Consider the following 50,704-nt stretch of genomic DNA (forward strand, 5'->3'; position numbering starts at 1 on the left):
GAGCCACAAACCTGACCTGGCTATACCTCAGCCCTGTGTCCCGGCCAGCGCATCCTCTCTCTGGACGTCAGAGGGAGGGAATCAATGCTGGATGGTCAGTGCAGAGCACAAGAGACCCCGGTGACATCCTGAAGTAATGGATCAGACTACTCAGTGTAGCTGTCCAGCTCCATATGATGTGAAGGAATTGTAATGAAATAAAAATAAAAGAGCAAAATAAATAGTAAAATACTCCTGAATGCAGGAGACGGTCCTAACCTCCTGAGGACACAACGGAAAACTGAGTGTCTCTGCCTACAGAGGAGGGGTATAGCAGGAGGAGGAGGGATCAAGTTTCTATTTTTTTATTGTGTCCTGCCTCCTAGTGGTTCCAGCTACACCCCCACTGTCCCTGTGTCCCCCAAGCAGACCTAGAGAAAAGGGCCCTGATACTTCACTCCCTGGGCGCTGAAGCATACCACATTTACACAACTCTGGAAGCAGATTCATCATATACTGCCACAGTACAGGCTCTGGAGAATTACTTTAAACCTGCCCCAAATGCTTTAGTGGCCAGAGTTCAGTTTCACAGGCACTGTCAGGCTGAAGGGGAACTTATACGTCACTATGTTGCAGAGCTGAGGCACAATGAAATGATTAGAGACCAACTTATTGAAAAAACTACAAATGCTGAACTTAGAGAGAGGTTGCTTATGGAACCAGATACATTTACTTTACAAAAAGCTGTGGAGCTGGGGTGTCAAATGGAAATGGCTTTGCTGGAGGCCAGGAATATGCTGCCCCCTTCAGGATGGAGTGAGGTCCCTGTTCATGAACACAAGCTGACTGACAGTACATCCAATGCACACTGCTTCAATTGTGGAGGCAGCCACCATAAAGGTGGCATGAAACTGTGCCCAGCACAAGGTAAGCGCTGCAGGCGCTGTAACAAATTAAACCATTTTGCTAAATTCTGCCGCTCAGTGCCAGACACACCAGTTCATAATCTAGAACAAAATGACTGTACACCTGATAATAGCGAGATTAATGCGGTGGGTAACTTAGGATAATGAAAATTTCAAACTCTGCCACTGTGTTATTGCTAATATCACAATTCCACTGCTTTTGGACACTGGAGCAAAGGTTTATAATATAAACTCTGCTACATACAATGCATATTTTTGGCATTACCCACTCCAAGATACACTAACATGCTTAACAGGTTACAGTAATACCCAAATTTCAGTCTTCAGGGCAAAGTAACCTTACCTGTTACACACCAAAACAAGCATTTGGGAAGCTTTCCATTTTTTTTTCATAGAGAAGGGTACAAACCTACTGGGGCTGGATTTGTTTCATGCACTGAGATTTAAAGTTCTTGATCAGACAAATGCTGAAATAGTAGACACTATCTGGAAAAATAAATATCACCCAGGTATCTCCAGTGATGCAGCCTTTGCGCAGGCCCCCTCTAGCGATCCGTGCTGCAGTAGAAACAGAGCTGAATAAGCTGTTGTAGAAGGATATTATAGAACCAATTGACTCTTCCCCATGGGTTTCCAACCTAGTAATTGCTAAAAAAAAAAAAAAGATGGGCAAATCCAGCTATGTGTGGACCTATGTCAGGTAAACAAAGCAATAATACCTGACTGTTACCCTCTACCCACTACAGAAGACCTAATTTCCCAATGCCATGGGTCAAAATTGTTCACAAAGCTGGACCTCCGTAAAAAAAACTGTTTTTGCAGGAATCCCTGGGGTAACCATTTATCTGGATGACATTCTCATTCATGCACAGTCTCTGGAGGAACACAATGCAATCCTTGATCAGGTATTTCACAGGCTGATGGACTATAACCTCACCTTGAATGAAACAAAATGTGTTTTCAAACAAACTGAAGTTGACTCTCATCACTGGGAATTCAACCCTTGCAATCCAATGTTGAGGCCATACATCAGTTACCTGAGCCAAAAGACAGAGCAGAACTCGCTTAATTTCTAGGATTCACAAACTATTATCTGTTTCGTAGCTGACTATGCAGAAATCACAACACCATTATGTGCCTTAGTTAAAAAAATATGTGCACTGGGAGTGGACACCAGCATGTTCCCAAGCAGTCTGGACACTGAGACATTGTATTGCTTCAGCACCAACCCTTGCTCATTTTTCAACAAAGGCACCTACATTTGTCTCTTGTGATGCTTCAGCTGTTGCCATAGGTGCAGTCTTATCACAGATTCAGCATGGAGTGGAGCACCCTGTTGCTTTTGCTTCTCGAGCTCTCTCTCCAGCTGAGCAGAAATATACAGCAGGAGAGCGGAAGGCACTGGCCTGTATATGGGCTTGAGAAAAGTGGCATCATTTCCTTTATGGCAGGAAGTTTACCCTGAGAACTGATCTCCAAGCCCTAACTTCTTTGCTGTTACATCAGGATCTGGCCATTGCCCTCTTCGTATTCACAGATCGTCAGACAGGTTATATCAATACAACTTTGAAGTTCGCTACAGACCAGGAAAATTGAATCAAGTTGCAGATTACCTGTCATGTATAGTCCTCAAGTCTGAGGAGACATAGACTGCACAGGAGGAAGAAGACACCTTGATGATGTCCAATTCCTTAGTCTTCGCAGTTACACCACAAGATTTGGTGACCTCATCTCAGAATGACCCAGTGATTCAAGAAATACTAAACTACTTACGTGGAGAATGGCCATCTGTTTTACCAGGACACCTTCAGTCATACTACCAAGTGAGAACAGAGTTGTCACCTTAGAAAGATGTTTGTTTGGTACGAGGGCACAGGTAAGTAATTCCAACTGCACTGAGGCCAGCAGTCCTCAGGATGGCCCATGAAGGACATTTGGGAGTGGTAAGAACAAAACAACTTTGCAGAGAAGCAGTATGGTGGCCTGGCATAGACAATCAAATTGAAACCATGCTTACTCAGTGGGAAAAAAATTAAGAAAACAGCTGCTCCTTTTCCCCAAGCCCCATGGGATACAATTCAGTTGGATATATGCGGAAAAATAACCGGAGCACCACCACACCAGAGGTATTTGTAGGTTGCATATGATTTATACTCTAAATGGGCAGAGGTAGCTACAGCAGGGGTCATTACCTCAAAAGTTGTCATCACTACTTTAGAAGGATGGTTTTCACAGTGGGGACTTCCACTAGAAATCATTACACACAATGGCCCACAGTTCGTGTCAAAAGAATTTGAAGATTTCCTTCAATTGAAGGGCATAAGGCATATTTTAACACCGCAATACCATCCATAGGCCAATGGACATGTGGCACGGTTTAATCAAACTTTAAAGAATGGCCTTAAGGTACACCTACATGAAGGCCTTCTATTCAGCAAGGCTTTAGCTATAGTTCTACAGCACTACAGGTCTGCACCCCATAGCTCAACTGGGAAAACCCTCAACCAGGTCAAAATTTGATCCCATATTGTCTGACCCCATTCAGATCCACAGTCAGCTGGGACCAGTCACCTACAAATTGCAGGATGGATCTACTTGGCATGTGAGCAGTTTGGTACCTGTTTCTGAGCCTTCACAGGTGCAGGACACTGCCTCTAACTGGCATTTCTGGAATGATACACCAAATGTGGTTGCACAGCCACAAACACCAGAAAACCCAACAGGCAATACTCCACCCCCTGTTGAACGGGCCACTAAAATATGACGAAGTTCAGCCCGCACATATGTCCTTTATCTATGTCCTAATACAAATACAGAGTATGCAAATGCCCCCATGTTAGGAGACACGGGTGCATTAAAGGGATGGTTCACCTTTAAGTTAACTTAAAATTTTTTTACCCCAAAATTAATATTTAAGCAACAGACTGCAGCTCTAACTGTAACAGGAAGATTGGCTCATGTGACCTAACAAGTATGGTTTGTATGGTTTGTTTGGTTTGCTTATATGCACCATTAATCATATAATCCTAGGGGGCAGTCCTTATTCTTAAAAATGGCAATTTTCTATTTATGATTACCCAATGGCACATACTACAGTAGAACCCCCATTTTAAGTTTTTCAGAAGACCAGAAAAAATTGGTGTAAAATCCAGGAAAATGTAAAATCAGGGAAATGTATTATGCATAATATATGTGGGACAACAAAACAACAATGTAAAATGTGAGGGAAAATTATGAAAATGGTTTATTTACATGAAGCAGGGTTTTACACGTGAGCTGTTTTATGCAATATATTTTTATAGAGACCTACATTGTTCGGGGTATAGTTTTCCTTTAATTATGTTATAGAATGGCTAATTCTAAGCAGCTTTGAAATTGGCCTTCATTTTTTATTTTCAAAAGTTTTATTTGAATTCCTTCTGACTCTTTGCAGCTTTCAAATAGGGGTCACTGACCCCATCTAAAACAAATACTCTGTGAGGCTACACAGATATTGTATTGTTATTGCTACTTTTTTTTTTTAACATATGTTTTTATTTATTTTCCAAATAAAACAGAATAACAAAAATAACAAAATGGAGATTTGGAGGTACATAAATAATAGAAAGGAGAAAAAACAATTCTCTTGTCAATACAGGTCTAGCAATTTATCTGAAACATTTCAAATGATGAGTTTGTAGAAATAGCTTGAGTATAGGATGAAATCCAGTTACAATATTTCCTTACATCATAATTAGTGATGGGCGAATTTATTCGCCAGGTGCGAATTTGCGGCGAATTTGCGCGATTCGCCGCCAGCGAATAAATTCGCAAAACGCCCGCGAAAATTCGCCGGCGTCAAAACATATTTTCCGAAAAAACGGACACCGGCGTCAAAAACGGGCACCGGCGTCAAAAACGAGACGCCGGCGCGATTTCGCAAATTTATCGCCGTTTCGCGAATTTCGCAAGAAATTCGCGAATTTTTCGGCGAAGCGAAACGGCGCAAATTCGCCCATCACTAATCATAATTGAAACTAATTAGCAGTTTGAAAGTAACATCCGATTTATGTGGCGGCTCCTGGGGGGCGAACAATGGTTGTGTCCCTGTGATTGAGAAAGGTGTTGTATGTATAGATCTGTTTCCCGTATAGTGGGATTGTTAGATAGTAGTTCTGTGTCAAACCAGGTAGTATGTCTAAATGAGAATATAGTTAGATGTTTAAAGTGTGTGTGGGGAGGGAGGTTATGTAACTCATCCAGGTTAAAAACTTTTCTGTATACTGTTCTTTGTTTTGTCATAGATTCCAGCCAATCCATATGAAAGATATAATGGAGTTTTTGTTTTACTAAAGAGAGAGGGGGAGCGGATGAAGAGAGCCAGTGATGTAGAATAGTTTTCCTGTAACAGCAGTTAATCTTTCTGCTAGGCATCTCTCCGAACATGTGAGTCTCAATTGTGGGGGGGGGGGGTATTCCAAAAATTGCCCATGTTAGTGTGAAGGGAGTAGTTTGTTGTGTTAGAGATTTCCAATATCCGTGGACTTCTCCCCATAATTTTTGGATACTAGGGCAAAACCCTAAACAGTGTACGAGGTCAGCTCTAGGTTGTTGGTGTCTCCGGACTGGTAACAAATACAATTGATGCAGTATCTATAGAGACATTTCCTGGTATTAACTGGTAGATAATGTTTGCATAGTTTTTGTATGGAAGTGAAGTATCTCAGCTGCTTCTGTCTGCGGAATAACTGAGGTCCATTTGCTTATAAAATTATCTGGAGTGTCAATTAATAGTGTAGTCCTAATTGTACGATAAATTTTGAGATGTAGACTTAATGGTGTTTCTGGGCCATAATGTGTTCATTTGGTTATTTTTGTCAGTCTAAGAAAGATGTTGTAAAGCTTTTGTAGCAAAGTGCAGAATTTGAATGGAGAGTAGATAATCCTCAGATAAGAATGGGAATTTCTGAGATAAGTTTTCTTTGGTAAGCATGGCAAATTTGTCAGTAGCAACGTCTTTGATCAATCTCAAATTTTGATTTTGCCAATTCAGTAATGTTTTATTATTTTTCCCCATAGGAAATGTTGGGTTACCCATCCATGTTAGATGGATTTACCTGATGTGAGTTTATATCTGTGTCTTACTGTATTCCAAGTTTTGTATGTATCTATGAATAGAGGATGTTCATGCATATCTTGAGGGATATCTTTTAGCTGAGTGTGGAGCAGGAAATTAAGGGATAGACCTCCAGTTAGTACTTGATCTAGTTCTGTTGAGGTATACACATTTCTATTGTATATCCAGTCACCCGCAAAGTGTAAAAGTGATGTCTCATTGTATTCACGTATGTTTGGGAAGTTAACCCACCTAACTCTTTTTGTTTGTTTGTTGCAACTTAAACAGCCCTATCCTAGATCTTTTTTGTTTCCAAATGAAGATGTGAAGTATTTTGAGTAGTCTTTTATAATCTGAGGGTTTTATACTGTATGGTAACATCTGCAGTTGATATAATAGTTTGGGGAAAACAATCATTTTTATTAAATGAATTCTACCTAGGAAAGTTAAGTTTAACGTTTCCCATTTTTTGAGTTCTTGTTGCATGATATCTATAGTATTATGAATGTTCAGAGAGTATAATTTTGTATGTTTTTTTGGTAGTTTGATATGTTATATGTGATCTTGCTAACGTAAATGGAAAATCAATCCTGTTAGTTGTCCCTCCAATCCCAAATTCCAGTGCTTCTGATTTAGTCAGATTTATGGGAAAGCCTGCAAAAATACTAAAGAGTTGGATGATATCTAAGATTGCTGGCAATTCTGTTTGGGGATGGTGAATAAATAATAAAATGTCATCTGTGAAAGCTGTTATTTTTTGTTTTAAGTATCCCAGAGGGATCCCTTGAAAGATTTTAATAAGAAGGACGTGTTGTATTAAAGGGTCCAATGCTATGTTAAATAGTGAAGGGGAAAGGGGGCAACCTTGTCTGGTTCCCTGCTGAATCTCAAATTTTTCTGAATTATATCCATTAACCATCAGGAAGGCCTGAGGTGAATCATATAGAGCCTTGAACAGATTAAGAATGTGTATCCCAAAGTGTTGAAATTTCAAAAGTCGTCATATATGTGTATGCGAGATCCTATCAAACGCTTTATCTGCATCTAAATTGATTAGTAAACCCTGTCTTCTTTTTTCTAGGTTACTTTGGTGGATTATGGCTATGGCCTTCCTGATCGCTTGTAGAGGATGTCTGTTTTGGAGAAAACCCATCTGATTAGAGGTAAGAATAGAGGGGATAATTCCTTGTAGTCTGTTAGCCATTATTTTTGTCATGATTTTTAGGTCCTGATTAAGTAAAGATATAGCTCTGTATGAAGATGTTGTTGTGGGGTCTTTGCCTTCTTTGTGTAATAAAATTATTCTGGCATCTGTTGCTCTGTCCCATAATGGTCCACCTTGTAAAATGTCATTATACAAAGTCGTTAATAATGGGGTTGTTTCTGTAAGTAATAATTTGTAAAATTCTACTCCTAAGCCGTCTGGACCTGGGGATTTGCCGTTTTTAAATTTAGTAATGGACATTGAAACTTCTAATTCTGTTATAGGTGCATCTAAAATTTCCTGATCTTGGACTGTCAATTTGTTCAAATGGGCATCCTGAAGGAATTTAAGGCCATTCTGTTATTGCTACTTTGATGTTTTACATTGCAGCAATAAAACTCCAGAAGCAGCTTCTTGTTGAATAAAAGGTATATTGTATTGGCAAAAATCACTGAAAACAAGAATATAATTTTGCCTCTAGCAAAAAGTTTTGTTGTGTCTGTCAAAAATGATTTTGGTAGTGGAATACAGAAAACATCTATAGAAAATAGTTGTTTGCAACTGCCTTGAGTTGCCAAATTCTAGTAACTTAACTGCAAGCCAAGTTTTTGAAGAAAAAGCTCAGGACATTACACAGATTAAGCTATACTAAACAGTTAATATCCAAACTGTAAGAACTATCCAAAATAAGTGCTAGCTTTATTATACACAGGGGAAAGGCATATAATATTATAATCAGGAATTGAATACACATAAAATGCATTCTGAACAATTATAATGTTTGGTGTTTTAATAAACCACGCTTAAAATCCCAAGTGTGGTTTACTGGCAAGAGTGCTTGAATTGGAGAGAAAAAAAGTGGAGGGTGCTATGTGTACCACATGAAGCACAGCATCCTAAAATAAGCCCCCCCATAATAATTGGGGATGCGATATGTTAACTTCTTATGCCTTATGGTGTGTCAGGGCTTTCTCATTCCATTTGTGCCAGGAGTAATACTGCAAGCCCTCTTATCATGCATTATTAAATCTGCAACAAGGAACAAATTGACCTATGCCATTAATCTTTGACACACATCCCATATGCTTGATGAGTGATTCCACTCAGCCATCTTCCCCTTTTATAGTGATGGTTGATGCACTTTGAGTATGATGTAGAGAGTAACAATTTGCAGTTGATCTTCATTTTTTATTTGTGGTTTTTGGGTTAGTTACTGTAGGTTTTAGTTCATCAGATGAACTATGCAGATCACTTGTGAAGGTCAAATACCATCCACCACAGTACTGTACTTTATAACAAATATATCCTGGAGAAAAGGGTGCTTGCATAAACACCTAAAAGGGAAAATGTACTCCTCTATGTGACATAAGCTCATTCATAAGCTCATTCAGCTGGATGTATGTAGAAAAGGTTAATAAATACTATCTGAACTTTCAAAAATATATATAAATGTATTTTTTAACACAAAAATACCGGAAAACCATGATTAATTACATAGTTACATAGTTAAATTGGGTTGAAAAAAGACAAAGTCCATCAAGTTTAACCCCTCTAAATGAAAACCCAGCATCCATACACACACCCCTCCCTACTTTTAATTAAATTCTATATACCCATACCTATACTAACTATAGAGCTTAGTATCACAATAGACTTTGATATTATGTGTGTCCAAAAAATCATCCAAGCCATTCTTAAATGCATTAACTGAATCAGCCATCACAACATCAGCCGGCAGTGCATTTCACAGCCTCACTGTCCTGACTGTGAAGAACCACCTTCGTTATTTCAAATAAAATTTATTTTCTTCTAGTCTAAAGGGATGGCCTCTGGTATGGTGATCCACTTTATGGGTAAAAAGGTCCCCTGCTATTTGTCTATAATGTCCTCTAATTTACTTTGCCTTCCGGATTGCTGTTTCACAACATTTACTATAGTGTTTATATTCATTAAATGCAAATTGAGAACAGTAATGATTTAATTTCATTTTAAGTGATAACCATTTCTGTTCTGTGTTTTTGGTGAAAACATAATGCCCCAATCTGAAGGACAGCCTTCAAGGCACTAAAATGAGCTTTTCTGAAATTCATGGATTTTGTTGCCCCAGTGTACTGTATATTTGTTTTTTGCACCAGACATTAAATGATATCGCATTATGGTGACTTTTACCCAGGGGTTCAATTAATTGCACATTTTCTATACTTTCTGGGTCATTAGAGATCACTAGATCCAGAATAGTATTTTTTCTGGTAGGCTTCTCAACCACTTGTGCCATAAAATTGTCATGCAACAAGTTTATAAACTTGTTCCCATTAATTAACCTGGAAGTACTGTTTCTCCAGTCAATATCTGGATAATAAAATACTCCGTTATCATTACTTTCCTTCAAACTAGCAACCTTTTCTATTTGCATCAGGAGCTTAGCCTCCTCCTCTATAGCATACTCCCACAATTAATTTGCAGGACCCTTTACAATCAGTGAAGAGCTCCCCCCTTAAGACTTCCATCCCCTCGTTTTCTAACATCACCTCCTTTATATTAGCTTTTAGATTCTGACTAACAAACAGACATCCCCTTCCTCCTTTTCTATTGCCTGCTGATAATAACTGCCCAGTCATGCGACTCATTCAGCCATGTTTCAGCCACACAAATCATATGGTATTTTCCCTCCAGCACCAGCACCTCCAGCTCTCCCATTTTACCAGTCAGGCTCCTTGCATTTGCAAACATACATTTAATACTGGTACCATATTGAACATATAAGATTGCTTCATCTGCTGCAGAGATTTTTGTTCTGTGACAGTGCAGTTTCCAAACCGTAGCATGTTGTAGCTGCAGAACACACTCTCGATGGTGCCTCAATAGAATGTTGTGAGAATCAATGGGGGAAGACTGGCTTTCTTTAGCTTCAATAGAAAGTGGAGGTGTTGCTGAGCTTTCTTTGTGATAGAGTTTGTGTTTAGGGTCCAGGAGAGTTCATCTGCAATATGTACTCCTCGGAACTTCACACTGTTGAATATCTCAACTGGGGAGCCATCGATGAACAGTGGTAGGTGAGCAGCAGAGTTCTTTCTAAATTCCACAACCATTTCTTTGGTCTTTACTACATTTAGAGTTAGGTTGTTGTTCTGGCACCAGTCTGCTAAATGTCTTACTTCTTCTCTGTATGCAGACTCATCATTTTTCCTAACAAGAACTACTACTGTTGTATCATCTGCGAACTGATGATGTGATTTGCACTGTACTGAGCAGTGCAATCATGTGTCAGTAGGGTAAATAGAAGAGGGCTAAGCACACATCATTGCGGTGAGCCTATGCTCAGTTTTAGAACCCCAGAGGTGTGATCCCCTATCCTTAACTCTCTATCCTTAACAGTACCCCCAAACTAATCTCCTCCCCCAATTTCCCTGCATTTGCCCACTTCCTCTTCTAACCTGTCTTCCATAGAATCCTTTACTGAACCCCCCCCACAACTATCTTAAAATCTTATCCAATCTTCTAGCCATCTTCTCCCCCAAAACAGCTGCACCATCATCATTGAGGTGCAGCCCATCCATAGCAAAGAGCCTGTAGCCGATTGAGAAAAAAAACCCAAAAACCAAAAACCCTCCTCCCTACACCAATCTCTCAGCCACGCATTAATCTCCCTATGCTCCTGTTGTATTCTTAATTTTGCTCATGGCACAAGTAATATCTCTGAGAAAATTACTTTGGAAGTCCTCGTCCTCAACTTTACACCTAGTTTTTTTTAAATCATTCTTAAGGACTTCATCACCTCCTCTAACTTTGTCATTGTGTACTAAGACTGCCGGGTCTTCCCCAGCCCCTCCCAATAACCTGTCCACTTGTTTCACCAAATGCCAAACCCTAGCGCCCTTACCTTGTTCTATTATGAAGTGATTTATTCTTTATGTTTCCATAGAGGGACTTTAAGTCCCAGATTTCAACACTTCAACATGAAAGCAAGGGGTTGCATTATGTGTGAGGCACAAATGTGTGGAGAACTGGTGCCTGTGAACAGAGATAGGTTACCATGGTTTCCTTTCAATCTGTGAAATAGGTATGTTTGTGTAGATAAAAAATATGATTGCATTTCTTTCTAAAATGTCATATTTTGTTTATGCACCTTTTCTACAAAAGGCCAAATGAATGAGCTCATATGGAAAAGAGTGGTATATATATATTTTTTAACAGCAGTGTTATGGGAAGGTATAATAGGAAGTCCCCTGGCCCTGCTATGTTTTTGTTACAAAAAACAAAAGTTTTTTTTATTTCTGGAGATCAACAGAATTTACATGAAAATTGAAGCTTTTACATGTTATGGGGCAAATTTACTAAAGGGCGAAGTGGTTAACGATAGTGAAAATTTGTCAACATGGCGTCATTTCGTTACTTCACCAATTTACTGATGGGTGCTGGCGTAAATTTGCTAGCAAAGTGGACCTACTCTAGCACTACTTCGCACCCCTACGCCAGACGAAGTTGCGCTATGGCGAAGGGACGTAACTACGCTAATTCACTAACTTGCAGATTTTACTGAACGTTACCTCTTGCGCCAGACTTGCCTTCGCCCACCTCAGACCAGGCGAAGTGCAATAGTAGATAGGGCTTGATTCAAAAAAAAGTTGACATTTTTTCTAAGTCTTTTACTTTTTTAAGGGTGGTAGGCTGAAAAAGATCGTACATTTTTTTGAGGGTACCCTCCTTCCCCCCTACATTTCCTAACATATGGCACCTAAACTATACAGTGGACACATGTATAGTGCAAAATAACAACTCTACTGTATTTTATTTCATGAAGCTTTCCCAGGCTTGAATAATGTAATGTATTTGCTGCTACATATACGTCCATTGTACATTAACTTGGCGCCATATGCAAATTAGGCATCGCTAGCGTAACTTCGCTTTCCTTGACAAATTAACAGTAGCGCAACTTCGCTACCTTTCGCCTCCCCGAGCGCAACTTCGGATTTTTGTGAATTAGCGGCGCCCTGGCAAAACTTCGCCTGGCAAAAAGCAGCGAAGCCAATGCTGGCGCAACTTCGAAGGTAAGGAAATTTGCCCCTTAGTCTTGTGAGGTAGATATTGGATAACCAGTGACAAGCAAAAGGGTTGCATACTGATAATTTGATTATCTACCTCCTTTGTTTGAAACATACAGACAGACAAAAGGATACATTGCAAATTTAATTTCAATTGATGTTATGGACTTAATTTCTGTTTTTATACAGATCTGATACTAATCAGAAAAATATATTGTCATTCAAAAGATGTTGCTGCATCTTTTTGTGCTTGGCATGTGTTTATATTGAAGAAAATACTGAAAGGTTCAAAGTCAATGCATTTAACTTATGATCTATGCCAGAGCCAGGCTGGCTAGATGCCCTAGGCAACCTGGCCCATCACGGCACTGACTGGAACCATGCTGAAGTAATAAGTTTTATCTTTGCATTCCAGACTTAGTATAAAAATGTTATGAAACTCATGTGATGTAGCTGGTTGCCTAGATGCCAAAATGGCATGTGTTTATACTTGTATATAATAAAATATCTAAAAATATCTTTCAATTATCTTCAATTATACAAAAAAATGTAAAAAAGACAATAGAGGTACCTTAAATGGTGTGTTGTGCTTTCAGTTCACTTAGTATGATGTACATATTGATATTCACAGACAATGTGCAATTGGCTTTCATTAATTATGATTTGTGATTTGGAGTTTGGTTTTTTATTCAGCAGCTCTGCAGTTTGCATTTTTCAGCAATGTCTTTTCTCTGGTCCAAGTTACCCTAGCAACCATGCACTGATTTGAATAAGAGACTATAATATGAATACATATAGGCCAGAATAGAAAGGTGTAATAAAAAATTGCAACAACAATACATTTGCCACCTTACAGACCATTTGATTTTAGATGTGCTCACTGACCCACATTTCAAAGCTGTATAGTTAATAAAAAGGCAAATCAGAAAAAAAACTACTACTAATAAATGAAGACCAGTTCGATGACATAAATAGTTGATTGAAAGGTCAAGCAGCTCTTTAGGGACTCTTACTGATGAGCGTTTGAAGCTGCGCTCCCCAGCATTCCGTTTTTATGTGTTCAGCCGCAGGGGAGTGCAGGAGTAGGCGCATTCAGTTTTTTTTCAATTGGGCTGTACTCACACAGGCGCATGTAGGCGCTGAACGCATGTTGAGACGCAACATGCTGCATTTTTCCTGCATTTGGCGCCTACATGCGCCTGTGTGAGTACGGCCCCATTGAAAAAAACTGAACGCGTCTACTCCTGCGGCTAAACGCAGGGGAGTGCAGCTTCAAACGCTCGTCTGTAAGAGCCCTAATGGTTAATGTAGACAAATGTAATCGATGATTTAGAAAAAGCTCTGAGTTTTGTGTCTAAAAAGTAGTTTATATTTTTAACTAACACAAGTTTGAAACTAACATAACATTTGTGTTTGTCATTTTGCATTGTTTTTTTAATGCACTACACATGACATTTACCTTGTGTGTTTTTCAGGGAATGCAGGATATGGATGCTGACCCCACTGTTAAATCCAGAAAACCAGGCAGAGATGCAGTACAACCTTGCACACAGAAAAACATGCTGTGTTATTGAATGGACATTTGGCGTCCTGAAGTCCAGATTCCAGTGCCTGGACAAGTCTGGAGGGTGCAACGTGATAATAGTGTGTTGCATCCTGCACAACATTGAAGTGAAACATCAAATGCCAATGGAGGTTGCAGATGATCTAATGCCAGAATTTCCACGCCAAACAGCCACAGAGGGTGATTCTACAGAGGCTGGAAGGTGAGTTAGAGCACAACTAATTGCCTCAGTCTATACTAGTAAGTACCTAGTATTCATTAACTACACTTCAAACAGTGTATAAATGTACACTGTTTTTTTGTTTTTTTTAGGAGATTAAAGTCTCATTTGTTCCATAATAAATGAATGTTTATTTCAGGTAAGTATAGGTTATTTTCCTACAAATGTTATTAGATTGTAAGTAAAACATGTGCCAGTTAAATTACATGCATGGCAAACCGTCTGGAAAGTAGGTAATAATATACTATTGAGGTAAAGTTTCACTCAAATGACAAAGACCTGATCAATGATTTTTTATATTACTAAGTAGCATGTGGTGTTTTTTACCTTAACAAAAATACATTTACTAATCAAATAATGAAAACAATCCAAAGATTACATATTGACATGACAAATTTTATTTAGTTAGTCAAAAAATACATCACAAAGCAGTACTAGTTTTTCCACTCGTACATCAAGGCCTGCCATTAACTTCAGAGACAACCCTTTTACAAACATGTGTTATTTTTTTTCTAGCTAATGGCAGCTTCCACCATGTCATATAAAGTAATGTGAATCAGCCAGCCTTCTATGGGGTATATTTAAAAAAAATGTCTGTCACATTGGCAAGTCTGGTACACTGAAATTCGGACACTCAATTTCTAAGGCATTTTTGAAACAGTGACTGAAAATGTCAAATAAATAGTTTGCTGTGCCTTTGCATCTAGCTGGCACCAATACATAAATGAAGGATTATGATAAATTGTGCCGCTCAATTTCTATGGCATTTTTAAAACAGTGACTGAAATTGTTAAATAAGGAATTTGCTGTGCCTTTGCACCTAGCTGACACCAATACATAAATGAAGGATTATGATAAATTGTGCCACTCAATTTCTATGGCATTTTTTAAACAGTGGCTGAAAATGTCAAATAAGGAGTTTGCTGTACCTTTGCACCTAGCTGGCACCAATACATAAATGAAGGATTATGTTAAATTGTGCCACTCAATTTCTATGGCATTTTTTAAACAGTGATTGAAAATGTCAAATAAGGAGTTTGCTGTGCCTTTGCACCTAGCTGGCACCAATACATAACAGGTTATTTTTTTTGGCCCCTTGAAGCCTTGCCCCTAACTGGATGCCCACCCCTTTTAGAAGTAGCTGAACCTCCAGGAGTTATGCTGTTTGAGGAGGTGGTTTTGAGCCATAATGAGTGGATTCTGTTCTTTAAGAAGATGATTTTGATGTAGGATCAGATCAAGGTGTTGCCTTTTCAAGTGCAATGACGCATCTGCTGTCTGCTGTAAATTGTCATTTAGTGACATGAAGTTCTGCTGTATTAGAATCAATGCTTGTTTCATTTGTATATGGCTTTTTCTGTTTTCAGCAGTACTTGAGGAGGGAGTTGCAGTCAGCTGTTTAACTGATTGATGAAATGGATCGGCCTCATAGTGGATTGTTTCCTCCTGCTCTTGAGGCTGCATCTCTTGGGTTTCCCATGGCTCAGCTACTTCTCTTGGAATGGCTTCCAGGGTTTTGTGCGGCTCAGCTAGTTCTGTTGGAATGGCTTCCAGACTGAATGTGAGATCATCATATACAATTGTGAAAAGAAATAAAATTGTTAGCACTGCAGAAAGCTAATAAGGGTTATATGCAGCATGCAACATGCACAGCTTTGTCTTTCTGCACATTAATTATGCTTTGCTTGTTTTTTTCCAGAAAATGATGAGAAGTCTCCATTTAACCTTATAAATGCTGTTTTGTACCATCACCATTTCATTTATGCTGAATAAAGTACTTACTTGGTAGTGTTTGCTGGGATTCTTCCTCTTCCACATAAGTTTCTTGACTCTGCTACTGGTTTGAGTCTTGTGTGTTATCTGGTCCTAAGTGAACAACAATACAAGTTATATTTTAGGCATGAGCATGTACTGTAGCACACATTAGGAGCAGGGTAAATTGTGACAATGACATTAGTAGGGCATTTAAAGAAACATGTTTATTAAAATAGCTGAAAGTAGTAGTTCAACATTTGATCCAAACGGTTGCAAAAACTTTTAAAGATTAATAATAAGTAGGGATGTAGCGAACCGCCGAGTATGTGTTCGCGAACGCCGTTCGCGAACACCGGCAAAAAATGCGAACAGTTCGCGAACAGTTCGCGAACTTCGAACATCCGAAAATCGTTCGATTCGAACGATCGAAGGATTTTTAATCGTTCGATCGAACGATTTTCGTTCGAATCGAACGAAAATCGTTCGATTTTAGTGACCGAATGGTCGAATGGTCGAACGATTTTGACGCGAACGCCTATTGGCGAACGTCGCGCGACGTTCGCGAACTTGTGGCGGACGCGAACAGCCGATGTTCGCGCGAACAAGTTCGCCGCAGAACAGTTCGCTACATCCCTAATAATAAGTCCATTGATGTGTGTTTGGCTTTAAGTGGCACATTTCTGTAAATAGGAGACATTAAAGAGGTAAGATCCAATTAATTAGCAAATATTGCTTTTACCTGTTGCATCGGTGTCAAAACTGCCTTCCATGCCACTTATGGTGTCTGGACCGAGCATTTTTGAAATTTTCTCTTCATAGTCTCTTAAATCCAGTTCAGTAGTACCCCTCATATACTTTTTATGTTCTACAATTTATTTTTTCACTTGTCTAGAAAAACATCATAAATTGGTGGTTAAATTTACACATGTATCAGAGCTTTTAGGAGATGCATGAATGGGTTTTTTTCAACATGCCAACATTTGTGACTATACTGAGCCATTTGTATATAATGAAGGGATAAGGAGTACTTTGAAAATGGCATTCAGGTGGTTACTATGTCAAGAGCAATTACATTTTCTTTTAAAACTTTTTTATTAGATAACATTACAGTATTTACTTTCGTCATAGCTAATTTTCATACATTTTTACTTTCAGAAAATGGATACTCTCCTACGCAGAGGAGGACATTGTCACCATATTCAATTACCCTGACGGTCAAGAAAAACTCTTGTTTCCATCATGTCTCACAGTTATACAGCATAAATCGAAACATTTTAGCATTGGAAATTGCATATTAACAAAAATTAAACCAATAAACTTAAACAACCGTTTCCGTGTTTAATATGAAGTTACAATATTGCCCCTTATTGCAGTGTTTATAACCACGCAAAGTTCCATCCTGCAGATGTCAACTCTATCTAACCTCACCAGTTGCTACACATATTCAATTATAGGAATTTAAACCATAAAGTTCTCATCCAATATCTTTATTGTAACCTGGTATATGTTATCGAAGGCGTCCAGATTTTGGTGTAAACATTATATTTATCTATAGAAATACTCAACAGTCTCTCATTTACCATAATCCAGTTCATTTTGAGTCTGAACATAATTATAGGAATTGAACATTTTTTCCAGGAGGTAGCAATAGTCTGTTTCGCTGCCCTAAAGATAAATTGTATAAGTTTGCAATGATATTTGTTCGGGACTGGAATAGTCGTATTAAGTAGTACCATCATAGGATCTTTTCGAAGTCTGATTCCCAAAATTGAATCAATTCATGTAAATATTCTGGAACAAAACCTGAACGCCTGTCTACATTGCTAACAAATATGTAGCATAGAGCCGTCCATGCTGCAGTTACGAAAGCAGAGTGGGCTGGAAGAAGGATAAAATTTATGCAATTTCATGGGAACCATATACCATCCAGATATTACCTTATACAATGTTTCTTGAGCCAAAATATTTATTGAAATCTTAGCTGTATTTGTCCAAGTTTGTTGCCATGTAGATTCACCTACTATAGTGCCCAATTCTCTGTCCCATTGCTTAGAGTAAGATGGAAGGGAAGAAATCGTGGAATTCAAAATTTCTTTATACAGGATGGATATTATTCCTCCACTACAAGGGAATTTAACACACATTTGTTCCCAGGCAGAAGAGGTCAAAGTATTAGTACATCCTGTAATCACTATATTAAGAAAATGTTGTAATTGGATATACCGAAAACATTCTGATGTCGAGGGACTATTTTGCTCAACCATTAGACCATTTCTTAAGGCCTTGCAAGCCAAGAAAATGAGCGACATACATCATATTGTGGGATTTCCACCAACAAAAGTCCCTGTCCTGTAGCCCTGGTTTAAAAATAGGATTACCAAATACAGGCATAGTTGAAGCAGTAGGCCTTTCCTGCTTAGGAATCCATGGCAACACAGCAGGATTTATTGGTTTCGAACATGCTACTTAAATTTGAGCCCATAGGGGGAGATTGGGTAAAAGTGGATTATCGGCATAATTTGCGTGGCCTGGTAATAGTAAAGTAGGTTGGGAACATTCAGACCGCCTTTATTTCTGGGTAGTATTACCATTTTCTGGGATAGTCTTGCTTTTTTACCCCCCCAAATAAATTTCATAAATTTTGATTGCATTTTATTTAAGTGAGTCCTTGCTATTTCTATCGGTAAGACTCGGAAAAAATACAATATTTAAGGTAACAGAACCATCTTAATTGCATTTATCCTACCAAGCCAGGATATATGCAGTTTTGACCACGCCCTAAGCGATTTCTCGATTTCCGCCCATAGCTGAGGATAGTTGGCTTGGTATAGACCTTCAAGAGTAGGAGTTATTTCTACCCCCAGATAATGTAAGCGGTTATCTCTCCATTGCAAGTCAAAATTAAGTTGAATAAATTTTTTCTGAGATTGGGAAATGTTTAGAGATAAGGCTTCAGATTTCGTAGGGTTTATCTTCAGCCCAGATATGAGCCCAAATTGAGAAAGGTTATTAAACAAGTGTGGTAAAGATGTAAGCGGGTTTTGTTACCGTTAACAATATATCATCAAAAAATAACATTTGTTTATGAATCTGTTGACCTATTGTTATCCCATTTATATTTGGGTCTTGTTTGATCAATATTGCTAAAGGTTCAATCGCTAGAATAAATAACAATGGCGAGAGGGGGCACCCCTGTCTCGTCCCTCTATGTAAGGTAATTGTCTCAGAGGCAAAACGACCCCATTTTAGAAAAGCTTCTGGGGTATTATATAAAGCTTGGATAGATGAGAGAAATTTATCTCCAAAGTTCCATTTTTTTAACACATAATATAGATATTCCCAGGTGACAGATTCAAATGCTTTTTGAATATCTAAAGCCAACACCAATGCTGAAGTTTTTGAGGAATTAAGAGTATTTATTAACTGTAGCAGACGCCTTATATTTTCTCCGCCATCTCTGTTGGGGACAAACCCTACTTGATCAGGGTGAATGAGGGTTGCTAAAAATAAATTCAAATGAGTGGCCAATATTTTTCCTAAAATTTTAACATCATTATTTAAGATTGAAATAGGACGGTAATTACCACAGTCTAATAAATCTTTATTGGGTTTGGGTATTAATGCAATTTGTGCCAAGATAGATTCTGAGTGCATTTTACCTCCATGCATCAAATTATTGAACATATTTTTAAGGTGTGGTGACAATTGCAAAGCAAACTTCTTATAATACATTATTGAAAAGCCATCTGGGCCAGGTGTTTTAGAATTTGGAAGTAATTTAATTGCTAATGAAGTTTCCTCTATCGAGATATCATTATCCATTATCTGCTTTTGTTCAGGAGTTAGGGTAGGCAAACTCACTTTAGCAAAGATGTTGTCTGCTTGGGTTACATTAAATTTTGGAGTAAAAATCTGTAAATTCTCGCAAGATCTTCTATGGATTGCCTGTAATGGAGCCGGTTTTGGTCCGAATTTTATGTAAAGGGGGATTGGGGGTCATTACTGAGTGTAGCGTTCAGGGGTGTCTGATTTGTTTCGCTTGCTATATCGCCTATTGATTTGCCATTGATGCACGTTTTCTACATCTTGTGTATATTGCAGATCTAGCTCCCTTTTAACATCTAGTATAGTAGTTTGGATTTTAGGAGAAAACTTAGCTTTATTCTGCTTTTCTAGAATTAACAGTTTGTTTTGTAATTGTTGTATTTTTTCATGTTTCAGTTTCTTACAGGCCATTGTTCTACTAATAATTTCCCCTCTTAGAACAGTTTTGTGTGCTTCCCATAATGTGATTGGAGAAGCTACCGTGCCCTGATTTATAGCAAAATATTGTTGAATACTGCCCTCAATGTGCGATCTTGTCTGTGGTGTCGTCAATATGGCATTATTTAGCCTCCATCGAAATTGCGTAGATTTACATATCAACTAACTCAATTCTACCAGTACTAAAGAATGGTCAGACCATGTAGTCGGCACGATCGAGCCGTACCTTTATTCGATAACAGCATTTGTGACAGTGATACAGGAATACATCTTATGTGGATTAGAAAAGAAAGTATAATCTTAAATTGTAGGCCATCTTTCCCTCCAGGCATCTGTCACCAATAGTGTTTGTAATATACCCAATATTTTTTTAGCTTGCTCTGTATCTATAACTGGGTGTGATGGATTTTTATAAGTTTTATCCAATGCGGCATGAAAGCAGATATTGGAGTCCCCTCCTAGTATCAAATGACCTTTATGATGTATTTGTATTATCTCTCTTAGCTTGTCAAAAAAGCCGTCTTGCCCCAAATTCGGAGCATAGTAGTTAAGCAATGTATCCTGTATTTTTCCAACAAGTAACATATATCTACCATTAGGATCCCTGTTAACGGTATGAAGTTTAAATTGCAAGCCTTTACTAAAACATATTACTACGCCATTCTTTTTTTCAGGACCCGCTGCCGAATAATACATTGGAAAATAGGACGATAAAAAGGAGGGTATGGAATCTAGGGAGAAGTGCGTTTCTTGTAGAAATAAAATATCTGCGTGAATAGAGCGATAGTATTTAAAACCCTTTGACTGCTTCTGCGGTGAGTTGAAACCTTGAACGTTATGCGTAATAATTGTTAAGTTAGACATGATAGCAGAGTGATATATCTCATCAAATTTTGTACACTGAAAGGAGCAAAGCTATACTGTGTACGGAAACGGATTGAATAAAAAAAAAAAACTCAGCATTGTAACTAAGAACATAATTAAACAATTAAATAACCTAAACATAAGATTTAAAACAAAATGTGTGTCACACGTCACAAATATGTGACGTCTGGTAGTTTAATCCTGTTGTGAGTGGGATAACAGGCTAGTCTTCGGAGCCTTTCATATTTTCAAAATTATCATACATAACACTGAGTTATCATTTGCAAATTAGAATTACTCAAACCATTGTAATCAGTAAAGAACCTGTAAAATAAGTATGGTTAATACAAACATTTTGAGTTCCTCTGTTAATGTTACCAGTGTATGGAATCGCTTCATATCGGTAAAGTTACCATACATAACACATAATTAGCATTGATAATTCAATAATATACCAACCATTGTAAACATTGAGGAACCTGTAAAACAAATGTGATGAATATAAATGTCTTAGGTTCTTCTGTTAACATGACCACTAGGTAGAGTTGCTTTTTTTCAATCTCCGTCACGAAGTGGCTCAGTATTAGTGGGATGTTGTTTAAGCTGTAGTTGATGCAGCAGTTCAGTTGCTTCTTCCAAATCTGCAGTAGAATATTGTTTTCCATGGTGCAGGAAATGAAGGCGAAAAGGAAAGGCCCACCTATATTTTATATTATGTTGCTTCAATATTGCCGTAACAGGTTTAAACGAACGCCTTTTAGCAATGGTAGCTGGAGCTATATCTGCAAACAGTTGTATTGGATGGCCTTCATATTCCAAATGTGTAGACTGTCGTGCTGCCTGCATTATTGTTTCTTTTGTGGTATAATAGTGAAGCTTCAAGATCACATCCCTAGGTTTGCCTTCCTGGGGTGGCCGTCCCAAAGCTCTATGAATTCTGTCAATTTCTAGCTTAGAAGATGAAAGATGGGGAGCAAGCATGGTAAAAAATTCAGTAATGTCAGATTCCAAATTTTTATAAAGAGCAATTACATTTTCTAATGAGATAATGACATTCATGTGGCAAGCACATTTTTTACATGGAAAAGCTAAATGTATGTAATCATATAGTGAAAACTTAGGTAGTTAATATTTATTCTGGAAGTTCCTGTGGCATATGTACTATAGGAACTACATTTAAAACACTTGCAAAATTACTTAGGTTACTATGGCACATGTACTATAGCAACTTAATTTGAAACACTTGCAAAATTATATATTCAGGTGGTTACTTTATAAAGAGCAATTAAATGTTCCAATGAGATAAAGCCATTCAAGTGGCAAGCACATTTTTTACATGGAAAAGCAAAATGTATGTAAGCATATAGTGAAAGCTTAGGTAGTTAATATTTATTCTGGAAGTTCCTATGGCACATGTACTATAGGAACTACATTTAAAACACTTGCAAAACTACTTAGGTTACTATGGCACATGTGCTATAGAAACTACATTTGGAACACTTGCAAAATTATACTGGCACATGTACTATAACAACTACATTTAAAACACTTACAAAACTATACTTAGCTTTCTATGCCACATGTACAATAGCAACTATATTTGAAATACTTACAAAAGCATGGTTTGGTTTGCTAAACTAAATGTACCATAGCAACTAAATTCTGCTTTTCAGGAGATGGAATAGGATTAGGGATAAACATTTATACAAATATGTTATGGTACATTATAAAGTCCTTTACAATAATTGAAACCAAACAAAATATACAGGAGCAATGTTACAACAAAATAACCCTTTCAAATATTAAAAAAAATATATGTAAAACGCAAACCTTTTAATATCAGCCAAACACTTGCTGGTTCTATTTTGGCACCTCACAGCATTGGCTGCACATACAATTTCTGTCCATAGGACAGTTTTTCAAGCCATGGAGGTCAGCTGGCAGTTCTTGCCAAACAGTTTGACCCAGTATCTCACTACATGATGTACTAATGCAGTGTTTTCTGCCCTATGGGCCTTTTCAGGAAAACATTCAGCAAGGGGTACTACTGGAGGAGGAGGAGATACTGCTGAACTTGGACCCTCATCAGGGTCAGAAGTCTCCTGAACAGTACCAGAACAACTGGTTAAGGTTACATTACTAGTTAAAGAAGAAGATCTTGTCAACCGTGCAGCAGGACCAGCAGCAAGTGTGTGTCCTCCTCTTGCTTCCTTGGACATCTTTGGAGAAATTTACTAACAGGCAGAAGTCTTCCAGCAAGTTCAGCAGAATCCCAAAATGTCAACTCTCCAGCTACTCCTTATATACCCTTTATACCCTTTAAAAAGATTTCATTGGTCGCTAGTGCCACTACGCAAGCAAATTTTCACACCAAACAAAACGCTAGCGTAACTACGTTACTGTTTTTACACCAAAAACAACGCAACGGTCATACGTAAGCAATTTTCGCCAGTTGAAGTGTGGCGATGTGAGCGAAGCCGTCGCTGGCGCAATTTCGTAGGTAAGTAAATTTGCCCTTTAGAGAAGAGTACCTGAAACAGCATGAAAGGGCATCCACAAATACAAACAATACTCTGCCTGTCTAAACAAGGCATAGAAAATGGCCTCACATAGGAGGGTCTCCAGTGGTGTGGTTTGGGAGGAGGCACAATAATTACCCAGTTTATAGTTTCCCTTGTACACTATAAACTTGTATCTAAATCCTAATTACAATAGATTATTGATTTATAATAAAAACATTTTAATTCTATCCTATAAATGATATCTCAGCCATATCTAGTTATCTTTTTCAAGGAAAAAATATAGTAAAAACTGAGCTTTTTTTTTTTTTTTTTAAAAAGGGTTTGAAGGCTCGCCGACGTACGTTTCGCTTACGCTTTATCAAGGCCTTGATAAAGCGTAAGCGAAACGTACGTCGGCGAGCCTTCAAACCCTTTTTTTTAAAAAAAAAAAAAAAAAAAAGCTCATCATTGAAATCTTACCTTTTTAAACCCTAATTGAATCTCGGATCCAGAGAAATTTAATGGAATTGTAGCGCTATTAGCGCAGCATTCATTCCTTTTATTCTCTTTTATCTCTAAGGCACTGAGGATTTGTTGGTTTTATAGCAAAGTTAGCTCTCTTTACCAGACAGTTAAACGTAGTAACGAAACCACAGTCCTCAGTGTTCTGCCTTCCTCCCACGTGTGGTGTCCCAGGGCTTAGAACAACGCAGCTAGTTTCTTCGGGACAACTCCACCTCTATACTATTTTCTCATTTCTAACTTTTATTCATGAATTGCTGACGCTTTATTTTTAATTGGTTGATACCATTAACTCACTTTAAAATTATAACTGCAGCACTAGCACCTTATTTAATTCATATAAGAACCATGAACTTTTAGATTATTCAATTGTGTGTAGATACATTTTGTTGAAGGTCACAGCACCTAATTTATAGCACTTAAGCACTTTAATCATAATTATTTGTATTAACACAATCGATTGAAATACCATTAATTGTATGTTGGTGCTAAATTGATTGAGAACTAAGCATATGTTTATAATAGCACTAAGCACTTATATAATTAATCTCAATTAATTTTAGTAAGGTAGTGTGGGGTTTTACTGCTTTCTCTTGTTTTTTGTATCCCCATTCTGGTTTATATACCTCTACACAGCCTGAAATTGGGTAATACAAGTGAGTGAACATTAATTACAAGTGAACTATATTTTTGTTTGTGATTCCTGGAAATGTGTCATTAGAGGTGAAATCACTTCCTTTAAAAGTGCTTACTTAAAAAAGGTGAATAAGGATTTTTTTTCATTAAGCAAAAATTATGAAAAAATGTATCTTAATTTTAAAACTTTTCCAACATCCCATAATGCTAACAAGCTTAAAGGGGTTATGGAAATTTTTAAGAAATGGAGGGATTTGAGAGATCAATTTTTAATACCTCCTTTTCAAATGCTAGATTTCATAATCTTAGTAATAAGTCTAATAGGTTTTTGGCTAACTCAGGGATACTTACATGATTAAAGACAGCAGGAATAGAGTTATTAACTTTCCTAAGGCCATATTGAATATTTTTAAAGATTATTTTCAAAGCATTTACTCCCATCCTTTGTATGATAAAGATAAAAGCTTAGAATTTTTGTATAAAATATATTTACCTCAAACCTCTCAGGATAAATTATAAATCTTGAATTCCCCAATAACTCCAGAGGAAGTGATGAAAACTATCAAAAGTTTTTAAAAAATTAAAGCTAGTGGTCAGGATGGCCTTCCCACTTCTTTTTATAAATCTATTTCCACTAAAATATCCCCTTTCCTCACTGATATTTTCAAGGAAATTTATTTACACTGTAAAACTTTATAATCCAGTATAACTTCAAATATTAAGATTATTCCTAAAGAAGGGAAAGATCCCTTGTTAACTTCTTCTTACCGCCCAATCTCTTTAATTAATCAGGATATCAAGATCTTTACCAAGATTTTGGCTGATAGATTGGCTGATATTCTTTCAGATATTATCTCACCTTTTCAAAATGGGTTTATTAGAAAAAGGTTGTGAATAAAAAATATTAGGGCAATTCTAAATGCCATTTTTTATTCTAAAAAACATAAAATTCCATGCTCTTTAGTAAGCTTAGATGCTGAGAAAGCATTTGATAATGTTAATTGGAATTATCTTTTTGATTGTTGTAATTTCTTTGGTTTTAATGGAGCGTTTATTTATTTTTTAGAGCAAATTTATTCTTCTCCCAAAGCCAGGATAATAGTGTCTGGAGAACAATCTGATCCATTTACCTTGTGTAGAGGAACAATATAGGGTTGCCCTTTGTCCCCCTTGCTCTTTAATTTAACAATTGGCCCTTTGATTAGATTTTTACATCATTCAGACTTATTTCAGGGTATACAAGTTAATGGTAGATATATTACGATTTTAGCTTTTGCAGATGATCTACTTTTGGCAGTTCAAGATACTCAAAACTCAATTAGGAAGATTCAATTTTTTCAATTCCTATAGTTCTTACTCTGGATGTGTAATTAACTGTAATAAAACACGATTACTTAATATTAATAATAACATTCCAAAAAAAAACTTTTTGAAGTTTACACCAATCCCTCTTTTGAATCCTATTTGGAAGGGGTGATCATATTTCCAGATTACCTCTCATCATTTATTATCTTCTATTAAGAATTTTAATAAACTTATTAGATGTGAAGGTTGGCAAGTTCAGCATTTTAGATTGATCCATTTAAGCTACAAGTTATCTTACTATTAAGTCAAAGAGTGTTTCTCTATTTTATTATGTGTGGGAATGTCCTTTCATTTCTGAGTTATGGAATGAGCTTGAAAATTTCCTAAATGAAAAATTGAATATTGACCTTAAATTGTCTCCTGAATTTGCACTGCTTGATTTTCGGGTAATATCTTCTGCTGTTCGTATTCCAAAGACAAAATTTTGGAATGATTATAAGAATTTTGTTTGATCTGGCCATTGCTACTACCCGTAGGGAGAGGAAGGCAGGCAGAGGCAGTGGTAGACTGGTTGACCCAGGCTACCTCATCTGCAGCAGGCACCAGTGAGTGACAGGAGGTGGTATAATCTGCCAGGTCAGTGCTGGCTGACACCCCATCCTCCTTATTGTTTCATCCTGAGGTGGACTTGGGCCCAGACACTCAGGATATTTTTGATGATCAGGCAGGAATGGTGGGTACATTCATGTCTGATGAGGATGTCATGGCACAGCCCAAATCAGTAGGGGATATTAGGCAGGGTCCCCTAATGGCAGGGCAGCATACTGCTGGTGTGGGGTCAGACACCAGCATGCTGGATGTGGATGACATATATGATGCAGGGTCTGGGGGAGGGGGATGACAGGGACAGACCCTGGGAGCCAGCTCAGGAGGATAACAGCAGCAGTTCAGGGGGGGGAACTGTTTGTTGTTGATGAGGATGATGATGAGTCAGCCCCACAGAGGCAGAAAACACCAACAACTCCAGGCAACAGGGCAGCACTGCCCCTGGGTCCAGAGCCTCTGGGCATAAGGGTGGAGACCATCCCCAGTGTGATGTTTATATGGACATAGTCACATGACCTGATAACTGAACTCAACAAAACTTAGTCATTGCCTGTCAGGAACTGTCATCCCTGTCCAACTGGCCAATCTCAGTGAGAGGCTCCCCCTGAGGGTGGGGAAAGACAATGCGGAAGTGAAATCTCCCTGAGAGAGGAAGTGGGTGGGGTTGTTTTCACAGAGAGACTCAGGGGCAAGGGTAGCTTTGGTCCCGCGCTGCACAGAGACTCATAAAAGTGTGACAGTGAGAACTGTTGGTTATTCTGGTCAGTGTCAGTACACACATCATCCCAGTGTGAGAGCAGAATAAGAGCAAAGTGCGGCATTTCCTCTGGCCTTCATCTCCATATCACCCTCAGGAATTTGTGCTACCAGCAACCTATGTGACTGTGTCCACACATTGCACTGCCCCTTGCTTGGCACATCTTGAGGAAAGACTGTGGAACTATACTGTGCTTTGTGGAACTGTACTGTGCAGCCTGTACATGTGCTGGATTATGCCAGTGTGAAATGGCTTGAACCCCCCAGTAAACGCTGGTTAGAACTACACCTCATGTTCACCATAATCTCCAGCTACACAGGGAATCTATTGCTGCATCACAGTGAGTGGTTCAAACAGCTTAAACTAATGACCACACAGGGAGACTGACGTGTGGATTTAAATTGTTGTTGCCACTATTCTGTCATATACATGTTGGGATGTGTTATTCATATCACTGTTATCAAGTCATCAATAGTTACATTCAGTTCACATATTTCTATCACTCTGTTTAATAAAGCATGTTGAGAGTTACCTGCTGACGAGTCTCTTAAGGGTAACTTCACACTGGTGGCAAGCGGTGGGAAAAGATCCTCCAGAAGATCGCCCCAGAGTAAACCAGGTAGAAATGGAACGTGAACTTACTGAACTGCGCTCTCCAATCCTACAAAGCTTATGTCGTAGCCGAGAAATTGTTCCTGAAGGACTCACAAAGAGCCAGATGGCTGCACTGATAGCACAACACACCAGGAATCAACCAGATGTGGCAAATTTATTGTTAGAGCGTGAAAGAGAGTCTCTATTTTCAGTCAACCACAGTCCAACCTCAACAGGGATCAAACCCACAACTGGTCAACAATGAAGATCTTGACTCAGAAGCCGCAGCTCAAGGTATTGCTCCCAACCCATTTGAGGAAGATCTTACCATGATCCATTATCATTCACGGCTGGCTGCTTTGGGTGCTGATCTCACTGTTGCTGAGCGCCTGAAACTACTGGAACTAACCATCCAAGAGGGCCATATGGCCTCGGCACCAAACTTTTCATCTAACCAAAGGGATCCACATAAGGGGATCAGTTATGCAAATCGCAAGCCAGTAGTAAAACTTACCCATGCTGCTTTTCCCTCTTTTGATGATTGCAGAGAAAACATTGATGGGTATTTGAAAACTTTTGAAATTATTTGTGAGGACTATGCTGTTCCCAAAGCTGAGTGGACCAAGATATTGTAGACAAAAGAGCAAAAAAGGACCGCAAACTGCTCACCGCTCTCCCCTCAGGCCAGGTGCTCAGTCATACAGTGTCCCCACTGTACACACAACAAAACTCGAAAGGCAGACGGCACTTCTGAAAATGGGGTTTATTGGAGTTCCTGCTGGAAAGACCTAACGCGTTTCGGGAGTTATCCCTTAGTCATAGGTCATAGATGGGTATTTGAAAACTTTTGAAATTATTTGTGAGGACTATGCTGTTCCCAAAGCTGAGTGGACCAAGATATTGGCTGGCACACTTGCAGGGAAGGCCAATGATCCTTATTGGGAAATTCCATACCCACAACGTGCCAACTATGAGGAGGTGAAGAAAGTGTTGCTGAACATCTATGCCAGAGACTTGGCCAGTCCTTCCGAAACTTAAGCAAAGTAGGGGGAGACACCTACTGGGACTTCGGGAACAAGCTGAGGACAGCCTTTGACCAATGGGTTACCACCAGCCAAGTTCAAACTCTTGAGGAGCTACGTCAACTATGCCTACTTAAACAGTTTTTAGAAAAGTGTGCCCCAGATGTTAGGGGATGGGTGTGGGATCGCTCCCACAAAACCCTAGAAGGCTGCAAAACTGGGCAATAAATGCTTAGAGGGACAAGCCCAGGCTCGGCGCCTGCAAGTTAACCCTATGCCTTCAGCAGGTCTACTCCATGGCAGAGATAGAGCAAACAGTGGACCACACCTCCCCTCGACTGCTACTAGTAATTGTTTTCGCTGTGGATCCAACTCACACCTGCAAATACAGTGCCCACATCCTCCTAAAGTTCCTGGTGTGCCAACACCTCGACCAGTGGCTGCTCTTGCACAAGATGCCTCCAAAGCTCAGCAGCAAGCAGTACAGACTGTTCGGGAGTACACCCAAAGTGCATCAGAGCCTCACTTCACTAACACCTCAAACCCTAATGAATACGTGATACTGGGGTCCACTGGAAGGATAAGCAATCACGTTCTAACCACATTATCCCAGTGACAATCAATGGCAAACCTGCTGAAGGCTTCTCGGACTCTGGGGCTTATATCACCTTGGTGGAGCCATATATCCTCTTACCTACAGACATTGTTCCTGGACGTACAACCTGTAGGCACTAAGAGGGAGATGTTGGTAATGGGCCCACCCTGCATCTTGTGGGAGTCATGAACCAACTGCCAGCCACAGTACTGGTGGAAAACAATGTAGGTGACATCCATTGCAGCATTACACAGACCAATCCACAAGTTGGAGCAATTGATGTTTCTACAGGGATGACTCTCTAACTCACCTGGACAGGTAACCACTGACAACATAGGGACTGACTTATGCACCCCTTCTAATGACTCAACATGCACCAATTTGAGGGATGCCCAAGAAGCTGACTCCACTCTAGCAGCCCTAAGGGAAAGAGTTAACAAGCAGAATGGACAGCAGGGTGACAAAGTAGTTTATGAGCAGGTACTCTATTATAGGGTCATTGAGGCTCCGCCCATAGGCCATGGGCAGGTTCTAAACAACTAATTCTCCCACAGGCATACCGCTTGGAACTGTTACGCCTGGCCCACAAAACTCCCTTAGCAGGACACCAGGGAGTGAAATGTACCAGACACCGACTAACTAAAAACTTTTATTGGCCTGGCATTTCTCAAGAAGTAACCAAATTCTGCCGCAGTTGTGAAGGATGCCAAAGAGTAGGGAAAGCTGGGGACTTGCGGAGGCAGTCATTACAACCTCTGCCCATTATAGATGAACCCTTCCAAAGAGTTGCAGTTGACTTGGTTGGTCCACTGTCCAAGCCTAGCCGCACAGTCAAACAAAATATCCTAACAGTTGTAGATTATGTAACTCGCCACCCAGATGGCACTCCGTCGCATTGATGCTATCTCTGTCGCAGATGCCCTGCTCCACATATTCTCCAGGGTGGGATTCCCTAGTGAAATCCTATCAGATCAAAGCCCACAGTTCATGTCTCAAATCCTGCAGTGCCTTTGACAGCGATGTGGAGTCAAAGCCATCCACTCCTCACCATATCATCCCCAAACCAATGGGTTATGCGAGAGGTTCAATGGGACCCTCAAGAATATGCTGAAGACGTTGTGGAGTCAGGTGAAAAGGACTGGGAGCACTATGTACCCCATCTGCTTCTACGGGCTTCTCCCCCTTTGAATTATTGTATGGGCGGAGGGTACTTGTTCCATTAGATCTGCTTAAAGAACACTGGGAGGGGGGACCCAAACACTCTGCTACCCCCATTGTACCTTATGTACTAAAATTCCGTGAGAAACTAGAGCAAATGGCATGTATAGCCCACCAACACCTCTCCATAGCTCAGCAAAAGCAGAAGACAAACATGCCTGGGAACGTTACTTCCTGGTGGGGGATCAAGTCCTACTCCTCCTCCTCCCAACTCGAGAAGATAAGCTACAGGCTGCCTGGGAGGGTCCCTATATAGTGACTTAGCGCCTACATGACACAACTTATGTAGTGACACCTCCAGACAACCCACAGCAATACGAGAGGGTACACATTAATATGATGAAGCCATATTATAGCCGGAAGTGCATAGTGTCTGCGGTTTGCAGTCTGCCAACTGATGAGGCAGATGAAGGTTCCATTCCTGACCTTCTACCTGACCCAAAGAAACAGCCAGGGTTTCAGCAAGTCACCCTGGGGAAACAACTCACTTCCTCTCAACAAGAACAGCTACGACACCTCCTACAGTGCTATAAGAGCAGCTTTTCATCCTTACCAGGTCATACAACACTGACTGAACATCAGGTACATACAGACAAGCACCCTCCCATTCACTGTAAATCATATCGAATCACAGAGTAAATGAGAGTGGAGATGCGGAAGGAATTAGATGAAATGTTGCCCCTTGGTGTCATTGTCCCATCACATAGTGCTTGGGCTGCCCCTATAGTCCTAGTACCAAAGAAGGATGGGAGTACCAGATTTTGTGTTGACTACAGAAAGCTCAATGCCATTACCACAACAGATGCCTACCCTATGCCACGAATAGATGAACTTCTAGACCGACTGGGTGGGGCTCAATATTTAACCACTTTGGATCTGAGTAGAGGCTATTGGCAAATAGCATTAGCCAGTGATGCACAGACCAAGTCCGCTTTTATTAGCCTGTTCGGACTATACCAATTTATAGTTATGCCATTTGGTATGACAAATTCCCTGCCACTTTTCAGTGCCTGGTAAACCACCTTCTGGAGGGCTGTCAAGACTTTGCCCAAGCATACCTTGATGATATTGCAATATAAAGCAAAACTTGGGGAGAGCATCTTTCAGACCTCAAACAGGTGCTGGACAGTATACGCTCTGCCGGCCTTACCTTACGGCCGGACAAATGTCAGTTAGGCATGGCAGAAGTGCACTATTTAGGCCACCATGTGGGTGAGGGGCGACTGAGACCAGATCCTGCTAAAGTTGAGGTTGTAACCCACTGGCCTACTCCCCGCACCCAGAAACAGGTTCAGGCTTTCTTAGGGACTGCTAATTATGATCGCAAATTTATCCCTAACTCTATTGTCAAACCCCTCACAGATCTGACCAGTCGGAAAAGGGCAAGGACCATACACTGGACATCTGAATGTGAAACTGCAATGAAGACACTGAAGTCAGTTCTCTCCAGTTCCCCGGTCCTTGCTGCTCCAGACTTTACTAAAAGATTTCTAGTTCAAACTGATGCTTCCACATATGGAATTGGAGCCGTTCTTTCTCAAGTCAATGATAAAGGGGAAGAGCACCCTGTTATATTCCTCAGTAGAAAGCTGTCACCCCGGGAAGTAGCCTACGATACAGTGGAAAAAGAATGCCTGGCCATTGTGTGGGCTTTGAAAAAATTGCAGCTATACTTGTATGGCCGTGACTTCACTGGTATTAGTGATCATAATCCCCTGAGTTGGCTCCATCGAGTTTGTGGGGACAATGGCAAACTAATAAGGTGGAGCTAAACCCTACAGCAATACTCATTTACAATCCAACACCACAGCGGCAAAGAGCACAGCAACACTGACGGTCTGTCTCGTCAGAAAGATATGGAGTGACCCTCAACGTTGCCAAATGCCCCTCAGCTCCACCCAACTGTGGGGCAGCTGGTGGCATTTAACTGGAGGGGGGGAGCCATGTGATGTTTATATGGACAGAGTCACATCACCTGATAACTGAACTCAACAAAACTTAGTCATTGCCTGTCAGGAACTGTCATCCCTGTCCAACTGGCCAATCCCAGTGAGAGGCTGCCCCTGATGGTGAGGAAAGACAATGCAGAACTGACATCTCCCTGAGAGAGGAAGTGGGTAGAGTTATTTTCACAGAGAGGCTCAGGGAGACTCAGAGGCATGGATGGCTTCAGTCCCGTGCTGCACAGAGACTCATAAAAGTGTGACAGTGAGAACTGTTGGTTATTCAGAATAACTGTTGGTTATTCTGTGCCCACACATTGCACTGCCCTGTGCTTGGCACATCTTGAGGAAAGACTGTGGAACTATACTGTGCTTTGTGGAACTGTACTGTGCAGCCTGTACATGTGCTGGATTATGTCAGTGTGAAACGGCTTGAAACCCCCTGTGATCGCTGGTTAGAACTATACCTCATGTTCATCATTATCACCAGCTACACGGGACTGAAGGGAATCTATTGCTGCATCACTGTGAGTGGTTCAAACAGCTTCAACTAATAACCACCCAGAGAGACTGATGTGTGGATTTAAATTGTTGTTGCCACTATTCTGTCATATACATGTTGGGATGTGTTATTCATACCACTGTTATCAAGTCATCAATAGTTACATTCAGTTCACATATTTCTACCACTCTGTTCAATAAAGCATGTTGAGAGTTTTTGAGGAAAACTATACCCCCAAAATGAACACTTAAGCAACAGATAGTTCATATCATATTAAGTGGCATATTAAAGAATCTTACCAAACTGGAATATATATTTAAGTAAATATTGCCCTTTTAAATCTCTTGCCTTGATCCACCATTTCGTGATGGTCTGTGTGCTGCCTCAGAGATCACCTGACCAGAAATACTTCAACTCTAACTGTAACAGGAAGAAGTGTGGAAGCAAAAGACACAACTCTGTCTGTTAATTGGCTCATGTGACCTAACATGTATGGTTTGTTGGTATGTTTGTGAGTACAGTGAATCTTACAATCCCAGGGGGCGGCCCTTATTTTTTAAAATGGCAATTTTCTATTTATGATTACCCAATGGCACATACTACAAGAAAAGTATACTATTATGAAAATGGTTTATTAACATGAAGCAGGATTTTACATATGAGCTGTTTTATGCAATATCTTTTTATAGAGACCTACATTGTTTGGTGGGTATAGTTTTCCTTTAAGGGTTACTTCACACCCAGCCCTCCACAGCAGGCAAGGCGATGGCCCGCACTTCAGCAGTGTGGGCATTTTTCACCTGCCAGACTGAGGACCAGTCGGTAGCAGGGTGCCAGCTCTGACGGCAGAAAGTTCTGACAGGGTCACATATGGCAATGATGGCTTTAAGTTCCCATATGAAACATCAAACATCATCACAGGATGATGTGGGAGCAGCACCAAAGTGCCAGGACACCGGGGGCAGTGGAGCTTCTGGTCCACCTCCTCGCATTCCTCAGGGAAGAGGTGCTAGCTCCCCATCCCCTGTAACAAGGGAAGAGGATTCTGTGGCTCACAATTGGAGGTAGACACTGTGTAGCTCTGCCTCTTCTGCAGCCCCCTCTGCCTCCTCCTCCTTACTGCCATCATCAGTGCAGCCGCTGTCCCGCCAGGTTTCCCTCCCCCAGTTCCTCGGCCGCAAGGCACCTTTCTCCGCCAGACACCCCAAAGTGCAGAGGCTCAATGCCTGCCTGGCAAAGCTTCTGGCAGTGCAGCTGCTGCCCTATCAGCTATTTGAAGCAGCCCCCTTCCGACAGCTGATGGCTTGGGCTGCCCCTAGCTGGCAGATACCCAGCCTCCATTATTTTGCGAGGAAGGCCATCCCTGCCCTCCACCAGCAGGTAATGGAGAATGTGTCCCTGTCGCCATCTGTGGCAGGGTGCACTGCACCATGGACACATGGACCAGCAGGCATGGGCAGGGGAGGTACATCTCATATACTGGCCTGGGTCACCCTCATGAATGAGGGTGCAAGCAGGGGTGCTCCCCTCAGGCTAGAGGTGCCTCCCAGTGGGGTACAGGGCAAACCCAACATGGCCACTTCCTCCTCCTCCACTATGAATAAGCCACCCACTATGAATGAGCCACCACTGAAGCATCACTGCAGTTATGCTTCAGTGCAGCACAAGCACTGTCAGACTGTGCTGCAACTCCTCTGTCTGGGGGAGAGGAGTCATACTGCACCTGAGCTCATGGCCGCCTTTCAGACTCAGGTGCAGTGGTGGTTTACTCCCCGCCAGTTCCAAGCAGGTAATATTTTTGCCACAATGGTCACAACCTGCAGGACCCCATCTGCCTAGGCCAACTGACCCATGTGCCTTGATTCGCACATGTACTCAACCTTGTGGTGCAGTGCTTCCTGAAGAGCTACCAAGGGTTGGGTGACTTGTTGGAGAAGGCATGTAGGGTATGCGGCCACTTCTGCACCCCACTGGCTGATCTGTGATCTGCCAACACGCTGGAATTCCACCCTGCACATGATGGAGCTCCTTGTAGAGCAGCACTGGACAGTCAGCAATTACCTGCTGGAGCACAGTGCAAGGGGTACTCAGGGGGCAGGTTTTGGGTTCTTCAATGCAGAGCAGTGGCAGCAGATGAGGCAGCTCTGCTGAGTACTTGCACCCTTTGAGCAGGCCACACGCTTTGTTAGCAGGGACAGTGTGTATGTGAGTGATGTTATATCCCTGGTTTTCCACCTCAAGCCCATGTTGGACAGCCTGCTAGAGGAGGGCAACGTGCCTGAGGAAGAGGAGAAGAGCAGGCCACGTAGGCAGGCAGAAGGGACTGGGAGGCAGGAGGAGGAGGAAGTTTTGCCCAGTGAGGAGGATGAAGGAGGAAGACTGGGTGCCTGCTCAGCATGGGCACAGCCACCCAACCACCCCAGCTATTGTCCACAGCTGGGAGGGCACAGAGCAGGTGGAGGAGGTAGATGACCTACTGTATATGGAGGACAGTGAAGAAGAGGTTTGCTTGGGGCACCTCTTCTACATGTCTACCCATATGCAGACTTGCCTCCGAAGTGATCACCGGATCTGTACCATAAAAGACCAGGATGATTACTGGGTGGCCACTTTGCTTGACCAACGGTACAAGGGAAAGGTGGGGGAGTTCCATGTACCCAGCCAGAGAGGAGGGTGGGTCAATTGAGGAGGGCTCTGTGCTCAAAACTGGTGGATGCCTTTCCCCAGGCTGACACTTCTCAGGCCTCCACTACGCCACACATCCAGCAAAGACAGGGGCCTAGCAGCAGCAAAGGCGGAGATCTCATGGGTGTGTGGAAGAGCTTTATCAAGCCTCATCAAACAGTAGCAGGCCCAGTCAGCACCCAAAGTCACCACCAACAGCGGCTGTAGCATATGGGGTCAGTTAGTGTGCAGGATGCCATGTGCACTGATGACCCCATGCATTTTTGGGTGTCGAGGCTCAACCAGTGGCCAGAACTGGCACAGTACACTCTGGAGGTGCCACAGGTGGGGTGGTCACTAAAAAGCAGACATGGCTATCCACTGGCAACGTGGATATGCTGACATTTATAAAAATGAATGAGGCATGGATAAGCAGGGATATCCAAGTGTCCATTGCAGACATCAGAGACTAGCCTCCTCCTCTCTTCACAGATGTACCCTCCTCTCTCCATTGCTGCCTATACTCTCGTCTCATAGACTCCTCCTTCTCCATAGTTTTGCCTATTCCCCACCTGGCTGATATGTCTGCTTATGCTGCAGCCTGCTACCACTATTTCTACTGCTGTATTGTCAGCAATTCTTTTGTGGTGGGGACCTATCAATGCTCCTACTGCTGTACTGCTGCATTCTCTGCGATTTTCTTTTCTGGTGGGGGCGTATTAAGGCTAATAATAATGTTGCTTCTAATACTGCCGCACAGTTGGTTAATTTCTTCTGGTTGAGGCCTACCATGGCTCTAAATATGTTGCTTCTAATACTGCCGTGTAGTTGGTTAATTTATTCTGGTTGAGGCCTACCATGGCTTATAAAAATGTTCCTTCTAATATTGCCCAGTAGTTGACTATTTTTTTCTGGTTGAGGCCTACCATGGCTTCTAAAAATGTTGCTTCTAACACTGCTGGGTAGTTGGTTAATTTCTTCTGGTTGAGGACTACCATGGCTTCTAAAAATGTTGCTTCTAATACTGCTGCATAGTTGGCTAATGTCTTCTGTTTGAGGCCTACCTCATTTAATTCCTCTGATTCTAATAAAGTTGATTCTAATACTGCTGCTGCTGTTCCTACTACTGTTGCATCAGTTGGCAAATATCTTCTTTTTGAGGACTACCTCATTTAATTCTTCGCATTCTAATAATGTTGATCCCAATACTGCTGCATGCTGCATGGTAGGCGGCAAATGTAGTCACATTTTTAAGTAAGATGTCTGAAAGTACACAAATAAGGTCTCTGAAACAACTGCTGCCAAAAGTCCTGCTGCCTCAGTCATCATACAAATAAATTAACAATCTCTTCAAACTCTACAACTAATGCCAGTGTTGTGTTGTATTATACTTGTATTGAAGGTTTGCATTATGTGAAAGGTGCAACCAAAAAAAATATGATGGATTTTAGGGACACTCAATTCAATAGCAGATTCGTCAAATTAGGTGCCAGCTTGTCTAATTTCTGTTTTTTTCTAATTTTCTGGTTGGGGTCTGTCAAAGCTCCTGCAAATAGCATTGCTTCCAATACTGCTGCATTTTCTGGTTAATTTCTTCTGGTTGGGGTCTGCCTACCTCTTTTAATTCTAATAATGTTGATGCTACTACTAGTGATGGGCGAATTAATTTGCCATTTCACAGGAAATTTGCAAATTTTTCCGGCGAAGCAAAATGGGACAAATTCGCCCAACACTAGCTACTACTGGCATCAGGTTGTCAATCTAAGTGAAGTGGGTTTCAAATCAATGCAATTCCACAATTTCCCACTATTACTGTCATGTCTCCAGCATAATCTTCTACAATGCTAACATATTCTACAATTCATTTGCTCGGAGCTCCCTCCTATGGACACTTTCTGTAAGTGAACACAGTTGCTTATTCTTCAACCCATAGTGCTTGCAGCAGTATTTTGAACTGATTAGGCTACCGTACTGCCACCATGTGACCTAATGCAATGCCTTGTGGGAGCCAGGACTTCATTTTACACCATCCATGCTTCTGAAAAGACACAGATTGCATCTCCCTTATGATAGAATAAGCTAAATAGTTGCACCAAGCACCTTTACAACTGCCAGCACCCCCCAGAGACATTGCTGCATAGACATTTCATGCCAGCTAGCATTTTGATGTTGCATGTATATGCATATATGTTCATTTGCATGTTTGATTTGCAAGCTTACTTATTATATTTTCTGTTATTGTATTACAGTTTCACCTCTTATTCCACTTGCCTATCCAGTAAAATCTACAGACTCCAAACTTAGTCTCTTTATTGGATTGTGGGAAGGTTTAGCTGCATGTTAAACTACACACTGCCCCAGGGTAATACGTAGCGAGGACAGAACAATTACCATATGGTGTTTGTTTAACTTTTTATAAATCAGGTATAGGTGTGCTTAAGGGTGGGTACTCACAAGCGTTTAGCTTATAGACACGCTTATCTGCAGAATCACGCTGTGGTCCTCAGATGTTGTGTTGTGCTGGTAGGGAAGTATAGAGCAGAAATATAGTATAAGACCCTTTATTTATTTTTAAAAACAGATAAGCAATTGCACTCACGTTTGTGTAGCTTAAAAACAGGCACATTGAATCCCTTCCTTTGTCTATGTTGTATCCAACTGATCCGCAGTTGGGCTCCGACCAGCATTACCTCCACGATCAGTGTAATAGTTCTGGGACGTTTAGGGATGACATCAACTGCTGCTTGCCTACGCATTTCGTCGCATGTCCGACTTCATCAGAGGCTTCCATTAAAGGCCTCGTTGTCATGGAGACGCATAGCGTCTGTGTATTCAAATTTACTCTCTGATCAGAGTTTGTATGTCTCCATGGCAACCCTGCGCAAATACATTTCTCTACTTTCTCTATCACTTCGGTTCCCCAGGGTATTTCTGTTTATAAATCACTGCTCAAACGCCTATCTTACAAATCAAAATAATGGTGAATTCATCACTAGACCTAGATATATTTGTAGTTATTTACATAAGAAATCATATTTAATTTGTTTTTACTGATTTTTATTATTTAATTTCTTATTACTTGCTTAAATGTATTCTTTACTATAATCGTTATGTATATATGGGAGTATAAAAAGGTCTCAAATCAAAATATATTTTAGTTTTGAATATTTCACACCTTAACCATACAATTAATTGATACTAGTTGAAGTTATCAATTCACCATGTACAAAATATTTTAATATATAAAAAACCTTAAACTACGATTGGTACACATAACATAGATAAAAGTATAAAATTACACCACATAACATATAATATTATAATTTGAGAATTTTTGTTTCAGAAAGCTTACTAACTCCACTATTTGTGGAACATGTTATTTTTTGAACTGTATTAATTAGCACTAATCAATGGGGCCTATAGGAAGGCTCGTAAATTGAAATCTATATTTAGACCCTTTGGTTCAAAATAATAATAAAATCCATTTGCTTTCCCATTTTAGCGTTTCTTTTGTTATACCATCTCCTCTCCATCTTTTATTAATTATCTCTATGCCCCAGAATGTTAGACCTTTAGGATTCTTGTCATGATGTGTTTTAAAGTGCTTAGAGACACTGTGGGATTCTATACCCTTCTCTATATTTCGAATGTGTTTCTAATGCAGTCTTATAACTTGCTGTTGGTTTTTCCAATGTATTGTAGGCCGCACGGACACTGCAAACAGTATATTACATTTTCTGTGCAGCATTTTATACAATCGGATATCTGAAATTCCTGTTTTGTTTCAGTTGAAATAATCTTTTTCTTCTTTTCTCCATATTTACATGCCTTACAAAATACACAGGGGTAGAAATCTGCCCAGCTTTCAACATTCTGTTTGTTTTTGGATCTACTTGTCTCCACATAATTTTTTGTGGGTAGTTGTTTGAGATTGTTGGCTTTTTTGAATACGACTGAGGGTCGTGGTGGAATTACACTCCCCAAATTTTCATCGCATTTTAACACTCCCCAGTGTTTGCTAATGATTTTTTTAATTTCATTAGCTAGAGGGTTATATTGTAGAGAATACAATAGTATCTTTCGATCCTAAATTTTTTCTTTCCTTTCAATTTTTTGGACTTTTTCATATGATTGCTTTATTGTTCCCTCATTATATTCTCTCTCTCTAAAGCGTCCACTCACAAGATTAAGTTGGTTAGAGAGGACCCCCTCTTCTGTGCAAGTTTTTTTATACAACACATTTGTCCAAATGGAATATTATGTATCCATTGAGGATGGTGATTGCTAGTTGGTATGACGCAGTTGTTAGTTGGTATGACGTAGTCCACTTAAAAATAAATAAATAAAGTGTTTTATACTATATTTCTGCGCTATACTTCCCTACCAGCACAACATAGCATCTGAGGACTGCAGTGTGATTCTGCAGATAAGCATGTCTATAAGCTAAACGCTTGTGAATATCCACCCTTAAGCACACCTAAGGTGATTTATAAAAAGTGATACTTAATAACTGTGTACAATGATTTACATAAAAACATGTGAAAATACATTTCTTAGAAAACTGGTAAAAGTCCATGTGGTTGAAACACTCCTTGTGCAACCAGGGCCACCATCAGAAATCGCAGGGCCCCATACGATAACATTTCCTGGGCCCCTGGGCTGAGCCCACCGCAAGCCCCACCTACAAGTCTTCCCTCCCCACCCCACAGGTCCACCCCCACCACACAGTAAAAAAAACAAAACATTGGTGGTTAGGGTTCCCACATGTTAATAAAAAAAAAAATATTGGTTATCAGGGCCCCCATAACAAAACATTTGTGGTCAGTGCCCGCATAAAAAAACATTTGTGGTCAGGGGCCCCCCCATTAAAAAAACATTTGTGGTCAGTGCCCCCCATAAAAAAACATACCCGATACTTTCTCATATCTTTCCTTACCAGAAAAATATCAGACCAGCTACTGACTACTTCCTTGACTACTTCATGTTTGAAAACTGACCAGCAAGTGGCACTATTGGAACACAATTCATTCTTATTAACAGTACATGTATCCTATAATATCTTGGAATTAAAAAATAAATAATGAATGTAAATTGCAAAAGTGCTTAGAATAACAAGGTTTTATCGAATTTTCATGGCGGTTTTGCAAATTTATTTGCCAGCGCCGAATCGCGGGAATTCGCCACAAATTTGCGCCTGGCGAATAAATTCGCCCATCACTAGTCCAAATCATAAAACTACATTTTATGTACATTTGTTGAAAAGGTGCTTTCTAAGAACTATTTCAGGTTTGAAAATGAATTATTCTTAGAGTTACAAAGCTGTGCAATGGGGACTAACATGGCGCACACATATGCCAATGTCTTCATGAACTTCTTTGAGACCACCTATATATTATGAAATATTAAATATAGTGGGTACATCCAAAATTAGATGAGATATGTGGATGATACTTTCTTCATTTGGAAAAACTCTAAAGAAAAATTAAAAGAATGGGGTCCACGGGTCAATAAAATTCACATTGAAATGTCATCCCAATACACTACATTTTCTAGATGTATTCATAACACACTCTGAGGGTAAATTCATCACGACAATATACAAAAACCCACTAAAACAATTTACTTAAAGCTGACAGTTTTCACCCCCCGCTTCACTCAAAGGGTTACCATGCAGCCAATTAACCAGGGTGCGCAGAAGGATGAATTATTTGAAGTGGAATCAACACTAAATTTGTTGACAGGGGTTATAAAAAAAAAATCTGGTAAACACTAAGAAAGAGGTATTTAATACATCTAGACAGTCTACTTTACAAAAAAGAGACAAGAACACTATGGTACAAACTAGAACACCTTGTATTACCACATATGACACTAATGCTAAGGTTGTCCATCAAACGATTTTGAAATATTGGGGAGTATTAAAAACTGATCCCAAACATGGTAAATTATTTTACCAACCTCCGCTCTTTTCATATAAAAGAGGGAGATCTGTGGGCGATTGTATAAAATCAAAACAAAAAGATCAAAAAAAGAAAAAACATTGCATTTAACGGCATTGTAATGTTATTACGCAAGGGGATGTAGTACAACATCCTTTGAAAGGAACAAAACATAAAATCAAAGGTTTCCATACATGTGACAAAACCAACATAATCTACTGCATTAAATGCCCATGTGGGTTGGCCTATATAGGCCAAAGAAGTAGAAACATGAAAGTGAGACTGAACGAACACAAATCGAATTACAAACCCTCAAGGAAGAAAATAGCAAAGAAAAAAAGGGTAAGGAGAAAAAGAAACAACATTGGCCTGACATTTTAATGAACAGGGACATGGGATAGCACAGTTAAGATGGCAGATTTTGGAAAAGGGGTATGGGAGAAATGAAAGAGAAACCAAAGCTGCTACAAAGGGAGTGCTTCTGGATATGACAATTACAAACAAAGTATCCACGGGGACTAAATGAGGAGTTTAATATGAATTGTTACTTATAAAGATATGAATGTAACTCTTTTTTAAGCAATATTAACAATTTGTTTCTTTGTTCCAGATACATTATATCCATTTACTACACACTCTCATTATTTCCTTTATAGATTATTCCATTGAACATCTTACTACCCAGGGACAGCTTGCGGATATGGTAAGTTAGTATTAACTAGATATGGTTATTTTATCATTGTTCACATTATGTTTGTATATTTATCAAAAATTCCTTCCACATGGACTTTTATAATTGAACTTTTTTTTTTTAATCTATTTATGGACTTATTCACAGTTTGAATCACTGTTAAAGGAGTTGTACACAGGGCCACCATCAGGGGGGGACTGGGGGGAGAGTTGTAGGGGGGCCCGGCCACACCGCACTTACTTGATTATCCGGGCCCCCCTGCTTTCTGAGAGCTGCCGACTTCGGGAAGGCAGGGCGGGAGCATAGGGGGAGGTATCTTCTGTCCATTCCTTTCCCTTATTGGTCTTAGAGTTTTTGTCCCGGTTGAGCTTCTCAGGGATTGGATAGCTGAGGTTTGAACTTCCCCTTCAGCTCATCCAATCACCATGCAGCTTTACCGGGACTTGAAATTCTGTGACCAATAAGGGAAGAAAATGTTGTCACTTGTGCTCCCCTCCTCCCTTCTGTAGTTGGCAGCTCACTTACAGCAGGTGGGCCACACTAATGAAGTAAGTGCAACATGGTAGGGCCTAGCCCACTAAACAGCAAAAATAGAAGCAACATATTTAGAGGCCATGTTAGGCCTCAACTACTAAAAAAAATTGCAGACAATGCAGCAGTAGTAACTACAATAGCAGTAGGAGCCTTGATAGGCCCCCACCAGACTTTTGCCAAATAATGAGGCATTAGTAATGTGGTGGACTGGTCAGTTTATTCTGTGTGCTCTCATTTAAAAAGTCTATTTTACTGTTATACTGTGTGTCCTATTATACTGTGTGTCTGCTATATTTCCTTACTCAGCTATTTGCAAAACATATATCAATACTAGCTAGGATGAAACCAAGATAAACCTCTTCACAGAAACAGACTCGGTCTAAAAGGTCACGCCAGCTTGTGGTCATGCCCCTATGCAGCTGTTCCTGGAAGATGACTGCTAAATTAAAACCGCATAAGAACTTTGTACTTTATATTTCGTTGTATTTCCTCCCATTTCAAGATATATATCTACGAAGTTTGATATCTATTTTTATATCTATGAAGTTTGTACTTTTCCATTTGAAGCCACATAGCGAAACCGCAAGCTTAGGAGGGTGTCATAACAACCCCCACCTAGCCTATATAACCTTTTGTACCTTACAATAAAGTGTGAAGAAGCATTTTGTATACTGAACTGTCTGTGTCAGTGTCATTCCTGCTTATCAGCTAGCTGAACTTATTCACCACAATTTGGAAGGGACAGATACTCTCGGGACATATTTCTGTCCATAACAATTGGCGCCCAACGTGGGGCACCAGGTTCTGGCTGACCACTAGCCGATGCCAAGGACAACAGTCGCCCAGTAGAGGAAAAGGACGGAGACTGATCACCTCCGGGACACAGGTAAGACCTATGTTATTAGTTTCTTGCCTGTGTCATACCTGTACCTACTGCTGATGGTGTCTGTTGCCAATATCGACTTCTATCAGCCAGCAAAGACAGGTAAAATCTTGCCTGGTGCCATTTACCTGACCTGTATAAGAGTATCTTGTCGCCTATTAATCTATGGTTGATGTTTATTGTCTATTAACTGCTTACTGGTGGATGAAAATATAGAATAAAAGGATAGGGTAATACTTCGGACAACAGGTGACAACTGGATATACATTGTTTCTGACATTTTGTGGGGGGAGGGACAAACGTGTCCCGACAAACGTGTCGGCCCCCCGGCGTCCTGTGCGTAGGACCAAGCAAAGTGTTAAGCAGTGTCTGCTACGGGGGGGAAGGACAGAAGTGTCCAGGACAAACGTGTCGACCCCGAGAAGCGTGTATATCATACATCTCCCAGACGTGGGAGATAAGTACATTTGCAGCTGATTGACACAAGTGGTCTTTCTTCGGGGCTAGCAAACCCCGACTACCCAAGCGTGGGAGCGTGCAAATTGCTGGAGTAGGATAGCACACCTACTCCGTGACGGGTTGTCCCTTTTATCCCTAGTTGTGATAGTCAGAAGACCCACCAGTATTGAGGTTGTTGTTCCCCTCGTGGACATCATTGAGTATTGTATTGTGTGTCCGATGTCCTGTCCAGAGTGCGTGTTGGCCTGTTTATGTTATGTGTTACTTCGTCTCTGGGTGATTTGGATAAAATAGAAGGGACCCTGGACGGAGAAAAACAGAGATAGTATCGGCAGATATAGTACCAGTAAGGCCGGCCCTGATGTATCCGAAGGCGAGAGCCAGTGGAGGCAGGTATCTATATAAGTATATGGACAGTATCAGTAAGGCCGGCCCTGATGTATCCGAAGGCGAGAGCCAGTGGAGGCAAGTATTGTCCATATACATAGGCACAATACCCTGGGTCCTCCCAACTGATGAACTTTGTGATTAGTCAGTGGGAGGCGGTTTGTCTATAATACGTGTGGAGATAAAAAGTTCCCGATTGACTGAGTTTTGTACCTGTCAAGCCTGTGGCGGTCCCCCACGTATCATACTGTCTCTGTTCATATCTGGCTAAACCCAGTAAGACATCCCACCAGAGTTGAAATTGTGTCAATGTCATGAGCTCAGTTATGTCGTGTTTGTTTTTACTTGTGTGTATCAATTTAATCATTATACAGACTGACCAAGAACCCTGCGCAATATAGTCTGTACTCCTTGTCTATCCACAAAGTGTAATTTTTGTATTAGGTCTGGGGATAGGGTTATACAGCCAGATGGCAAAAATCAAGTATTTGTACCACCTTTCCCATTGCATGGCAAATATACAGCCACCGCCTTATAATGGCGCCTCAGAAAAAGGACAGATAGCCAGAGTATGAGAACTAAAACGTCATTGAGTTTCCCTGGTGGCCATCTTCCCCTTGGTCACTGCCCCAGTCTAGATCTGAAGAGTAATAATGGGACAAAAACATCAGTACAATGAGTGAGGGGGTCCCGGCATGTGAGTTAGTGGCAGGCCGGGTGGGTAAAAAGGTATGTAAGAAAATATGATAGATTGCCAAAAGAATGCAATTTGACCAAGAATGACCCCCGCCTACAGCCGGAAGAATGGCGTCTTCTCTTAACCGAGAAGAGAGGTGTGCTACTTGATAAGGGTTTTGTAGAGACCGCTGAAGTTTAAAGTTGTTAAATGCTTACACAAAGAATAATCGAATCAAATAGAAAAGTTAAAGTGATGTATTAGAAGCTCTAATCCTACAAGAGTTGAGTGGTTGTTACTCATATGGCATAACCACAATCTGGATCTTTTTCACCAACATGAAGGTAAACTTGATGCAGTTTGGATCCATACCCAATTCACTCATTGGTACAGGTTAAATTATTTTCATTATTCTCTAGACAGATGTGAATTTATTATTTCATATTATTGTACTGCATTTGCAGTACAACAAGAGGGGAGTAATATATTGTGGGTTATGTTGTTGTTACTTTTTTTTTTTTTTTTTTCTCTAATTAAATAAGCTTCAGTTCATAAAATGCAGCTTATGTGCTTGTGCCGCTGCTAAAAAAAAAAAAAAAAAAATTTTCTCCCGTAATCTTTGCACTTGTGTATCTTGCATCACAAGTCTGCAAGTGTAAGGAGAATGCAGAAGTGACTTCGATTTATTGTTGATTTTGTCTGATAACCAGTAATTTAACTACCAAATTTGTAGAAAAAAATGATGCTACTAAAATGGGTCTATGTCATTCTCATTTAGGAAAAAAAATATATATAAATATATTTAAAGGTACAAGAGAGAACTTGTTAAATGTTTTTCCTGGTTATGATTAATCAATATTATTTTGTTATAAGAAGGAAACAGTACAGGTTGTATTTGATAGTTTACACAATTAAATTTTCGATTCTGTTACAAATTTGCAAATATCACTGATCTTAAGTGGAGTTGTGTCTTTGTACCATCCCACTTCCAACAACACAATTACTGGCAGCATTTGGTTGGATTTACTCCCAGCTGTCCTGTCAATTCTCCGCAACAATCCTATCAGGTGTTGTGGACTTTCTCCATTTGAATTAACCACAAGAAAACAAACGTCCTTCACTCATATCATAAATGTACAACCACTTCTCATTACTGACAGTTCATACAGTGGTTTCATTAGAGTTCTTTAGCTAGTACATTAGATAAGTCAGTATTAACAGAACACCAGATATTGTCACATTGTCTCTTTGTTTCCAGGTTGGTGATCTGAGCAAAATTCCATCAGTAGCTGTTGAGATTATTCCAATCCATTCCCAATAGAACAGCTATCATTGATCCCACCACTCATAGAAATCAAAGAGAAGAACAAGAAAAGCTGCTAGCAGAAGGGTTAAGTTAGAAAAATAGAGAATAGTGAGAAGAGACAATTCATCTTTCAGTGCTGAAAACAGCAGCGCTGATACAGGCAGTTCTCAGCCCCGCAGCCAAGCTCTACCCCGCCCGTACAGTACAAACTAGAGAAGAGGGGGGGAGAGGCGGGGGCACACACACAGCACCAAATCTTAGAAGGATTTTTCAAGACGTTTCACAACCCCGTACTAATCCACTCAGATTTGGACAGGAACTCTTGTTTATCCATAGTGCTCATAACCCCAATTGGACTGATATGTTAGTTGTAATCAAACATGTGTGTGGTCCAGCGGATTACCAACATCTGCTAGCTAAAATGAAATGGGACATTAACCCTGTTGACCCAGCCCAAGTAGGGGGTCCCGTATTTACACAAGCTTCCTTTCTTATCATTATCCCTTGTCCCCATCCCTGACAGTTACATAGGTAGGGACATCTTTTGTAAACTAGGGTGCAACATATACTGCAAGCAGGATGCAGTGTTTGTGTCTGTCCCACCTCAGTAAGTGTCTGAGATGACTAATGCCCCAGATACAGCAAATCTGTCACTAAAAGAAATGTCTAAGGAGGAACCTACCTCCTGAATTACAATGTGTCCTAGGTGATGTATGGGCTTTCTTACCGACGGATGCCCAAAATCTCACAGCACCCACTGTCCAGGGCGCAAGTAGAGAGGATCCGCCCAGTCATTCAAGGGTTACTTGACAGGGGAGTGTTAATTCACAAGATCAGCCCATCTTGCCAATTAAAAAGCCCAGCAAGAATGAGTGGTGATGTTTCTGTTTGCCGTTTAGGTGATTGCCCTGTTGCACCCCGTGCTCTGTTACCATATTTGGTTGCTGCCTCACATGGTCTCACCCACATTTCAAAAGGGGGGAGGTGGGATGCAGTATCAAGAGTGTGGTTTTCCCTGGGTTCTCATCTATTGCAGCCAAATATGTACACTCAATGTACCCATTTCAGATATTGCAGATAGATTACATATTCTCTTGACAACACTAAAGTTGTAAATGACACAACCTATGAATCCGGTGTGGAATTCTGTGAGCAAATTAAATCCTGGGCACAGAATAGGTTGGCTGATCAGGCTATAAGCATTCAGGACATCAACCAAGATTAGGCGGAATCCGTGGAGAAATACAAGGTCCGCATGATGCAGGTGTTCTATAGTTGGTTCTTGTGATTGTCGACATGTTCTCAGGATGGCCGAAGCATATCCCGTGGCCAATATGACAGCAATCACCACCGCCAAGAAATTACTTACCGAAGTTGTGTGTCGCTACGGTGTCCCGGAAGTCATAGAGAGTGACCAGGGCCCAGCGTTCACTGCTACCGTCACCAAGGAAATTTGCACTGCTCTCGGGGTGACCCTCCATTTCCATACTCCCTACCATCCTCAGAGTAGTGGGAAAGTGGAGCGTATGCATGGCACATTGAAAACCAGAATGTTCAAAATGGCGCAGGATACAGGAATGAAATGGCCGGATAGCCTGCCTATTGCTCTGTTCAGTGTCAGATACACACCAAGGGGGGACCATAAATTGTCCCCCTTCGAGATTCTGTTTGTGTCAGCCCCCAGGTTAGGGTGTTATTTTTCCCAACAATTACAATTACAATCAAATGTATTGACTGACTTTGTATCTCAATTAACCAGTGAACTAACAAGAGTGCATGCTCAGGTTTTCTTCTATTCCAGATCCCTCTCTTGCCACAGGTACTCACAGCCTCAAGCAACGAGATTGGGTCCTAGTCAAGAAGTTTCTGAGAAAGCACTGTTTGGAGCCCAAATTTGATGGCCGCTTCCAAGTTCTCCTTACCACAGCTACTTCAGTGAAGCTAGAAGGAAAACCCACCTGGATCCATGCCTCACACTGCAAGAAAACAGATGCACCTAATGAACCAGATATTGCTCTATATCCTTTACCAACTGCCCCTCCTTCGGGCCGTCCCTCACATTCCGACTACAGTACTCTCCCAATACATTCCTATGACCCCACCCACCCCCACCCCCTCCCTTGCTTAGTTTAAGGACAGTGCTGTTAGTTAAGTTGGAAGGGTTGGTCACTGATTTTGGGCAGGTCTCTCCAGATCACGCTGAAGCATCATACCCACCACTAGGGTGTACCCCCTCTGGAGCAACTTACTAACTTCTATCTAGGTAGGGACAGCAAAATAGACGTTTTTAGGGGGGATTGTGGTGGACTGGTCAGTTTATTCTGTGTGCTCTCATTTAAAAAGTCTATTTTACTGTTATACTGTGTGTCCTATTATACTGTGTGTCTGCTATATTTCCTTACTCAGCTATTTGCAAAACATATATCAATACTAGCTAGGATGAAACCAAGATAAACCTCTTCACAGAAACAGACTCGGTCTAAAAGGTCACGCCAGCTTGTGGTCATGCCCCTATGCAGCTGTTCCTGGAAGATGACTGCTAAATTAAAACCGCATAAGAACTTTGTACTTTATATTTCGTTGTATTTCCTCCCATTTCAAGATATATATCTACGAAGTTTGATATCTATTTTTATATCTATGAAGTTTGTACTTTTCCATTTGAAGCCACATAGCGAAACCGCAAGCTTAGGAGGGTGTCATAACAACCCCCACCTAGCCTATATAACCTTTTGTACCTTACAATAAAGTGTGAAGAAGCATTTTGTATACTGAACTGTCTGTGTCAGTGTCATTCCTGCTTATCAGCTAGCTGAACTTATTCACCACAATTTGGAAGGGACAGATACTCTCGGGACATATTTCTGTCCATAACAATAACAACAGCAGCAGCAGCAACAGTCATGTTATAATCAACTCTGTATTAGAGCCAGAAGAATTAAATGAGGCAGGCCTCAAACAGAAGACTTTTGCCAAATAATGAGGCATTAGTAGCAAACAGCAGCAGCAGCAACAGTCATGTTGTAATCAACTCTATATTAGAGCCAGAAGAATTAAATGAGGCAGGCCTCAAACAGAAGACTTTTGCCAAATAATGAGGCATTAGTAGCAGCAGCAGCAACAGTCATGTTATAACTTATAATCAACTCTGTATTAGAGCCAGAAGAATTAAATGAGGCAGGCCTCAAACAGAAGACTTTTGCCAAATAATGAGGCATTAGTAGCAGCAGCAGCAGCAACAGTCATGTTATAACTTATAATCAACTCTGTATTAGAGCCAGAAGAATTAAATGAGGCAGGCCTCAAACAGAAGACTTTTGCCAAATAATGAGACATTAGTAGCAGCAGCAGCAGCAACAGTCATGCTATAACTTATAATCAACTCTGTATTAGAGCCAGAAGAATTAAATGAGGCAGGCCTCAAACAGAAGACTTTTGCCAAATAATGAGGCATTAGTAGCAACAGCAGCAGCAGCAACAGTCATGTTATTGTAAGGAGCGCGGTCCAGCGCATCCATTCCCGCCGGCGTTCCGTCCAAAATGGCGGCGCCCAGGGCAGGCCACGTGGGAAGTCGGCATTTGGCGCCTCGTCTGGACGCAGCGAATTTGCGCCAGCGGCAAAACGTGCAGTGCCAACACGCAGCGTTAGTGCGTGACGTATGACGTCACTACGCACGTTTTGGCGCCAAAAATCAGTTTAAAAGGACGTTTGAGACCCACTGCCTTTGCCCGTGAATAGGTTCTACTTCATTGTGTTCCTGGGTGCTTCTATTGTGTTTTGGATTCTTGATATCGACCTCTGCCTGTTCCTGTTTACGACTACTTGCTGCCTGAACTGATCTTCTGCCCTTCTGACTACTCTTTCTCTTGACCCCATCTTGTACTGCGAACTGTGTTTGGAAACCTGCACGCTTCATCCTTGGTCCGTTACTTCAAACTGAGCCTTCGGGCCTGACAGTATTCACGGGCCATGGGCCCTTCCAAGGAAGCTCAACCTCTAACCGACTTCGGAAGAGCCTTCCATGGGCTGGCTTCTCGCATGGAGTCTTACC

General features: G+C 40.5%; 2 long non-coding RNA genes across 2 annotated transcripts; one reads left to right on the top strand and one right to left on the bottom strand.

Annotated features, from left to right (window-relative positions):
* Nucleotides 1-14,562: 14,562 nt before the first annotated feature.
* Nucleotides 14,563-17,674, bottom strand: LOC121402998. The gene is made up of 3 exons (XR_005966937.1): nucleotides 16,525-17,674; nucleotides 15,813-15,896; nucleotides 14,563-15,585 (listed from the first exon to the last, which is right to left on the bottom strand). It is a non-coding gene; the product is annotated as an uncharacterized LOC121402998 (long non-coding RNA).
* A 25,471-nt stretch (nucleotides 17,675-43,145) lies between these two features.
* LOC121402999 lies at nucleotides 43,146-49,428 on the top strand. Its single transcript, XR_005966938.1, has 2 exons — nucleotides 43,146-45,690; nucleotides 46,605-49,428. It is a non-coding gene; the product is annotated as an uncharacterized LOC121402999 (long non-coding RNA).
* The last annotated feature ends 1,276 nt before the right edge of the window (nucleotides 49,429-50,704 follow it).

The sequence above is a fragment of the Xenopus laevis genome, chromosome 4L, assembly GCF_017654675.1.
Source record: "Xenopus laevis strain J_2021 chromosome 4L, Xenopus_laevis_v10.1, whole genome shotgun sequence".
Taxonomy (NCBI): Eukaryota; Metazoa; Chordata; class Amphibia; order Anura; family Pipidae; genus Xenopus; species Xenopus laevis.